Source organism: Lathyrus oleraceus, chromosome 7 (genome assembly GCF_024323335.1).
Source record: "Lathyrus oleraceus cultivar Zhongwan6 chromosome 7, CAAS_Psat_ZW6_1.0, whole genome shotgun sequence".
Classification (NCBI taxonomy): domain Eukaryota; kingdom Viridiplantae; phylum Streptophyta; class Magnoliopsida; order Fabales; family Fabaceae; genus Lathyrus; species Lathyrus oleraceus.
The window spans coordinates 168612876-168684964 of record NC_066585.1 but is presented as its reverse complement, the minus strand read 5'-3'; the positions used below and the strand labels follow the sequence as shown (position 1 = coordinate 168684964).

General features: G+C 36.7%; 4 protein-coding genes across 4 annotated transcripts; 3 read left to right on the top strand and 1 right to left on the bottom strand.

The window, feature by feature from the left end:
* Positions 1-4795: 4795 nt before the first annotated feature.
* Positions 4796-5573, top strand: LOC127107054 (chaperone protein dnaJ 20, chloroplastic). Its single transcript, XM_051044325.1, has one exon. It carries the CDS (start codon positions 4912-4914, stop codon positions 5434-5436), a length of 525 nt encoding a protein of 174 aa, XP_050900282.1. The 5' UTR covers positions 4796-4911; the 3' UTR covers positions 5437-5573.
* An 11862-nt stretch (positions 5574-17435) lies between these two features.
* On the bottom strand, positions 17436-18374 carry LOC127102648 (uncharacterized). The gene has a single exon (XM_051039995.1). It carries the CDS (start codon positions 18372-18374, stop codon positions 17436-17438), a length of 939 nt encoding a protein of 312 aa, XP_050895952.1.
* A 4236-nt stretch (positions 18375-22610) lies between these two features.
* LOC127106418 (heavy metal-associated isoprenylated plant protein 3) lies at positions 22611-24184 on the top strand. Its single transcript, XM_051043713.1, has 3 exons — positions 22611-23096; positions 23694-23769; positions 23844-24184. Exons 1-3 carry the CDS (start codon positions 22791-22793, stop codon positions 23960-23962), a joined length of 501 nt encoding a protein of 166 aa, XP_050899670.1. The 5' UTR covers positions 22611-22790; the 3' UTR covers positions 23963-24184.
* A 1546-nt stretch (positions 24185-25730) lies between these two features.
* On the top strand, positions 25731-27433 carry LOC127102646 (uncharacterized). The gene is made up of 3 exons (XM_051039993.1): positions 25731-26016; positions 26115-26381; positions 27255-27433. Exons 1-3 carry the CDS (start codon positions 25731-25733, stop codon positions 27431-27433), a joined length of 732 nt encoding a protein of 243 aa, XP_050895950.1.
* The last annotated feature ends 44656 nt before the right edge of the window (positions 27434-72089 follow it).

The window sequence follows — 72089 nt, the reverse complement described above, 5'->3', positions numbered from 1 at the left end:
AGGGTACTTTGCAACCTTTAGAAAACCTTGGTGCATATTAAACAAAGTTGTGCAAAGTAAAGAGTATACTCTAGAGTATAACATAGTTTTTTGACATTAAAGTCTATGATCCAAAAATGCTTGCTGATGGTCTATATCAATGATTGTGATCAAATCAAGTTTCTTGAGGATGGTCTCATCATATCTAATCTATGATGATTTGCTAACCTCTTAGTAGGTTGAGAAGATAATCATGTGATGGACATATCTATCTTGTGGTTTAACCAACTCTTGTATCCAACAATCCATTGAGAAGGACATGCCATATTATATTGGCATTCCCTCGAAAGGGGGAGTTTTAATCAAGGTTACTTGGTAATAAAGGTAGTGCATCATTTTATAGGGTGAATAATAGAAAAATTATGATTAATCCTTTTAAATAGCGTGTCTAATATTTTCTCATCAATTTAAAATATTTCTACTAACCAAATAGATGATATTTTTAGTGTTTTTCTAGAAAGAGGTACAAATAAGCTGGCCAGAGGTGCAAAAAATGAGAATGCCGAAGATGAATCTAGCATAGTGCCCAAAATGCACTAAGGAAACTGAACTGAAAAAGCCAAATAGATTGGGGTCACAAGCCAATCCATTGGATCATCTTGGAGCTTAAATTTTCAAATCATATGAGATACAAACTTCTACTCCAAGTCAATCAAATATGCACATTAATGGAAATTGCATAATATCCCTAAAAATAAAACTATCCAATCGATTAGAGCATTAATCAAATCGATTAGATAAGAATTTTTTTGAAGATTTGGTTCTTATCTTTATTGTACATAATCCTCATTAATTTTTTTCAAGTTTTACACGGCCAAAACCATCTGAGGCTACACTATAAAGGTAAATCTTTTTCACTCTCTTGCATCTCATATTTTCTTCTCTATTTTTCTGTGACTCTCTCTCTTTGTCGTAAGTATCATCATGGACTCATCAAAAAATCACCAATCGGGAGATACCTCATTAAGAAGAATGTTTATAGATGGAATAATAGCAAGAAATCAAGAAAGAAGGATGATGACCAACCGAAAAAGTGATTCAACCATCTTTTATGGAGGAAATGTTCATGAGGAGCTATAAACCATACATCCATATATGTCAAGGATCACTAAGATGATTATTCATTGAGGTATTGAAATAGACATATACTCAAATATGACGATTGTAGCAACATCCCTAAAATCAACCGTAAAAGGTGTTGAAATAGACATCTATAAAGATCAATTTGGAACAACGTTTGAATTTCCCTTCCTAGGGTAACCTACGCCTAAGAAGGACCAATAAAGTTTTAAAAGTTTGAGTGCTCCATTTCCATCTACTCCTTCTTTGCGAATCCCATGGAGGATAGGAAACTTTCGATCAAGGTAAGCTTATTGAAACTAAAAGTTTGTGTTATTCACTACCTCCTCACAAGGATCCTCCTCCTAAGGAACATCAACCTCGAAATCGTCATCCAAAATGATATCTTCCCTCTTTTTCATCCAACCAAACAATTTTAAACTAATTGGTTATAAGGCATACTTCTTCACATGAACAACTCCAAGCAAACTCAAATAACAAGACTTCTATATGGAGCTCTAGTAATTAAAATCCTAGTTGCCTTTGAAATTGATACTATGGAAGAAGCGGTGGAGTCATCAAGTAACAAGATCGATTACTCCTAGATCAAAAAATGAAGATCCACATCCAACATGGAGAATTAAGACATGATTTAATAGATGAATAATAAGACTTAAAATAACCAGATGTAGAAAACACAACAAAAAATAGTATCCTATAGATCTGTCAACATAATGGTCTAGCCATACACAATTTGGTCAAAGATATTCTGAGATCAAGAAGAACACCTTAAGGAATGATAATACTTATGGCAAAGAATAGTCTCAACTATGTGTTTTAGTCTTTAAGTGTGTTTTATCTTCTGTTTTTGCATTTTTTAAATCCCAACAATTTCCCCACTCTCTGTACTTTAAATTCCAATATATTTTGAATCAATGAACTATGTATTTTTTCCTTTATAAATGCTTATATGACTATGTGCTTGTATTAATCTCCTTTTTGCATCTTTTACCTGCCTTTTTGATTATGGCAAAAGGGGATAATTATACTCTTAGGGGAGGATAATATACTCTCTACTCTTTTGAGGGGGAGTTTAAACACTCCATTTTTATCTACCTGTTGTTTCTTTTACCACCTCACTGAGAGATGTATGATTATCATAAAAAATGGGAAGAATATGGAACTATGTGCTTGCACGTTTAATTATGAAGTAATCAAAGCTAATCAAGATATACCTAAACCTATCATGGTTTTGATGATGAGAACTTGTGAAGATGTAACTTTTCTTTGATGGCCTCAAATCATAAAGACAAGTAAGTATTGAAATTAGTTCAAGTGATCAAAGATGCACAAGATAGTTTGATCAACCTCTTCCTCCGAATAAAGCCGGCGAGTTAGGGTTTTATGGTCACCGTGATATTCTCTGATAATGGTGTATCCAACAAAAGACTATAAACTTCAAAGTGTGAAAGAGAGGAAGTGTGAAAGTTCGCCTGATTGTATTTGAGTGATCAATATTTTGTAAAAACACAATAGCATTTTTCATAAAGTAATATGGCTAAATTACACACTCATTAAAACTATTTTTAAAGCCTTTATTTTTCAAAGAAAATAATCTGAAAATATTTTAGAGCCTAGCCAGATGAATTGGAAACAGTCAGAATGATTAGAACATGTGTTTTGAATTATCCAATCAATTTGACCATATTCTAAATCGATTGGATAAGATAAAAATGAGTTTATAATTGATTATGATAGTGTCTTAAAGAAGCGTAACAACTCTCTATCAAATCTTTCTAAAACGGGGAAAATATTCAATTATTTAGGTCATCTAATTGATTCAAATATGGTTTGAAGCTAAGCCCTTTAAAAGCTTTGGTTGAGCGATTTAGTATTAAGTCTTAGTTTGTTTCGTGAGTTGAGCCACTTAAGTAAAACCTCTCTTTCTGGGTTCTTAAAGATAACCAATGAAAAATCTTTTCATTGGTTCTTGACTCTACATGGTATAAAATCTTGGTTGGTTCGAGATAAGTCTTTATAAAATCTTGGTTCGGTTCGTGGTCATCTAGTGTAAAACCTCGGTTCAGTTCGGAGGATAACCACTAAAAAATGATGAAACAATAACATTAACTATCGGTGAAAGAAATTAACTCAACAGACCATTAACTAAGAACAAAGTAATACAAGTTACCTAGATTTTCGCCGAATAAGTGACAAAATACATACCATAAACGGTGACCGATCACCTCTTCAGAATTGGGTATGGTGGTTTAATATAATCAAGGAGCTCAGGATTTGGTTCTTTCAAGATATGTTTTTTGGTTCTCCTGAAGGGCGAGTTCTTATCTATGAATTGATCAAGGGTGTATCCTTTAACTTCATCCTTATATCCTCACTTTTTTCTCTCTCAAAATCTTTCTCAACCTCCTCCTTAACTACTATCTATTTTTCACTATTCTTCACAATCTCACTCATTTTTTTCCTTTTCTCACTAACTTTTGATCCAGAGCACCACTCTATTTCTCAATTCGTTGTTCTTACATGTTTCATTTAAACTAGCTTGGATTGTCATTTGTCGAGACAATTGACTGATTTGCATCTCTAAGTTCTTTATGGATGCTTCGGTGTTCTTGCTCATCAGGATCTGATTTTGTGTAATCTCTTGTTGAGCTTTAAACATGTTATCCTGAGATTTGCTTACCTGCTCAAAACTAATCTGAGTTGCTTTCATGAAGTTAGACAATGTCTCTTCTAGAGGTGATGGTTTCTCTTGTGGTGGAATTTGAGGAACATGAGGAACTCCTTGATTGTTACTCCACTTGAAATTTGAGTGATCATTCCAACTTGCATTATAACTATTATAATAATGATCACCTCTTTGAAAATCTCCAGTACAATATGCGTCTTCTGTATATCCCTATGGTACATAGTTGCCATTAGCATATCCTTCCCCACATAAATTAATCTCTAGTACAATACGTCTCTTCTGTATATCCCTTTGGTACATAGTTATCAGAGGGATATTTGAATTTGACTCACATTTATTTGACCGAGTTGGGACACAACTTACTATTTAGAAAGTTCATCCATTTGAGCTAATAATGACGCGTTCGAATCAACTATTGGTTAGGGAAACGGTTTTCAATCCACATGAACTTTGCTATTTTAATCGGCCATTAGGCTTGGAAAAGAAGAAAGCAGTTGCTTCCTAGGAAAATACCTCATGTTGGACTACTTTGTGTTGAAGTTTCCTTCATCCAATAATAATAAAATTCACCTTTTGACCCAGCCTGCCGAATCATACAAAATTCATAAATAAATAAACACATCCATTGTATATATAATAGTCAAACAAGGTTGCTACTCCCTTTACCACCTTTTCACTTTTTCTTCATATTTCATAAACCACTCATAGTAGAAATTAAAGCACGTTTGAAAGAAAAAAAAACATATAAAACGAGGGGAACAAACCGTTCAATCTCCCTTCTCTTTAAATATCATGATACAGTGTATTTGTGGATACATACAGAATAAAAGTAAAGTAAAAAATTTGCATAGCATACATAGAATCATTCAACTTTGAATAATTCAACACATACTACAAAACTTTCATTGTCTTTGAAACTTCAACGTCCTTTCCGGCCACTAGTATTAACATAAAATAATTGTTGGCATCACGACTTAGTTAAATTAAGAACAAAGTATTCACCTATATAAATATGTAGGTGAAGTAGTGAACCATTTTCATCTTCAACCAGCTATATATATATATATATATATCAAAGATAAAATTAACGCAAAAAAGTTATAGTAATGGACGCTTCATCTTTAACCAGATCAAGTCTAAGCATTTCAAATTCAAAGCCATTTCATTACGTTCCACAACAAAGACCATGTCACGTGCACTTTGCAATTTCATGCAGAGTAAAGAAAATGGAGGAAACAAGGAATGGATCAAATTTCTACAAAATGTTATCTGTGAATCCAAAAAGTGCAACAATGGAAGAGATAAAGAGAGCTTATAGATCAATGGCACTTCAATATCACCCTGACGTGTGTCATGATCCTTCCATGAAAGAGGAATCAACTAGAATGTTTGTTCGGTTAAATGCGGCTTATGAAACTTTGTCGAATCCTATGCTTCGTGAACAATATGATAGTGAGTTGGGATTGAAAAATATTATGATGAATAATGATGTTGTTGGTGAAGAGATTTGGAGAAGTAGGTGGCAAGAACAAGTGGTTGAGTTGAAGAAAAGGTCCTGTAGACGTATGGCACAAAAAGGAAGGTCTTGGGGTAGCAGAATGAGGACACAAAACATGAAAGATAGGAATTAATATAGTTTTTTCATGTGTAATAGGTTTAACTAATTCTTTTTATTGGATATATTTTTATGAAACTTTTCACCGATTGTAATGTTTAAATTATTTATAAAACACATATAACAAATTAATGCATACCACTCTTGATGTTATATGTGGACGGCGTATTACTCATTGAAAATGACATCCCTATATTACAACAGATTAAAACATTATTAGAGGATTTCTTTTCTATGAAATATTTAGTTGAAGATTACTCTTCTATGAAATATTTACGCTTGAAATCCAAAATAAAGGGGAAGATTACTCTTCTATGGATGTATATTATATAAAGGATAGAGAGAGATCTTCATCCTCCTTTAAGTTTTTCTTTTGATTTCACCATTTTTGACATGTTCATGTGTTATTGATGGAAATTATGTAAATTTTGTGTCCAATTGTAGATCGAAGTAAACGTCAAAAACTTTGAATCTTCTTTTTGATAAAATTGTAAGACAACTTGGATTCATTAAAAGTGAAGATGAATATTGTGTTAAAAAGAAGGTTAGTGTGAGTATACTTGTATTTTTGATCTTATATGTGGACGACGTATTACTCATTGGAAATGACATTCCTACCTCGCTGGGGATTTTCTTTTCATTGAAATATTTAGGTGAAGTTACCTATCTTTTAGGAATAAGGATCTACATAGATATATCTCAAAAGTTTCTATTCCTAAGTCAAAGTACGTACATAAACAAAATGTTTAGACATTTTAATATGCATGATTCCAAGAAATGATTCATGCCCATGTCACATGGAATGTGTTTCTCAAAAGCATAATCTCCTTCAACAAAAGAAGAAATGGATCACATGAATATGATTCAATATGCATATTGTAACACCCCAAATTCAATTAATTAATTTAATTTAATTTAATTGTATTTTATTTAATTATTTAATTGAATTCATATGTTTTTATTTAAATAATTGATAGATATATGTGTCTTGGTAGATGTTGGAGAGAGTCGTGGGAATGATACAAATTAATTAGATTTATTTTGATTAATTTAAGTTGAGTGGAATAATTAAAAATAAGGTGGTTGTAAAAAAATAAGGGAAATAATATAATTTTATGGATAATTGAATTATTAGAAATTAAAATAGAGAAAATTGGAGTTAGTAAGTGAGATAAGGGAAAAATAGGGAATATGAGAGTGAGCGGAGGGTAATAAGAGAATAACCTAATTAAGGGGAGAGAGATGAACTTTGATAGTACATATTATTTTGGAACAAGAGAAAAGAGGCAAGAGAGACAACCTAGGGTTTGGGAAGAAAACACCATTGTTGAGGAGCTTAGAGTTTACTTTGCTGGAAATCCATGGTAAGTGGACCGATTATTCTTCTATGAGTGTATATTGTATGTTGGGTAAAGAGGGATCATCACCCTCCTCTAGGTTTTTCTTTTGATTTCACCATTGTTGATGTGTTCATGATGAAAATTATGTAAATTATGTGTCAAATTGTTATGATTCATGATCTAATATGTGTGTTATAACATGTTTAATTGTTATGAGATTGTTATATGTTGTTAAATTCATGATATGATGTGTTTTTGGTGTTATAATATAAATTTGTTTGATGAATGCGGGTTAAGGGATGGGAAGATGAAGTAAACGTGTTGAAAACTAGAATGTTTGGGAAATTGCTGATGTCAATCGATTGATATCCTGTGTCAATCGATTGATCATGTGAAAATTAGGAAAAATTTGAAAAATCAAACTATCTCTATCGATTAATTACCCTAATCAATCGATTGTGCTAAGCCAAAACGTGAAAAATTGAAAACACATAATGTAATGAGGAATTATATCAATCGATTGACATTCCCCTGCAATCGATTGATGCTAGTTAAATTTTGTAAAATTATTGAGCTGAAACCTATTATTTTATCCAATTGTTTTTTCCATAACTTTAGTTTCGTAAATTCAAATGAGGTGCAGTTTAAAGCGTTGGAAAGCTAACAGGTATGACCATTACTACAAATAACGTTTTTAACATCGCAAGTGAAAGAGATGTAACCTCGGCTACCGAGGCGACGTAACAAAGGGTGACATGAAAAGATGTCACTTATCACCTCAATTAATGAAAAACAGAGGGGTAAGTTATCTGATCATGGGTTCGAACCCCATCATCTGCCTTTTTATTATTTACAAAGCTGGATGACGCGTGCAACATAACATCTCAGTTTTATTTAAAAACCAAGGTAATAGTCCTATATTATTACGTCAGTTTTATTTGAAAAAACGAGGGGTGGATTTTTTTTATATTTTCATTTGTACCTACAGAACCATATCATAGAATACAGAACCATATTTTACAGATTTCTGAAACAAAAACATTTTACCTGCATTACAGAACCATATCACAAAAGAACAATAATTTACAACAAATACAAAGCCAAAATTTGATAAACCTTATACTTTTACAACAAAACTAAATCAAATGATTAACCAATAAAAGAAATTACCAAAATGGAAAGTCCTGTAGGCTATCCAGAAGTTCTATGCTAAGATTTGTCACCGATCGTTAAAACACCTATAATTTGAATAACAATTTAAACCAATTAGGATAATCAACAATGACTCGTCTAAATTTTCAGGATCAATAACTTTACTACATATAACATTGAAGAATAAGCACAATCTGGTTATAATTACCCTTACATTCCTTGGTAAAATATCATGGATATCCACTGGTAGAAGTTGTTACATTAGGACATGACAATTATGAGATTTTAAGTCAACTAATTTGTGATCGTTCTCTGACACAAGTTTCTTCACATTTGATGAGTACCCTTGGGAAACTTTGATAGCCTGCAAATAATCACAAAAACTTTTTTTTCTTTTTTAGACAAAGTGTGACAAGTTGGGGGCAAACATGTTCTATTTCCTATTTCTTTTGGGGCTAACTCTTTTCGTATACCCATTACCACCATATTTTCACGGGATTTCTTAGTATCTTTTGTCTTGCCTTTAATGTTGAGAAGTGTTCCAATCAAACTATCACATACATTTTTCTCCACATGCATCACATCAAGAAAATGTATTACATGAAGACTAGACCAATATAGAAGATCAAAGAACACCGACCTCTTTTTACAACTATTTTTCACCATGAACCCTTTTTGTTTACCTTTTAGTTTCTTTCCAAAGAAAACATTAACATGTTATTGTATTTTTATAAACTTCCTTCCCGATTAAGAGCTTTGGAGAGAAATCAAACTCATGCTCTCCATTAAAAGCTTTCTGCAATCTACAGTATGGATGATTAGGTCTTAAGAATTTTTGATGCCCAAGATAAACAATATTTTTCCATTTTTTAATTGGTGGTGGCATGTATCAAATTCACATATAGTACACACTTTATATCCATTGACGTTGTACCCAGATAAATTACTATATGCAGGAAAGTCCTTGATTGTGCAAAACAACATGGCACACAACTTAAAGTTATCACATGTATACGTATCATCAATATCAACACTTTCCTCCTATAAAAGTCTTAAATCTTCAATCATTGGAGTTAAATAAACATATATGTCGTTCCCTAGTTTGTTTGAACCCGAAATCATCATTGATAACATCATATACATGCACTTCATACACAACCATAAAGATAGATTATAAATTATGAGAAGAACAGACCATGACGTATGGTTAATACTCAAATTACCAAAAATGTCCATTCCATCGGTGGCAATTCCAAGCCTAAGGTTCCTCAGTTCTAGTGCAAAATATAGAAACAAGGAATCAATTTTCTTCTATTACAATGAATCAACCACATGGAGAATATTTCTATCACACACTCTTTCATATGCATGCCATCTAGTATTCTTTGCGTTATTTGAATTAGCAAACAATCTCTTGAACCTTTGAATTATCGGTAAGTACCACATCACCTTGGAAGGAACATCCTTTTTTGTTACACTATCATCTTCTTTAACACCATTGACCTTCTTCTTATAGCGTGACTCCCGACATATAGGGAACTCCTTTAGTTTTCATATTCTTTCTTATATAATATGCAATCATTATGATATACATGTATTTTGACATAATCCAAACCCATTGGACACAATATCTTCTTGGCCTCATAGCTACGGTTCGGCGACATGTTACCTTATGAAAGCATTTCTTACAACAATTCAAGCAAATAAGTGAAACTTTTATCCATCCACCCACCTCTTGCCTTAAGATTAAATAGTCTTAACACAACTGACAATCTTGTAAAACTTTTGCATCCCAGATACAATGACTCTTCCATGTCTTTTTGCAAAGTATCTACCACATTATCATTCTTGAAAGCATCTATCCTAATATCATGAATCATGTCTTCTAGAGTATCATTCATAAATTCACCATCATCTTCAACTATAAGTGAAATAGGTATTTTTTTGGTCACTTTATCATGTTATACCCATTTCGTGTAATTTTGAATAGTTCCACCACAGCCTAAATGATTGAATATTTCATCCCTTGGATGTTTGTGCATATTTCAGAAAATTTTACAAGGACACCAAAAAATTCCCTTCTCCTTAGGAAGGTATTTTTTCGGAAAAATCAAGAAATTGAATCACTCCATTCTCATGCTCTTCACTTAATTTATTGGCTTTCGTCTAACTACGACCCATAATCACATACAACTTCTAAAAATAAAATAAAAATAGTACACAACCAACAATAACTACCAGAATAACAACAAATACCATAACAACATTATAGTAAACAACATCAACAACCACATATGGCAACAACATCAACGAAGAAACAACAACAACAACAACAACAACGACCTACAACTACAACGTCAACATCAATGACGAAAACAACAAACAAGAGTAATAGAGAATTCGTACATACCGAAAATATGATGTGAGACTCAACAAAGAAGAATTCATGCTTACTTCCTCTTCGGAGAAGAAGGTCGGTGGTTATGAGTATTGAGAAACTCCTTTGTTTGCTGGAGAAGAATGGGTTCCTTTTGTTCGCTAGGGCGCAAAAAGTGAATGAGACAAAACATTATAGTTCTGAAGGAATAAAAATTGTCTTTAGAGTTTTTATCTCGTTTTTCCTAGACAACCAAGGGATAATATCCGACGTAAAATGTATAAAAACTAAAGACGCCTTTTTAGTTGTAAATAAAACATAAAATTATAGGAGTTGAGAATCGAAAGTTAAACATTGAACAACATTTTACGTCAGTTTTCCTAGATAACCAATGGATAATATCCAATGTAAAATGTATAAAAAATAAATCCGTCTTTTTAGTTGTAAATAAAACATAAAATTGCAGGATATGGGAATCGAAGCTCAAACACTAAACAACATTTTACGTCAGTTTTCCTAAAAAGCTGAGGTTAAATATAAAGTTTCATATGATCTATCATGATGTGACCGCTTGATCCGAAAACTCATGAATGCAAGCTTTGTTGCTTGAGGACAAGCAACCATCTAAGTTTGAGAAAGTTTGATAAATGGTATTTGCATCGTTCTTTCTAGTCGTCTTCCTTTAGTATTTCACCCATTTTGTTCGATTTCCTTTCATTTTGCATGTTTTATGCTTTGGTATATGTTTTCTTATTAAATTTAGGGTCTAATGAACATCCAAGACAAAAAGGGATCAAAGTCAAGCAAAATGGAGCAAAATGACAATTTGGCAATTTCTCCCATACAAAAACCAAAGGGATGCTATGGTTCGTAGCAGCAAGAAAGCCTAGATCCCCCTTTTGAGCCTTTTAAGTAGAAGTTCTAGGGCCTGCTACGGCCACCCATAGCAGCTGCTACAGGCCGTAGCATGTAGGCGAGAGAAAATTGAAGATTTGTTTTAGCTTTCTTAATTAGAATGATTGACTCTTAATTGTGGCTCTTGAGCATGATTGGATCTGTATCAAATATGAATATTTCACATTGAACCAAATACATTTTTCACTTTTATTATTTTTCTATAAATCTCATAGCCTATTTTGAATTTAGGTTCCCAACTTTTATCACTTTTCATTCATAGTTTCTAAGTTTCTTTTGTTCTATTTTTCTTTGTAACTCAAGTCTCCAACGGAGCAATTTGTGGAACAAGGTTTATTCATAATTCAGGTTTTATAATTCATTTTCTTTATATTGTTCATCTCTTGTGATTGAGTATCATGAGTTTGATGATGAACACCTCTGTGATTGTGTTTGCCCTCACCATGAATGAGTAGTTTCCTAGGGACTGGGGGTTATGGGGATTGTTTGATGACCTATCGTATGATCTATTACTATCGATTGCGAGAATTTTAATTAAATTTATTTTATAATCTGAGTTCATGTATTCCAACTTCGTTACAAAGTTAAGTGGTTCTCAGGTATCGACCGTAGTCTAAAAGGATATGTGTCGATACCAGAGCGGATATTTGTAAACAACCTAATCCGGACGATGCGAAAGCCGACAAATGAATTTGAGAAAACATATAGCTAGGCAAAACTAATGACTCTTCGAATAATAATTCGGACGATGCGAAAGCCGACAGATTATTCGTCGATGATAGGGGCAATGCGCTAGTGAAAGAAGGTAGTGCCCAATTTTATCTATTTTCTATAATTTATGAAAAGTAATCGTAATATATGTGACAAAGATTGTATGATTGTGTTAGAAATTTGAAATGTAACCCCGGGTCTTGTTTGCCCCAATTTGAGATTTAAGTAATTTTTTTGTTAAGTTATTCCCATTTAATTTCTTTTTCTTTTAAGTTGTTTACTAAAATCCCTACTTTTGATTTCTTTAGATATACACAGATATGATAAAAATTTGGTACTTAAATCATTAGTCTCTGTGGTTCGATATCTATTTTATTACTTTGCGACAACTTTGCACTTGCGACTGCATCAAGGGATCTAGATCGTTACTAGAATCAATTGCTTCCCCAATAATAATTGACCCAAGCGATAAGAAAAGGGTGTAGCAGGACCGGCATGCACCACTATGACCCACTGGATCTGGCTTGTGGCTGGCTGGATATTCCTTGGTACCTATAGTAGGCATTGTGGTACTGGATCTACGCCAGTCATTAACTATGAACTCTTCGTATATCCGCCGCTTCCCCAAATAGTATCACGTCGGCGGCAGAAGACTACGACGATGTTAGATCGGAAGATGAACCATGAATATTTGACGTTATCCTCGAGGAACTTGCCTATAATTTCTGATGTTTCTAGTGCGAATTTGGATCTGGATCTAGGATTTTTTATTCTTCTTCTTCTTTGCGGAGTTCCCAAGGGAAATCGGAGATCTGGAGATCTAGTGAATCACCGTTGAAACGATAACCTCCTGGATCGAATGCGACAAATCTTTGTGTTAGATTTTGCATGCTTTTGATTCGGTGACCTGAGGAGGTTGTGAACAGGTAAATCAGAGATTGGATTTGAAATTATGGAAATGGTAGGAATCAGAAGTCGATTCCCACAGACGGCGTCACTATTCTGTTCAAGAATAAAAAATAGATGCAGTTGATGAACCAAATGTTTTGAACCAGTGGTGCTGATATCCATGACGTTGGCGCGGGGAGAACATTCATGGTTAGCACTACAATTCCCAAGTCAGTTCAAGGTTCAAGATGTGTATAGTGAAAAGAGGAGATAAGAAAATGTATCTTATTTCTTGTGAGTACTAACTTTATACCTAAGGCTGAGTGAAATGAATTTGAGATTAATTGTGCCTTGCCTATTTGGGCATTTGGCCTGTCCTAAAATAAAACCTTATAAAAAATTCTCTAAAATATCTAAGCTCTTGACTAGTTTGCTGATACGCTGCAAGTGCGCGGTCTATATTGCATTGTAAGATTATCATTCCATGTGGAATAATGTGATTAATTATTCTTTACTTTTTGTTTAATTAGATAAAAAGGAATAGATTTATCATGGTTTATCTATTTTGGCAGTTTAGAATTTTAATAAAAACTAGCACTAGAATTATGATTCCTTATCAAAGACAAGCCATGTAAACTTTGTTCCCACTTTGTCACGATAATTTCAGCCTTTACAGATTAAACAAAACAAAAATAAGTTATAACTTCTTTCAAAGTATATAATCGTATCTTAAATGACTGAATATATTATTTCATGATTGATTTATTGATAAGACCGGTTAAGAAAAACAATTTATAAAAACATAACTTTCTTAAATAAAACAAAACTATTTTCATGTGTTGGTTTAACCGTCTAACCTTTATGTATCAGATATTAGCTTTCACCTTTCAATTCATAAATTAATATATGATATTGTCTCTGAAAAATAGACTACTAATTAAGCCACGTGAACAACCACATTATTCAAACTACCAACACACCTAATTGCACATGTACACCCAAATCCCAACACAAATCACTCACAGAAACACACATCAACGGTTCTTTAACACCTAATTTTAACACATGAAAAACACTCAACAACATCAACACCAATTTAACCCCTACTTTTCATAACAAACACCATTCACCAACCTCTCTAATCCATGATCATAAATGCAACCAACACCTTAACTAAACTACAACTTTCAAACATCCCAACAATAATATCCATTTTCCAACACAATCAACCTACACAAGTCCATTCACACAAATAAATTTCTAATACCCCTAAATTAAAGCATCAAACCCACAAACAACACAACCAAACTACCAACTCAAGTTAGGTAACAAATTAAAATTTTACAACGAGGCATATAACAACTTCTTCATCAACATGTCACATGAAATATATATGACATACTAAATGTTATAAATGAAAGAGGGAGTTTTTCACAACCACCAGAAAATGAAGACAACCAAGGAGTATCTCGTATGGGTTAGCAACAAGGAGCACCTTGTCGATGTGGAATCGACAATCAACTACTTGGATCCAGTCAACAACAATTTTTTTCTTAATATATATATGGGTCAGGATCAAATGATACAAATGTGTCAAACTTAGTAACATGACATCTCCGATAACTTTTCACCCTATCTCCGTATAACAAAATTCATATTGAATTGAAAACTATTATCATATAGATCACGCCTATAAAATTTCACATCAATAAAAAATTATTTGATATATTAAAGAGAATTATAAAAGTTAACGGTTTTTATGAAGTTTTGTAAGACGTTAGTTTTTATGTATATCGTTGACATGTCAAATGATTTTCGATTGATATTAAATATATATATATATATATATATATATATATATATATATATATATATATATATATATATATATATATATATAAAAAATAAGAAAAAACAATGTTTTAAGGTTTAAAAAATACATTGCCAACGGGCCCTCCACTTCCATCCTCATTCTTTTTTACACAAATCATTATTTTAGGTTCATATCTTCAACTATAATTATCTTGTCTTATTTTTTTGACTTATGCGGAGCAGATCTAAACAGGACGGAGATATCCGTGGTTAGAGTAATATTGAGTTGTCAGAGTAATATTGAGACTTTTTGCCCACAGTGCCCCTTTCTTGAAAATTTATTCCCACAATGCCCCATTCTAAATTTTTTTCCCCAAAATGTCCCACTTTTCTTTTGGGTCTCGCCCATTCATTGGACGAGAGAATGAAGCGGTTAAAATGTTCAGTAGACTCGGCCATTGGTTGGCCGAGCTCTTGAAGGAGATGTTTTTATTTTTTATTTTTTTATTTTAAATATAATTATAGAATTAAATAACCTTATTAAAATTATTATTAAATAGTTTTCTAATTAATTCTATATTTAAATAATAAAAATGATTTTTTTTAAATAATAATAATATTTTTGTAAAATACTAATAATAGTTTTCTAATAATTTTTTTAAAAAATATTAATAATAAAAATGATTTTTTTCAAATATTATTAATAGAAATGATTTATTTTTTTAAAATATTAATAATAGAAATGAATTAATATTTTTTAAAAAGATAATGAAGTAATATTTTTTTGAATGATATGTTTCCCTCCAATATTTCAATGACCGAGCAATTGCTTTGTGTTTGTACTGTCTCGGCCAATGATTGACTGAGTACTGAAGTATTAATTTTCTATAAATAGCAGGACTTGTAGAAAATTAACTCAGAGCACAAAATCCTTTATTTTGGTAAAAATGTCTGTTTGGGGTCTTGTATTTTATGGACATGGTGAAAAAATGAGTGTTTGCCTCGATCCGCAATGGAATTTCAGAACACTGATTTCAGCCATCCACACTGGCTTCCGACAATTGGGCGGGCGTTGTATGAAGGTGAGAAAAGTAGAGTATCGTTGTCCATACATAACGTTGACTGATGCAAGCCCCGATGGTATGTACATGTATTACCTAGATCGTATAGAAAATGATGAAGATGTTCAGTGTATGTTTTCGGCATATAGTGGTGAAGTTAATAGAGGAGTTGAAGGTCCACTTGTGTTTGTTGTTGTTGTTGATTATTTTTTTAATTACCATTTGTGTTGGTTGTTGTTGTTGTTTAGTTGATGTGGTCGTACTTTGTAACTAGAAGCCTTTGATTATCAAATGTATTTCATAATTGTTTATTTCCAAAAGACATTAGAAATACACAATGGTTTATATATAGTATGTGCATAGTAGTTAATAATTAAAAAAAACAACATAATCATCTGGACGGATAATTAAAATAACAACATAATCATCTGGATGGTCGCAGGGACGATCCTGCAACATTAGGACATTTCCTACGCATGTGTCCTATTTCATGGCAAATTCCACACCTTATCTTTTCCTTCTCAACGTCCATCTCGGTTCTAATCCTGGTGCTGTTTGGGCGCCCTTTCTTCTTCCTTCTCATAGAGTCGTCGTGGCAAAGAGTAAATCCTTCATATTGTGGCCAATTCTCCTCATGGGGAAGTCCTAGGAAACTCTCCTTATAGACCTTAAACACATTAAGAATTTTGAAGACGTCTGAAATATGAATGTAGTAGTCCTAACGTATGCTCGAACATGCTGCGATTACATGGGAGCAAGGTAAGTGAAATGCCTGAAATTTCCCACAATCACAGTGTTGTTTCCTCAGATCAACGCTGAATGTTCCGGTTGGTCGACCGTCGTTATGATTAATCTTCTCTTGGACCATGAAATAGAATCTCTCCCGATCAAACTGCATAACGTTATGCGTGTTAGCTTTCATGACTTCCTCATCCATCCCCTTGTTGCAGTTATCAGTGAAAACCTGCCCAGAGGCTAACATTTTTGTCCATTGATGGCCTCTTCTACCAAATAGTGATCCTAATCGATAGTACGTAGATTTGACCAATGCAGTGATTGGAAGGTTTCGGGTTTCTTTTAGCACCGAGTTCATTGCTTCTGCTAGGTTAGTTGTCATGTGACCCCAACATTGCCCTCCGTCAAATGCCCTTGCCCACTTCTCCCAAGGGATGTTGTCTATCCATGATAAAGCGTCGTTGTTTGTTCTTCGGATTTCCCCCCGATAGTAGTTAAATTTCGCCTCTGTTAACACATAACCCATGTTAATAACTATTTTGCACAGATCCTTATCTTTAATCTCGCACATGATGTGTCTAATGCAATAGATGTGTGATGATGGAGGATACTGCCATCCATTTTTCGGATTGTTATATGCACTCTTTATCGATTCATGCCTGTCTGATATTAGACACAGATTTTCTTGGGGAGTAACGTGTATTCTTAAATTCTTAAGAAAGAAACTCCAAGCTTCCTTTGTCTCACTTTCAACCAATGCGAACACTATCGGAAAAATGTTCCTGTTCCCATCCTGTGCCACAGCCATCAATAGAGTCCCTCTGTACTTGCCATACAACCATGTTCCATCAACTTGCACAATAGGTTTACAATACGCGAAACCACGTATACATGGTCGAAACGCCCAAAAGAGACGATGAAATATCCTTTGGTCACCCAAGTGTGAACCATCATTTGAAATCACAGGTAAGGATTGCAATTCTATAAGGGTACCTGGTAGATATGTTTTCATTACCAGTATCCACTACGGAAGATCGTTGTAAGATGTCTCCCAATTTTCATACAGCGACTCAATTGCCTTACACTTTGCAATCCATGCCTTTTTGTAGGATATGATATACCTGTATTTCTCAGCAACATGAGCGATGATAACCTTCACCTTAAGAGAAGCGTCCCGATTTACAAGCTCCATTATGCTCTTACTAATCATTTCTGAACTGAGTTTTGTATGGTCTTGTGACATGGAAGTGGTTGTGCACGTATGAGGCCCACCAGACTTACCAACTCTCCACCTTGAGTTGCCCTTACGCAAAGAGACCATGCATTTGAAATTGCATGTTGAATTTCTACATTTGATGACATAACGTACATTGTCAGATTTAGTCACAGAAAAATCTAGACTATGTTTTATATGCCATTGTTGCAACGCCAAAACACACTCTTCCTTATTTTCATACTCGATGCCCTCCTCTATTTCGCCAACATTGTGAGTTGGTATGAAACTTCCGAAAACGAAGATTGGTTCAACATCATCCAAACTTATGTTTTGCATGTGCACTTGTGGGTTGTACAAACTAATTGGTTGCGCTCTTAGTGCAACGGTCGGTGTGTCGAAGATGTCTTCATTGCCATCGTCATCGCTAACACCAAGTAGATCTTCAAATCGAACCTCTTCAAGATCATCCTCACTATTCTCGGCTACCTCTTCATTTGGTATGAAAGGTTCATTATTTTGAGTCGGTTCTTCGTCAATGGCTTGACTCATTCCGTACTCGTGTGATTGTATAGATTGCGTTGGATAATTGAGATTTTCACTGTGAGTCAGTTGTTCTTCAAGATTTTCATTGTGACTCGGTTGTTCTTCAAGATTTTTGACTAGACAAACATATATCTCAATGGTGGGTAATTGAGAAAATGTTATATGACATTGAAACATCGACTTGACATCTTCGTCAGTCTCCATGGGTGTCATTATGTAAAAGACGCTATTATCGTCTCCATTAATTAATGGATGGTGATAAATGATGTCTTCAACACAACTTTGTAACTTTTTTTCAATACGGTCTTTTAAATGATGGAAGTCGAAGTTGATGTGGATTTTGAACATATGCAAATTCGTATTGCAAAATGAGAATCCCTCATTTGCATCTGTGAAAAGGGACCCTTCGAAATGGATAGACACAATTAAATTTCTTTGAGCCATGCATGTAGTATATTTGGTTTGATGAAGGAGATATGAATGTAGGATATTTGGTTTGATGAAGGAGATATGAATGTAGAATATTTGGTTTGTTGAAAATAAGTAAAGATATTAATGTAGTAGATTTGGTTTGATGACAATGAATGAAGATATGAATGCAATTTATAGTCAACAAAACAAAATCCTAGTAAACCAAACCCTGAAGAAATATAACATGCAGCTCGTCCTTCAATTGGAAGAGAGAGAAAACGTGAAAACCCTAGATGAATAAGCTCGCCCATTCATTGGACGAGTCATAACCCTAGAAGAGCAAGCTCGCCCATTCATTGGATGAGGCAACACGTCACATGGCTAAACTCGTCATTCCATTGGACGAGGCAACACGTTACAAGGATTAACTCGGCCATCAAAGGGACGAGTCTGCACGCATGCTATTTTGCAGTGTAATTTCCAATCAGCATGGGTGTCGTTCTTGCAGGGATTCCTTGCAAAAAAATTTGCATGCATTCCCTTACTAGTCCAATCAACCTATACAATTCTCACCTATATATTTAATATTTTTTACCACTATAAATAAACCTTTCCTCTACAATTCTTTCTCATCATCTTCCTTCAATTTCTATTTCACAAATATTTAGTCTCTTCAAATATTTACTCTCTTCAAATATTCACTATCTTCTATTCCAAAATGTCTTTGTTGTGGATGGGCGAATCACACAGTGGGACGACGACAAACATTGCCGAATACGTAAGTCTCTTTCAAATCTATTTCACAAATTCAATATGTAAATATCACATCAAATATTTATTACCATTTTTATTTGAATTTCAGGAAGACAGTAGGTTCCAGGTCCATTCACATACATATATTCAACCAAGTGCGGTTATAATACCATATTTGGAACTAGTCGGTTTTACAAATGTAGCCAAGATAGAAAGTCTAAAAGTAGATTCTAAATTAATTGTTGCATTGTTAGAGAGATGGAGACCCGAGACACATACATTTCATTTACCAACGGGTGAATGTACTATCACACTAGAGGATGTGAGTATGTTACTCGGTCTCCGAATTGATGGTAAAGCTGTCAATGGCCAATAAACGTAACCAATGATGTTTACATGGAGAATTTAGGCATCGAACCTACAGCTTCAGATAAAAATGGGGCTTCTGTCAAAATTGTTTGGTTAGAAGCCCTATTAACACAACTGAAAAATAACCCTAACCCGACCGAGGCGGAAAATATTCTTCATTCAAAAGTTTATATTTTACTTTTAATTGTTACTTTTTTAATGCCAGATAAGAGTCATAATTTATTGCATTCTTCTTGGTTACCTTTAGTAGAAGACCTAGAAAAATGTAACACATACAGTTGGGGTTCTGCTTGTCTGGCGACACTATATAGACATATGTGCAAGGCAACCCATAAAGGAGTTAAGAGCATAGGAGGCTATGTTGTATTACTAACTGTATGGGCATTCACACGCATACCCTTGTTAGCCCCCGGTTAGTAACGAGGTTCCGTCACATCCTTATGCATTAAGGTACTGATTTTCATTTAAATGCAATTTATATTTCTAAAAATTAATTATACGTCACTTTAAGGTATTTTTTTAATATGCAAGATGGTGCAAACGAGGTATGAATTATGGAAATAATCCTCGTCATCATCTACGGGGGTACCGTGTTGCAATTGAACACATGGAAGAAAATGATGTAAGAATGATTAATTATAACATTCAACTTATCTAAATTTATTTTATACATTCTAATATTTATATTTCTTTTAACAGTTTATATGGAGGCCGTACATACAATATCCCGTACCTGATTATAGTGACAACTGAGTTTGGAGTGCAACGACATATATAGTATGTTTCTTTACCGTTTAGATGCATCAGACGGATCGGGTCAAACTACAATTTGGATTTGAACAACAAATATCGTCTCAGCCAAGATGTCTAAGTGAACACCATACTATGACTATGGTCCAAGCTTGGGACAAACATTGGCAAGATTTAAATAAAGAAGAGCTAAAAGAATGGAAAAGGAGAAGGCATTTGGTGTTACAAGGTAACTCGGTAATTGGTGAGTCTAAATCGGGTAGAGAATACATGAATTGATTTTTATCAATTCCTTTTATGCACGTTGCTCCAACACAAATTTTGGCTGATCCCCGTCAACGTGTAGCTTCTTCAACCCAACAAACAACATCACCCCCACATCAAGACATTCCTCCCACATCCACATCCACATTTGGGGCCCAACCATCATCATCAGCTCAACAAACTTACCAACACACCCAGACCACCCAACAACATACCATTTATTCCACCTCAACCCAACACCATAATCCCCAAACTCCATTCCCTCAAACAAACTACTTTTACAACCAACAATATCAACAACAAACCAACGTACGCCCAACCCATACAATACACTCCAATTCCTCAACCCAACTTTGAATACTCAAACCCTCATTCTCAACCCCATACATTTAACACCACATTCACATAATCCACTCCTACACACAACCCTGATGATGATGATGTCTACTATCCTCCTATCCAACACACCCAACCCAACACCTACACACAACTCACACATTCACTACCCAACTTTGACCTCACTGATGACCATCTAATGAATATCTCTTCTTTTCACATTCAAGAACTCGACGGTATGGATATGCCTCCAAACACATGACAACAACATCAAAGTCAACAACAAGAGGCCCATGAAGAATTGTCTTCCGACTCATCTCCGTCTCCCGCAAGACAAAGACAAGAAGACTTGGGCAAGGGAAAACGCAAAAAAGTTGACACAAGATGTGGAACAGGCGGTCACTATAAATAAAATATATTTCTTCCATTATATCAATAAAATAATTATTAATCATTACAATTCATTATATGCCTCATTATAATATTTATAGTTGTATTATTAATATTTTAAAAAATAAATCATTTGTATTATTAATATTTAAAAAAAAATCATTTTATTATTAATATTTTAAAAAACAATATTAGAAAACTATTATTAGTATTTTACAAAAATATTATTATTATTTTAAAAAAAATCAATTTTATTATTTAAATATAGAATTAATTAGAAAACTATTTAATAATAATTTTAATAAGGTTATTTAATTATATAATAGTATTTAAAATAATTTTAAAAAAAACCTCCTTCATTAGCTCGGCCAACCAATGGCCGAACCTAGTCATCAATGTGAGCGCTTCATCCTCTCGCCCATTCATTGGACGATGCCAAATAAGAAAGTGGGACATTCTAGATTTTTTTTCTTCAGAATGGGATATTATGGGAATAACATTTCAACTATGGGGCACCGTGGGAAATTAGTCTAATGTTGAAATTCAGAAAAGTGATAAAGAAACTCAAAAGAATTGGAAAAGTAATAAAGAAGGTCAATTGATGCCGTACTTAAACATGTGAAGAACAGCACTGGTTGTTAGCAGCAGTGTCATACGAGGGACTCAACCTTTGAAACATGACATTTCTATGTGTCAGTATATCCTCCTTTCATCATTAATCCTCATCCAACAACATTTTCACTTTTTCTTATCACCGAATATCCAAAATCCCTTGGTCTTGGTTAATGAATAATGTACCTTTTTTGTTCAATGCAAGTAAAAGTACTAGATCCACAAACGAGGTAATGTTAGCTTCCTGAGGTTACTCTGTTTGTGTGCTGGACACATATCAGGTTCTTGTTTGTATTTGTATTACTTCAGTGATACCCTCTAGATAGGAGAAATAATGTGAGCTGGCTAGAATATGACATTACTAAACTTCAACAAATAGTTTTTGTTTTTACTTACTTGTTAAATTATTATTTTTCATCCTAATGCATCATCACTCACTATGCTTCTCTATCACATGTCCTTTTTATTCATATCAATTTCTAAGCATTAACCATTGAAAATGACAAGATTTTGGACACTTTTGTTTATACCACACCTATATACATAAATTTTAATAGACAAAATGACAAAACCATTTTTACAACAGCAGTAACCTATAGTTAGAAATTTCAGCATTGATCTCTCTTCTCTTCTCTTCTCTTCTCTTCTATTGTCACTTTCTCTCATTCTCTCACACTATCTTTTTTTCTTGTTTACAAACCTTGCACTTTTTATTCACCATTTCAGATACTTACGATGAGTTTGAAAACAAGTAACAAGAAAATGAGAAGAGGTTTCATGTGCCATTCTCAATCCTCAACAGCAGTGTGTATGAGTACACGTGACCCTCATTCTGTTGTTGCACCTAAGAGGATTGAAAAGAGTGTTATTCTTGATGATACAAGAATCATCAACTTTGCCAAATATTCCAAACTTGTTGAATCTCCTATGTCCAATCCTGTTCCAAAGATCATGCTTAGAGAGAACTCGGCGAAGAATCAAAATTATCAAGCTATTGAACCAAGAGAACTTCAGAAAACACCAACAGATAATGTTTTTCAGGTTTGCCAAGTTCACATTTTCTACTTCACTAGGTTAAATACAACACAAATTTCATTTGTTCTGGTCGCTGTTGCAGTTATTATTACCACAAACCTTTATACTACAATAAAATGATGCCGATACACTCAAAACTTGCAATTTTGATGCCATTGCAACGAACTCAAAACTATATATAATTTAAAACCATGATTTATGACCACAAATATTCATGAATATTTTTCTTTTTAGCTACCGTGATTCGGTTCTGTGGTTAAAACAAATTTACTAGACTATTTCATTATAACTCTTTAGTTGACACAAGTTTACCTAGGACTGTGCCACAGCAATTAGTGTCATGTGGATTCTGCTAGGAAACAAATTATTATCTCCATTATTCGTGCTGTTTAGGTTTGTCATTTGTAAAAGTTCCAAAATTTCACGTGAATATTATTTGACCATGTCTCATGCATATTCTGTAGAGAAAGACTATTCATTTAACAGTAAAAATAGTATTAATTAAGGCTAAACCATTTGGTTTTTGTCCCTTAACACACATAAAATGTCATAAGAGTCATAATCATATTCCCGTTAAATATTTAAGATTGCATGTGAGTGCAGGTGGTTGTGATGCGGGTTGCGATTCACTGTCAAGGATGTGCTGGAAAAGTGAAAAAACATATCTCTAAGATGGAAGGTATATATATTGAAAAATCCATTATTACTATTAATGTATATATAGCATTGATTAATATTAGAGAAATGAAACAGGAGTTACATCATTCAGTATAGATGTAGAGTCTAAGAGGGTGACAGTGATGGGGCATGTTTCTCCGGTGGAAGTTCTTGATAGCATTTCAAAGGTGAAAAGGGCTGAACTTTGGTGTTAAAGCACATCATTCACACCATAAAAGGAATCATGGAAGATGCAGAGAGAGAGACAGAATCAATAAGCTTTGAATTTTTCCTTTGTGTTTGTGGTCCTCAATAGTTGGTGGGTAGATAGATAGATATCTACTCAATTGACTTGGTTTTTTTTTTGTTGTAATGTTCAATGATATTTTAATTCTTCTTGCAATTCTTAATACAGGTTTCAGAAAAAACTTCCTTCACATTTTCATTATTGTTAAAATTTTCTATCAAAAAGATGATATTTAAAGATGATGAATTATAGGCTTCATAATTTTTTTTTTGAAAAGCAAATTAAATTAAGAGAGGTTCTAGGGATATTCCAATCCAATTACAAGGGAACAAAAACAAAACCAACCATGAGTCATAATCAGAGGCTCGAGAAACAAACCCTATCAGTCTAAAGAATATCAATTCCATTGACAATAAAGAAGACAAATCACTTTCAAGATCTAAACTTAATCAAAAGAAACAACTTGATAACATCTGCGAAAGCCCCGACAAAAAGAATTCTATTGACCAAATTGTTAGAATTAATTCATTTTTCAGTAACTTGTAGATAAAGTTTGTTATAGGGTATTTTAGTATTTCTACTTAAGTCCCACTTGTATTTAAGTAAGTGAGTGGTGTGAACAATAATACCTTTATTCCTTTTTGCAATGTGTGTAACCATTTTGTAACTATTTCAAGAGTAGTTGAAGATTGTTATTATTCTTTCTTCTCTCTCTTATTTCTGTTGTTCATCTTTATCACCTTATACACCAATAATTGGTATCTAGAGCTCTGGTTCAGATCCACAGGGAAACACCACGGGAAACATGAGTGAAACGGTGAGGCGTTGTGTGATTGATTTATGTTCAAAGAATTCGTGTTGAATTTCTGAATAGAATCGTAATAAAATCACATATCTTGATTCTGCGGGATTGGGAAACACTCTGTTTATGTGAGATCTGAGTGTATTGCACAAGATTGAAGATGAACAAGAACAATTTGAGTACCAAGCTTCCGGTGTTCGATGGCAAGAACTGAAATCATTGGATGATTCAGATGCGTGTGTTGTTTGGAGCTCAAGATGTTCTTGATCTCATCAACGAAGGTTACGTTCAGGTTGCAATTTCAGAAAATGCAATAGAGCGTGGTACATGTTGGTGCGGTACTAGACGATGATGCATCGGTGAAGAAGGTGAAACTTTAGTCACTACGTAAGCAATATGAGAATCTTATCATGAAGAACAATGAGAAGGTACCTGACTACATCTCCAGAGTAATTCTGATCACAAATGAGATGAAGTCGTGTGGATAAACGCTCTTTGAAGAAAGTATCATTGCGGAGATATTTAGATCTCTTACTCCTCAGTTTGATTACATAGTTGTAGCAATTAAACATTCTAACGATCTGAGCACCATGATAATAGAAGAGCTGCAAAGCAGTCTTGAGGCGTAAGAGTTGCGTCTTACTGAAAAAACATCTGAGAAAGAGGTAGACCAGGCTCTGAAAGCTTATTCTGTCAAGAAAGACCAGAAGCAGTCTTGGTCAGAAGCCAAGAAAATACATGGTAGGTCTCAGAAGTCATACACCTCAACTTCTGGGAGTCAGAAGGGAAAGGAGAAGTATGACAAGAGAAAAGTTCAATGTTACTGTTGTAATAGGTTTGGCCACTTTGCTAAGGATGTTGGTCAAACAAGGAAAGGAAGTCAGAAGAAGCAAACATAAGCAGAGGAGATTCTGATGATGAACCTGTGTTATTGATGGCTTATGAATCTGATGATGATAAACTTGTGCGATTGACGATTTCTAATTCTGAAGGAGACTTTGAATATGAGTTAGATTCAGAAGATGAATCTGAATCTGAAGTCGAGTCTGATTATGAATATGAATATGAGTTAGAAGATGAGTCAGAATATGAAGATGAGTCAGAATTTGAAGGTTCTGAAGAAGAGTCAAAACCTAAGGGTTCTGAATCTGAGCCAGAGTTAGAAGATGAATCTGAAGTTGAAGGAGAAGTTGCCTCTGAAGATGATTATGCCTCTGAAGGCGAGTCAGATTAAGAAAATAAGTCTGAAGGTGACTCTGAAGATGAAGAAGACTCTAAAGGAGAGTCTAACTCTGAAGGTGAATCTGATTATGTCCAGATTCTAATGATGATCCAAAATTTGGAGGTAATCCAATCTCTGGAAATGAAGCTTCTAAAGGAAGAACTTTTGAAGATATTGATTCTGATTCTGAAGATGGGTCAGAGCCTGAAAATGATTATGTGAGTGAGTCAGAATCAAAAGGCGAGATTGATTATAAGGAAGAATCTGATTTTAATCCAGATTCTGATGGTGATTCAGATTCTGGTGGTAGTCTAGATTCTGGGAATATTTTAGATTCTGAAGGTGGTCATGCTTCTGAAGTCGGTACTTCTAGATTCCAATATCTGATAATGTTCCAGAATTAGAAGGTTCTGAACAAGTTCAAAGGCCACAAAGAATCAAAAACATTTCGAGAAGATTTGCAAAGTTTGACATGCTGCAAGGCACTAAAATAAATTATGAAGGGGAAGTTATTCAGTGTGCCATGTTAGTAGACTCTGAACCCGTGAGTATGGAAGAAGCTCTCAAGCAGAAAGTCTGGATGAAGGCCATGAAATAAGAACTTGGTGCCATAGAGAGAAACAAGACTTAGAAGCTAACATAACTTCCAAAGAACAAGAAATCCATCACCGTGAGAAAGGTTTGTAAGGTGAAGCTAAACCCAGATGGATCAATTGGCAAACGCAAAGCAATGTTAGTTGTGAGAGGTTTTCTTCAAAAACCTGGGTTAGATTACTTTGAAGTGTTTGCGCCTGTAGAAAGACATGAAATAACCAGGTTGGTGATTGCGATAGCTGCTAACAGGAATTGACCTCTAATGCATTTAGACGTGAAATATGCATTTCTGAATGGTCCAATAGAAGAAGAGGTTATGTGTCACAACCTCTTGGATTTGAGAAAAGGAATCACGAAGGGATGGTGTACAAATTACACAAAGCTTTGTATAGACTGAAACAAGCCTCTAGAGTTTGGAATCTGAAAATTTATTCATTTTTCAAGAAGCGGGGATTTCAGAAATGTGAAATGGAGTATGGTGTCTATGTTTAGCATACTTATGAAGGAAATATGATTTTGGTGTGTCTGTATGTTGATGACATATTACTAACAGGAAGTTGTGAACATGAGATAGCTAAGTTCAAGACGGAGCCGATGAATGAGTTTGAGATGACTGATCTAGGAAATATAGTTATTTTCTAGGGATGAAGATTATGTACTCTGAGAAAGGCATAATTTTACATCAGCTGAAATATGAACTTGAGCTTCTGAAGAGGTTTGAGCTGCTGAATTGTAAAGTTGTTGTCACATCCGTTGATACAAATCAGAAATTGGATTCTGATTCTGATGGTGATGATGTAGATGCGACAGCATTCAAGTAGTTGGTAGGGTCTCTGAGGTATTTGTGTAATACCAGACCTGATATTTTCTATGTTGTTGGAATGGTGAGTAGGTTTGTGAGTAAACTGAAGTGGTCTCATTACCAAGATGGTGTCAGAATTCTGAGGTATATAAAGAGAACTTTGAACTATGGAGTTTTGTTCCCCTCTGATGCTGAAACTGACTCGGAACTTCTGAGTTACTCAGATTCTGATTGGTGTGGAGACAAAGTTAACAGAAGAACTACTTCTGGGTACTTGTTTAAAACAATTAAAAACAATGAAAAATAACACAAATGAATTAAAATCTCAAATAAATCTCAAATGAATTAAGAAATTGATGAGACTATTTTTCATTGACTTATCATAATCCATATTTGTTAAGAAAATATTTTTGGATTTTTCAGATATCAAAAAGTATTTTAAAATGAATTAAAACTATTAAAAACCAAATAATTCACAAAAAATATTAAATGAAGTCACAAAAATAATTAAAAATCAAAATATGAAACTAGATTTTTCAAGAATTTTTTTGGCATTGGTCTCATATTTTTGTGACTTCAAATAAAATATTTATGAATTTTTGAAAATAAAGTGAATTAAATGAAATTAAAATAGAAATAAGAAAAATAGAAAAAACCAACGCCCTCAGATGGTTCATTAATTGACGTGGCACTGATCTCATGGTTCAGAGGCGCGGTCACACGAAAGACCAAAGTCAAGCACGCTACACTTGGATTTAAAATAAGTCATAACATTGGAAGGCCACGATTAGAACGTTGGATCATGATCCAAAGGTTCCAAGGCTTCCACGTGGGGATGGTGGTGGAAACCACCATCTTCTCCAGCCAGACAACCAATTCCGGCCACCACGCGCAAGGAATTAAACTTTAATGAAAATGAAAAAGGAAGGTATCAAAATGAAGCTGAGGTGATGTACATCACCCCTGTAACCATGGATCATTCTCAAAGTTCCTATTTAAAGAGAAACATGAGCTTGAAGATCATGGTGCTTGATCTGAAATGGCACGATTTGCAAAATTAAGACCACCACTGGCCTGCCTCATGCTTAAGGACTTCAAAAAACAGCACAAACCAAAGGAATTCACATTATATTTCAAGATCTGAATCAAAAAGTTTGGTGATATACCTCTGAAATGGAGCTTCAAACAACATGAATTGTCCAAGCTCTTGATCCAATTTTGATCTAGAAGTGTGATGGTGATGCAAGGTTAAGGAATTATGCTTTGAAATTCAACTAATGATGTTGAAATTCAAGCTTGAAAATGAAATAGAAAAACTGAAATTCCTTTGGTGAGGGTTGGGTTTTCAATCCAGTAGCGCTTCAGATCTCCTTGTGATTGAAGAATGAAGCTCAAGGCACTTCTATTTATAGTTGTATGTGATGCAATGTCATGCTTGGCTCGTGTGCGTGAAATTTGGATCCTCCATGCATGGGCCTGTACAGGCGCATGTGAGGCCCAAGAATGAATGCAAATCCATGCTGAACTCATATGGAAGTGAATTGGACGTGTAATTGGAGCTGCATTTGCTTGCACATGAAGTTTCAAAGTGAAATGCAAAAATGCACATAAACATTAAGCTCTTAGAAACTCACTCATGGAAAGTCCAAAAAAATAATGTGAGTAATGGTTGGAAAGCCCTTGAAATAAGGAACAAAAGTCATGTTGGGCAAAAATTTATTTGGAGTTTGGAAATTTATGAAAACTGGCTGTGAAGTTTTGGGTACAAAACATGTCTAGGTTCTCCTTTGAAAATTTTGCCAAAAACAAGCATCTTCAAGCCCCTCTGTTTCAATGATGCAAGCTTCAAATGGAAAAACCTCCAATATAAAAGTTGTATATCTTTTTAAGATGATAAATTTAGACTTAAATTTTGCATCATTTGGAATTTTTATGAGAAAGTCATGGGCACTTGAAGTTGGGCATTTTTCAAATTCAATGACTTAGGTCCAAAGTGACCTATAATGTTTTGTATTATCACATGTGTTTATTTTAAGATTATGAAATTTTGTCCAACATAACATTTGAAGTAGACATCTCAAGCTTTCCAATGAAATTGGTCTCACTTCCAAATCGTAAAACATAAGGAAGTTAGGTCCTTGGGAAGTTGACCCAAAATTAGGGTTTTAGTCAAAATGACCTATAATGTTTTGAAATGAATGATGACCTTAAAAGTTTCAAATGGATTTTTGATTAACATGAAAGTTGTTCATATGGTTCTTAAGAACAGTTCTACTCTTGAGGTCATCTTCATTTGACAAACACATCACAAGTTTTGTCTCAATGATCTTCAGTTTAGTCAGATGACTTGACTGGTCAACTTCTCAAGGCCAAACTTCAAATCTTGATGAATAAATGATTGAGGATTCTCACATAGGCTCATATATGAATAAAATAGTGAATTAAAGAACTTCCCTTGATTAAATTTGATCATAGGTTGAGGTTTCTTCATGAGCAAGGCATAGTCAATGCAAAGTTGAATTAGGGTTTCCTTGGGAAACAATCCTCAAGCCCTTTGGGTTATCTTGATAAAATTGGCAAATTGAGATACTTGGGAGGCATATATGATTATTAGGAGCTTTGTGGACCATTGTCATGCTTATTCTCATCTTCATCTAGCCACTTCATTGAGCTTAGGAGCCTCCTAGGAGCATGGGAGCACATGATCACTTGACCTACAAAACAAAAAGGGTTAGTGACATATTTTTGTACTTTTGGTTAGTAATCAAAATAAGAAAAGCAATAATATACAATACAAGCATGCTTGGTGGTCTCAAACCAACTCACACAAGTCCCAACCCAAGGGTAAATGAGCCACACATGCTATAATCTTTGAGGCAATGTAATGAGCAATGATATGATGCCATGAGGGATATTAGGGTCAAAATTAGGGTCTTACAGATGCCCCTATTTAAGGTCATTCTAGCCGGAGATATGAAAGTTAAAATCTTCGTCTCGACGAGGTAGAATGGGCTTAAATAATAACAAAGAGACGAATTTTGGTCCCTAAGAGACCTCATGATGCAAATGTATGCATGCAAAAATAAAATCTTCATGGTGAATAATGGCCACAAAGGGAAAGAAATTGGAAGAAACTGAAGATCCGTAGGAGTAACACACTTACTGGGGAGACAAAGACTCTGGGGGAAAATAGGGTAAAAATGCGTGAGCAGGTCATGACTTGAAAACTTGCTGGGAGACACGAAGGGATTCCACGAAAACAAATCGATGGAAAGACTCGAGCTGACGCAAAGATGCATGTATTGGGGAATATGCCAATACAGCAAAACTATCCACAAAGGATACATCGGATAAAAATCCGGACTCAGACGGGGACGTCCACAAAGGACTCAGCTGAGGAAGAAATAACAAGATATTACCGGCTACCGGGTAATAAACTCAAAGAGAGACGTGTTATCAAAACACCGGTTACTGGGTGAAAGAACAACATGCTCAGGGAGAAAGAAATATCTAAGACCGGTATAAGGGTGAGATATCAATCATCCGAAACATATGAGGAGGACCCAAAAGGCACATCTCAACTCAGGGAAATCTGACTCCACAGGGAACAAAATAGTCATAATAGGGAGCAGAAGGAAGGAACACCAGGGAAATCTGACTGCTTAAGCTTCAAAACAAAACAAGTTAGTGACATATTTTTGTGCTTTTGGTTAGTAATCAAAATAAGAAAAGCAATAATATACAATAAAAGCATGCTTGGTGGTCTCAAACCAACTCACACAAGTCCCAACCCAAGGGTAAAGGAGCCACACATGCTATAATCCTTGAGGGAATGCAATGAGCAATGATATGATGCCATGAGGGATCTTAGGGTCAAAATTAGGGTCTTTGATCAATGTCAAAGCACATAGTCTTCTTCAAACAACCACACTGATACACCTTACCATTCCATCTTTACCAAAACCATCTTTGTCAGATTCATCAGATTTATCTGTAATTCCATCATTGCCTAAAGGAAATCTTTCACCGTTGTATACTTCCATTCCATCTCTTCCTAAGCACACCATGGCGCCATTTTCTAGCTTTCCTTCCACTGAGCCATCTTTCAACATTCCACCAGTATCATCACCAGCTCCTACTCCCGTTCCCAGCACTCCCGAATCAACCAAATCTTTTTTGTCCTTCTTTCCATTTTTCTCCCAAACACTTTCAATCCATAAATCCTAAACAATGGTTTACAAGTTGCATTATGTAATCAAATAAATATATGCAGTATAGTACACACATTGCCTCATTTGTGTGATGAAACTGTACGAGGTTATAATGATATTAGTATTTTGGTTATATCAATTGTATGACTAAGAAATATAGTATGAATTACACCAAAATGGAAGTAAAGCGGATAATTACTGCTACTTCTTTTTGGATGATAAATTTTATGTATTTTTATTTTTTTTCAAGTTACTTGACTCTATTGCTTTGTAATTTTATATATATTATATTAATAATGAATTACGCATTTAGATACTACTTTGATGACTCCTTTATTCTTTTGGTTTAATTATTAATATACTATTTTTTTCTTAACTCTATTTGATTTCCTGTGATGTATTTTTACTTTAGAAGTTATTATCGATTTTGTTTTCAACAATGGATTTCGTAAAGGATCAAATATCCATCCGTTTAAAAAACCAATTGTTGAATATTTTAATCAAATACATAAATCTTTGTAGAAGTACTTAAAGTAATTTAGACATAAGAACAATTTTAAAATATGAAAACATGTCAGAGCAATTATAATTTATAGACGTCATTTAAAAAAAAGTTTTTAAGACAAATAATAGTACAATTATTTTGAGTTTGGTTTTGTTGAGAACTACAATTGTTATTTTTTCTCTTTTCACCAAGGTTTATCTCTTTGATTATTATGATAGATTTTTTGTGAGTTAGTTGTCAAAATTGTTGTTTTTTTGAGTCTCCAATTTTTTTTCTAGTTTGTGATTTTATTAATCAATAAACTTATCAGAGTATTGAAAATTATAATATGTAAATTTTAGGTGCATATTACTAATTTCTCTATCCGTCTTTTTAGTTTAATGGCTGAAATTTCAATCTTGCGCCCCTGCAATGTGATATCCATGCTATTAATTGAGTTAATTTAATGGGACTCCCTCCATTCCTTTTTATTAAGAGTCACATTTTTTATAATTTTTTTGTTTTTTTAATAACTTTTTAAATTTTAAAGTAGTATTAGTTACATTCTTCTCAAAATTATCTCTAACTATTTATTGTAAAGAGAACAAAAGTAAAATAAATTAATAAATAATTAAGGGTATTATAAGTTAAAGGATGATTATTGTTTGAAAAGTGATAAACTTATTAGATTTCCTTATATGCAAAATAATCAAAAAAATAGCACTAAAAATAATAGACTAAATACATGTAATCTTTAAGAATTGACTTGTTGATGAAGACTTAAGATAAAAAAAGTGTGCGTCTCTCAAAATTTTCAGGAATTAATTACTTATCGTAGACCACCAATCTAACCACATAAAATGCTTTCGTCAAAATCCAACACGAGAAGTTGAATGAACTAACTTAAATTTCCAAAATCTCTTAATGGTTCACCAAACTACCATCCTTCAAATCTCCCACACAATATAAAACCATATAGCATCTTTTTGCTTCTCATAAATATTCAAAGCAAATTATTTCAATACTAATAATATTCTCTTATAGTTTACCAAGTTATCAATGGCCTCAACAAAATCCTGCATCATTGCTTTTCTTTTGTTGTGATAATGCCATGCACAAGTTTAGAAGCTCACAATCTTTTGCAAACAACCACATAACCAAATATATCTAAAATTCTCACTTTGTCAAACCCAACAACATTCCCATATTTACCTTCAATTCCAACATTACAACCTTTACCTTGAAATTTTCCAATATTGTCATTTCCAACTAGCATTTCATCTCTTCCTAAACCCATTATGCTACCACTTCCTTTCCTACCAATATTCCATCTCTCAACATTCCCCTGATGCCAACAGTCACTTCAGTTCCCACCATAATCCCAACTATGTTTACCTTCATTCCATTTATTTGCCACCACATTCAATTTCTAGCCTTTAAACACTTATTTACAAGGTGAATTATGTGCTCAACTAAATGTATGCAATAGACATTGCACTATTTCTTTATTATGAGTGTGATTTTATTATATGAGGTTATGATGATAATAGTATCGACTACTAGAAAATTGAATTTTAGGTGCCTAGATTTAACGTCAATCACCAACGCTGATGCTACTTAACTCATACAATGTCGGCCTAACCCACGTTACTGCCATGCAACAAGTTTTTTTTTTCATTTTTCTACTAATTTTATTGATTAATTAGACACGGTTGGACTGAGTTTAATTATTTTCACTTTTATTTTTATTTTTCTTTGACTATGTAGCCACGGTCAAGCCGACGCTACATATATATTTATTTATTTATTAATTAAGTTGTTCATTTATCAACATGTTAGCAGCGACTATGGGCCGACGCTACGTTATTCATCCCAAAATTTGATTGGTGCGAAAAATATTTCATTTCTCTCTTTGTCGCTATGTATTTTTCAAATGTTTTTATTTTTCATTTAATTATTTATTTTAATGTTTGTGGCGGTCTGGACCGACACTACGTATTTATTAATTATTTTAATTTTTTATTTATTTTAATGTTAACACTATATATGTATTAATTTATTTACTTGTGTCGGTCTAGACCAAGTCTATTAACTTGTCATTGTCTTGTAAAAAGTATAAAGTTAAACATTTTGGTTTGAGAAAGAATCAATCTAATGATCTTTACTTAAACTAAGCATTTGGGTAGTCTCGTCAACCATTACACCACAACAATTTCATTGAAATTTATTTGTTTACAAGTTAATATATTCAAATTAAAACAATTTCTTTAATCTTCATTTTCTTTCTTTTCATTTTTTTCGTTTTGTCTCGTGTTTTTTTCTTTGAGTTCCCTCTTCATTTTCATTTTTATTTTATTTCACTTCCAGTTTCCCTCATGCACAAACCCTAACCGAACACACACATTAACCATAAATCATTTCCATGAATTCATTAACTGTTTCTTTCAATTGCAACACAAACCCCAATCGAATATTATTTCTCCATCATTGTCTTCATCTTCTTCAATCTTAGGGACCACTTGAATGTCTTCATTCACTCGATTCTTCACTTTTCTATTAAGCAATTCTCATTTTTGAGTTTCATTTCAAGCCTTTGATTCCTCTCAATTTCCCTGCATTTGTTTATTAATTAATGTTTTAATGTTGAATTTCTAAGCATTATGTAAAAAATATGTTTCCATTCATTTGATTCTTCCACGTCCACGTTCATGTTCATATTCACGTTCTACTGTCGACTTGCTTGTATGCTTGAGCATGTGAGCGCTAAGTAGTTTTTTATTTACGGTATAATAGATGCGCTTGGATTACATCCTAGTAGTTAAACATTACTTGCTCACGCACGAAGACTTAAGCGTCATTCACGGTAGAACAGAAGTAACACGCTCTTTCTGAAAAGGTTCGAAAGATGCCCTAAGATAGAAAATTGATTTGATTGGTTGGGGATAATTTTAGTATGGAGACAAGTATCAAACCCTTGGCTAGATACGGTCAACAATTCGAGTATTTGGGAGTTGAGAGGATAGTGGCATCCTAATCAATCTTTTTCAACCAAAAGAGACTTGAATTGTGAAATGATTTGGCAAGTTTAATCGTTGGTACTTAAAGGGAGACAAGTATCTAACTCTTGGCTAAGTACACCCAAAAATCAAAACACTCGAGAGTTGAGAGGACAGTTGCATCCTAACCACCCTTTTTATCTCTTAAGAGAAACTTGATTGAACTTGTTTTATTGTTATATGTTTTGAGGAAGAAGTTAAGCATCGGGTCCCCAAGCTAGGTACGACCGACAACCCAAGAACTCGAATACTGTGTACAAGCATGTACACCCCATTTTTACATTCCAGTTTGTTGAGAAATTGTTTTGAAAAAGGAATTTGACGTTGGATCAATTGTTTGACCTTTATTTTTTGCTTCCTTGATTTCAAATGTAATACCTGAGTATCCTTGAAACAACGTGTTGATACTAACCAACATGGATGCCCTTGTACGTGTGTGAAAGGTATTGTTTAAATAACATTTTTCTTTTTCTATAGTGAATCTAAACACGAACTCCAAAAAATTCTGATCAATGATCTTTTGATTCTTGAAGAAGAGGTGAATCTTATTTTCAATCAAGACCACGCTCATCCTAGACGAAAAAATCATTCCATTACGGTTGAAAATTGATTGTTGCTATGTAATTTTTTTTTGTAATTGTTTTTGTAGTAATTGATTTAGTATGACTTATGTAAAGTCTTTTTTAGAAATTGAACCTTTTTTTTTAAACTTAGATGCATTTTGGGAGTATAAACACACAATAAAATGTGTAAGTATGTAATATAACTTTCTTAATATAAACAATCATTTCCTCACCACTATGTTTTAAAATGGTGTGATTTTTAATGATGTTTGTTCTTTCTTTTTTAATTTTAAACTTCTATCTTACTTTTGATTTGTTATTGTAACTATTTATTTGTGGTAATTTAATCATGTTTTGGAGATGTTTTGTGTCTTCTTCCTATCAAATAATCATTAATTCGATTAATATTAATTGACAAGAGAATAAAAGGAGAGACGAGAAGAGGAGATAAGGGTGTTAGATATTAGTTACTCGTATTGACATTTCTTTCTATTTTATTCAATTTTTTATTTGATAGTCTATAATAAATCTTGGACCCAATAAATGACGGTTCCAAAAATTCTCTACCATAATATCTATTTCGATTTATAATCACACAAATGAAAATGCAATTGAAGAAAAATAATTAGGTTGATATTATTTGAGAGAAAATAAAAGGGCTTATAAAAACAGGAGATGAGGGTATTACGTATCAATTATTTATATTGATATTTTTTGTTGAGTTATTTATTTGAAGGTCTAAAATCAAGACAATTGAAAAATATTACATGTATATGACTTTGAACAAAAATACTCGGTTTCATAACTATATTGTGGCAGTTTCTATGTCAATTTATAATCACACAAATGAAATTGAAGAAAAAAATTTGGTACAATATATTAATTACTTCTGCTTCTAACCGTTGCACAACTGTAAGACCCCAAATTTGACCCTAAGATCCCTCATGTTATTCTAATCATATGCATTAGCATTGGGATCACACCTTGGCATCTTCCTTACCCCTCTTTCATAGGGTTTGCATTAGGAGAGATCACCAAGTACTTTTGATTGTATCATACTTCATTTTTCTTTATTTACTAACCAAAATACCAAAAATATGCCAATGTATAGATTAACTCTTTTGTAGGTAGTGGGGATGCTCACCTATGCTCTATCAGGCTCATATCTAGCGTTTAAGACCCTCAATGCAAGGAGCTCAATCAAGAAATGGTTTACTATGGCTCTAAGTATCATATATGGATCCCCATGATCTTCACATGTTATTTTGATCAAGAAATCATCAAGAGTTTGGAGTTTGCTTGCCTTGGAAACCCTAAGTCATTTGGGTATCTTGTGTGACTTCTTCAACAATTGATCAAATATTCTAAGGGATACTCCATATTACATCATCTTATGCATATATGATCCTTCATGAGTCCCAACAGTCAAGAGAATATCAAGCTAGCAAGTCGGTTCATGGTGGTTGACTAGAGAAAGTCAACTGGTCAAAACGGGGGTTCCCTAGACCCTATATCCTACAATTTTTATCATATGAAAATGATTCCAAGATAAAAGTTACTCTAAATGAAATTCCAAACAACTTTCATGTTGAGTTAAAGAGCTAGTTTTTCTTGGAAAGTCATTTTTTTGGTGAAAGATTATAGGTCATTTTGTCTAAACCCTAATTTAGAGGTCAACTTCCCAAGACCATAACTTGCTAATTTTTTATGATATGAAAGCCATTCAAGTTGTATGATCAAATTCAAGATGTCTAATTCAACTTTTATGTTTGGAGGAAGAGCAAATTCAACTTGCAAGTACATGTGATAAGAGGAAACATTATAGGTCATTTTGGGCCAATACCATTGAACAAGTGATTTTCCTCAACTTCTAAAATGCATAACTACTTCATGATAAATCCAAATGAGGTCAAATATGTGACCAAATTGAAGGAATTTGAAAGACATACAACTTTTATAAAGGAACATTTCTCATTTGAAGTCCATAGAAAAAGTTATTCAAGGTGGAAGAAGTGAACATATGGCTTGATTTTCCAAACTTCCACCTCAAAATTTATCATGATACATGCTTCAAATGAAAAAGTGTTCAACTTGAAAGTTATTCCTCCTGATTAAAAATTTCCAAAAAGTCTAAAATCATCTCATTTGGACAAAGTATCAATAACGTACGCATGGCTTAAAGTTGAAGGATCATTTGGAAGATTTCAAGTTCAACTTTTCACACACGAATGCATGGCTTGACAACATGATTTCAGCATGGATTGCACTTATTTTTGGACCTTGGTGCATCACTTGATGGGCCTATCACACGCCCATGCAATCATGCAAGAGAGATTTTCAAGTTTTGCCAAAAGTGGAAGTGTGCAAATATCACTGACATTGGCCTATAAATAGAAGCTCTCTTGCTCAGAAATGAGGACCTCATGCGCCCACTTTGATTCAGCAACCCTAAACCCTCACCATTAAAGGATAAACTTGAAGATTTTCTTTGAAAATCGATTTTAAATCTTCCACTGTTTTTGAGATTGAAACTCCAAGAGTCCATCCCTTTCATTGATTCACTTCTACTCCATCAAGCATCTGAAGCAAGGCCAAGCATAATTGAGAGCAATATCGTGCCAATCTGAAGCTCCATTAAAGGTGATTTTCCATATTTATCCACTCTTCAATTCTCTCTTATTTCTCCATTATTCTTGTTGATATTTGGTTGTCTGAAGTCCTACCAATGTAGGCAACAAGATTGAGTTGCTTAGAGGTCAAATCGAAGCAACTCAGATCATGATCCTCAAAATTCAACTCCCTGTATCTTCCTATATACTTGGAGTTAGACAAAATTGAGACCATATTCGAGCTCCTGAGCATTTTTCTTTAAATCCATGTCTTGATTTTTCATTTTGGTGATGGTTGAAAGTGGACCAGTCCGGTGAGGTCCAATGGAGAAGAAGATAGAGGCTCTGGCTCCGACGATGTGTTGGCAAGTCTCTGAACCACATGATCCATCCAATTTGTTTTAATCTCACGCGTTGGTTGTGATTACCATGCCTGTTGCGCTATTGACTCAAGACCACATGGAACGCGCACTAGGGACCATCTGATATGCAACCTCAATTAATGAGGGAGATCATATGGTCCACGTATTTTTGTAATTTCTGATTTTCATTTTAATTGCTTTATTTTCATTAATTCATATTAATTTTAATATCCAAAAAAATATGGGACTTTCACCAAAAAAATTCAAATATTTTGCTCTTTCATTTTATGAATTAAAATTATTTTTTGGATCAATATTAATATTTTTCATGATTTAATTGTTTTGTGCATATTTTTAATTGTTTAAAAATACTTTTAACTTTCCAAAAATAATGAAAAAATTTCTCCAAGGTCCTTTGACCTTGTTTGACCTATGATAAATCTCTTGGCCATTTATTTGGTGTTTTGAAGAGGTATTAGGTTTTTTGATCAAACATAATTTAATTTAATGCATTTTTAATTGATTTTTAATTGTTTAATTGTGAATAAATTGTGTTGAGCTATTTTTATTGACTTGTGAAGTTTGACTATTGTGTTTGGGCCTTGGTTAAGGTTGATTTGACTTTGTTGGATTAAAATCATTGGATTTAGGGGATTGATGAAATGTACATTTCATCTCCCAAAATGAATGAATGGTTTTAATTTGATAAATTCCTTCCATGACTAATTTGGGTTTGTCTCATTTCCCCTCTCTCTTCATTTTCAATCTCATTCTATCACATCCATTCCATTGATCCATGATATCTCTATATCCTAAGGCTAATTGGTTCATAAACCAATACAAGTGTGGATGAGATTAGCTCCACCCTTTTTCCATATTCTTTTTAAGTGTGGTATATTTTAGGAGTGTGGTTCACTATACCATATCTCTAACATGCATTAACACTAAAATTTCTATTGCCCGACCTCAGATAGTTGTGACTTCTACATAAGTCCAATTACGATTGCTTAACATAGCGCTAAATTTCGACCGAAAAGCATAGCATTCTAGTAAGTAAGATTGTAAGTCTCCCCCCTTTCATGGTATTATATGGAAACTTGGCATTTTTTCCTTCCTTTGAAAGATGTCTTGGTTCAAGGATCCATGCTTGTGAATAGAGGGTTGAGTGTTCTCCAAAGAATGACTTAAACAATTCAAAAGCAAAAATAATACTTACATCTAACCAACTAATATTTGACTAACTTTTAATTTCAAGTCATTTACTTTATGCACTTTAAATACAAGTCTTTTATCATTTGCCATTATACATACCATTTAACTTGTTTATTTTAATGCCATTTTTACTTTGCTCACTTGAGCCATATATTGTGATTATATATACTTGTTTGTGTATTTTGTTTGTGTTTGTGGTCTTAGGACCTTAATGTATATAATAACAATAAAAACCTTTAAAAAATGTTTGTGTGGATTGTTGGATTTGATCTGAGACTTGGACTTAGAACTAGACAACACTCCCTATGCAAAAAGGACTTGGCCAATGCCAAGTTTTCTGAAGCCAAGCCATTGTGAATTGAACTTTCATCTGATGCAAGTATTGAGATTCCTTTTGAGTTTATCTGCTACATGGTCTTGATGCAAGTGTTACTTTGAACCCGTGTCTAATGCCTATTTCTTAGATATTCAAGGAGTATGTCATCTGGTACATGGAAGTTCAAGAAGAAGACTATGAAGTTGCTTGCTTGGATGTGGCTATCGTTATTTGATGTTTTGCTCTTCATATTTCTATTTGTGTATTGATATTGCTTGATTCTAAAGTCCAAAGGAAAAATGGGTTTCTCTATGACATTCTTGTCTATTGGATTGCATCCCATTGGTCAGATCTTTTCAACTCTTAACTTTTAAATTCTTGCTTAGGATTAGTCTCTTCATCTCCTCCCACTTCTTAAATTTCAAATATCTCCCCTCTTTCAAAACCTTTTTTGCTTGTGATTTTTAAACTTAGACTTTATTTCAAATTAGAAACTTTGGCCTTATGCCATTGCATTTTTAAACTTCTTTTTCTTAATCAAACTTGTAAATGAACTTAACCATACTTGACTTAAATTTTCAAAAGACAAAAAATAACTAACACTCATTCAAACTCTTTTAGGACTTTTGTGCCTCTTTTAAACTTAAACTTTTGTTAAAAAGAAACTCACTCACTTTGAAATTGTTATCACGAACTACGAGGTTTTGATCCCTCATTTTATGTTGGTACGTAGGCACAAGTTCGAAGGTCTTGTCAAACACAAAAATATAATTAATGAATTCTTTTGTCATCCCCACACTACATTTATTGCAAACATATTTTATACCAAAAAACACATACACACATAAAAAAGGGCTCTCTATGAGTACCTAGGACACGTTGGGTGCTAACACCTTCCCTCTGTGTAACCAAGCCCCTTACATGTAATCTCTGGCATTTTATTAGTTTTGATTTGAAAACTTCTTATCTTTGGGTTTTGTTCGTACTTTTACCTTTTCCTTTGGAAAAAATAAAAGCACAGTGGTGACTCTGGTTTAATTAACGTTAAGTTTATCCATAGCTTAATGGTCATGAATTTGCCGATACAGAAATTAAGTGACGACTCTGCTGGGGAGTAGTCCTCAGTGGGTTTAGCCTACTTTTTTATGTGTATATATTTGTGTATTTGATGTTTGTATATTTATTCATGTGATATAATCTTCTTGTTGTGCTTGGTGATATCTGAGTGGTGAGATAAGTTCTAACCCGAACTGGAGTGCAATTAAGATAGGAGGATGGTATAGTCATGTTCGACTTATGTGGAGCAGTCCTTAACAAGTTGGCTTGATACCCATCTACTCAGTGGAGACCCTTTTAGAGTTATTGATGTCACACAAGTTATTTGTGGTTAGGCATTACTTTCTCTGATTTGGGGTCCGAGAAGCTGAGGACCGTAGAACATTTAACCCATCTTGGCCTATTTAGGACGTAGTGCGGAGACTGTTCAGGTGTAGATTTGATAACAGTTGTTACGCGATACTACGCTCAGACGAGTTTCTCTTGAGAATATTATGGGTTGATTAGTCAGTCATCCTAACCTGTAATATTAGATAGATGGAATTAACACTCTGGGAACTTTTTAGAACATGATCTACAGGTTTTTATCCTTAGTACACTCCTTTAGGATGGTTCTTAACCTGACTCCAAGCTCGTGACTCACAACAAACCCTTGATTCTTGGTTGATCCAATCAAGTCTTGTAAATATCAATGGAACTTGGGTGTTGATAAGGTGAAAACCATAATCCACCAAAATGGATGATTGATCTTGACAATGACTTGATTCATCCCTTGACCTTTGTTTGTTTGCCTTGTGTGTGATCCCTTATTTGTGATTGTTGCATTCATGCATTCATGCGTATCATAGCATTCATCACACAAAAAATGACTTCAAGGAACTGAGGTTTTATTTGTAAATATTTTCAGACCATGGATTATGGACGAAGGAACACTAAGAAGTACAATTTCAAATGTCCGGATTTGAAAGAGTTAAGGAAGATATCATATTTTGCATTAGATCCCTTGGACTTCAAGCAACATTATAGGAAACTTCTATCTATGTTGTCTGCTGATGTAATGGAAGGACTCTTGAGTGTGTTGGTTCAGTTTTATGATCCTCTATATCGTTGCTTCACTTTTCCCGATTATCAGCTTATGCCTACGTTGGAGGAGTATGCCCATCTCTTGGGAATACTTGTTTTTGACAAAGTGGCTTTTAGCGGATTTGAGGAGATTCCCATATCTCATCTTATAGCTGAAGCTCTTCACTTGAAGAAGTCTGAGATTAAGGCTCATTGGGTGAAGAAAGGTGGAATGTTTGGGTTGACTTCTGAGTTCCTTGTTGAGAAATCTACCACCTTTACTCAAGCCAGTAGTGTGGATGCTTTCAAAGCCATCTTTGTGTTGCTCATCTATGGTTTAGCTTTGTTTCCCAACATTGACGGTTTTATTGATGTTAACGCCATTAGAATCTTCTTGATTGGGAATCCCATGCCTACTTTGTTGGGTGATATGTACTTCTCTTTGTATTTAAGAAATTCTAAAGGTGGTGGAACTATTGTGTGTTGTGTTCCTCTTCTGTACAAGTGGTTTATTCTGCACTTGCCTCAGACGCCTGCTTTTGTGGAGAACAAACAATGTCTACGGTGGTCTCAGAGACTTGTGTCTCTCACTAATGATGATATAGTTTGGTATGATTCTTCATTTAGTAGTTTGGATATTATTGATAATTGTGGTGAGTTCTCTAATGTGCCTCTCATCGGTACACAAGGAGGAATTAACTACACCCCTGCTTTGGCTCGTCGTCAACTTGGGTTCCCCTTGAGAGACAAACCTAATAACACTCAGTTAGAAGGTATTTTCTATCAAGAGGGTAAAGATCCCCAAAATTTGAAGCAGAAGATTGTACATGCTTGGCATAATGTGCATAGGAAAAGAAGATCCGAGCTTGGTCCGCGCAAATGTGTAGCTTTGGAAGCTTACACTACTTGGGTGAAGAAGAGAGCTTTGGAGTTGAAGATGTTGTATGCTTGTGAAAGACCTATGTCTATGGTTGTGGTTGAGCCATTAAATCTCCCTAACCAAGATGTAGAGGAGTTGGAAGACGCACTCGCCAAGATGAAACAAGAGAAGGATATGTGGGAAGAGCGGTTCCATGCTTTGAGCAGAAAGCATGAAGAGTTGCAGCTTGAGTCTAAGGACAAAGATGCGCTTATTGAACTCCTTGAAGACCGAGCAATGAAGAGACAGAGAGAGCCAGAGGGTCCATCTTCCTCTATTATTCCTCAGCCTTCCGATGCTTGAAAGAAGATTGTTAATCAGCTTGTCCTTGAGAAGGCTCAGATGAAGACTTCTTTTGAGTCCGAGATCAGACACATCCGAAGGAAGTACGGGCCTGTAGCCAGATTATCTGACACCGTTGATAGGGGATCCTTAGGATGATTAGTCTCCTTTTATCTTGTATTTGTATTTTGGTTTCTGAAATTGTACTTAGTGTAATCCTTCCAAATTATATAAATAAAAGAGATTTTTCATGGTCAAATCAGAATTGTTACAATTGTTATTATTATGTATTTGCAAATAACATAGTATGTTCCTTGAAAATAAAAACAATCAAAGCATTGCATTTCATGCATCATTTGCATAATAGGTTTTTTCTTCCGCCAGATGTCTTATTGGTTATTCTTTTGTGCTTCAGCCAAGCTGACTCATCAATACAATACTCACGCCAATCATCTGAGAATCATGGAACCCTTGGAACAAGAGAACCGAGAGTTGAAGGACGAGATTGCTCGCTTGACTGCCATGATGGAATCTGTTCTAGCTGCTCGGAGTTAATCTTCTCCAACGCTTGCAACTCCTCCTCCTCATAGGACTGTCATTTCAGAAATTGCTACTTCAACTGTGCATGCCACTCATTTTGCTCCTGATATGCCTGCCGGATTCCCGTGGGGAATTCCGCCGAACATTGTGCCTGAAGGGTTTGCGCCTACTTTTGCTTCCATGTCGGCATCTATCACGGTCATGTGTGTTCCACCTCCAGTTGTTCACACGCTGCCTCGTGTTGAGGACACCATCTACCATTCTGAGCCGTCTGAGGGTTTGGATGTTTATGAGAAGATAGATGAGATGAAAGACCAATTCCTTGAGCTGCGAAAGGAGTTGAAGACCTTGAGGGGAAAATATCTGTTTGGTAAGAGTGTTGCTGAACTTTGCTTAATGCCAAACATCAAGATCCCGATGAAGTTCAAAGTCCCTGACTTTGAAAAGTATAAGGGAAATACTTGCCCGCTTATCCATCTCGTCATGTATGCCAGGAAAATGTCGATGCAAATTGATAATGATCAGTTATTAATTCACTACTTTCAAAACAGTCTGACTGGTTCCGCTCTGAGGTGGTACATGGGATTAGATAGTGCAAGTGTTCGCACATTTAATGATTTGGGTGAGGCCTTTATGAAACAGTACAAGTACAATGTGGATATGGTGCCAGATAGGGACCGACTGAGGTCGATGTCTCAGAAGGACAGAGAGACATTCAAAGAGTACGCCCAGAGATGGAGAGAGATAGCTGCTCAGATCAACCCTTCATTGGAAGAAAAAGAGATGACCAAGATCTTCCTCAAGACCCTGAGTTCGTTTTATTACGAACACATGATTTCTAGTGCCCCCGGTGATTTTATCGAAATGGTAAACATGGGGATGAGATTAGAAGAGGGTGTTCGTGAGGGACGGTTGTTTAAGGAAGAGGTATCTTCAAGCAAGAAGTATGGTAACAGTTTCGCTAAGAGGAAGGAAGGTGAAACCAATGCGGTGTCAGTAGGGAGGCAGAGGAGGCCTTATGTCATAAGAAGTCCGCAACCGCGTCAACATCATCATCAAGTTTCATCCATTATTCCAGTATTATACAACAATCAATCAGTGCCAGTTCAACAACAACGTCAACAACAACCGCAACAAAGAACAAACAACTACAACAACAACACCGATAATCAACAACAACAACAACAGAACTTTGAGAGGAAGAAAGTCTCTTTTGACCTTATTCCTAGGACCTATGCTGAATTATATCCGTCTTTGGTTCTTAAGAACCTTCTCCAACCAAGAAATCCGCCACAAATTCCAGAACCACTTCCATGGTGGTATAAACCAGAACTCCGTTGTGCCTTTCATCAAGGGGCTCCTGGACATGATATCTAGAATTGCTACCCGTTGAAATACGAGGTCCATAAGCTAGTGAAGAGTGAGATGGTGTCCTTTGAGGACCGTGCACCTAATGTGAAAGCTAACCCATTGCCTGCTCATGGTAATCCCTCTGTTAATATGGTAGATGGTTGTCCAGGAAGTTTCTGGGTATTTGATATAAGACGTATTCATAGATCTTTGATGGAAATGCACAATACCCTGTGTACGATTAGTGATTGTGAACACGACCACGACAATTGTATAATCTTTAGTGTGAACCCCTGTGAGTGTTCGATTGTCAAGAAAGATATCTATAAGTTGATGGATGAGAATGTAATCCAGATTCAACAGTCAAGGGATACAGATAATGTCAACGTGATAGTCTTAGTGTTTAAGACCCCTGAGAGGGTGGTAATCCAGTTTGATAGCAGGAGCCGTAACAACGTCAACATGTCGGTATCATCATTAGTGATACGGTTAGTGGGCCCCGTCCCGTATGCATTCGATAGAGCTGTTCCATATCAGTATAATGCGACAATGACGAAGAATGGTCAAGAGGTCCCAATGCCTACGACTACTTCTGTTATGAATATTGCCGATATAGCGAAGGTGACCCGTAGCGGTCGTGTGTTTGGTCTTATTTTCCGAAGGATGTAGAGGGTGTTGGTAAGAAGGTTGAAGTGCCTGTAGCAAATCCAGTTAGTGCTCCAAAGTGTCAGTCTGGTGAATCCAGCAGTTTGAAGCCTAATGATGATGATGAGGTGCTTCGTTTGATTAAGAAAAGTGAATTTGATGTGGTGGAGCAGTTGCTCCAAACTCCTTCCAAGATTTCAGTGATGTCTCTGCTTATGAATTCTGAAGCACACAGAGAAGCATTGCAAAATGTATTGGAGCAAGCTTATGTAGAGCATGATGTAATAGTGGATCAATTTGATCACATTGTGGCTAACATTACTTCCTGCAATAATCTGAGCTTCTGTGATGAAGAACTCCCCGAGGAGGGTAGGAATCACAATCTGGCACTGCATATATCGATAAATTCTAAGAAGGATGCGTTGTCCAATGTGTTGGTTGATACCGGCTCTTCTTTGAATGTACTCCCCAAGTCAACTCTGTCAAGATTATTCTACCAAGGAGCTCCAATGAGGTACAGTGGCGTGATCGTCAAAGCTTTTTATGGTTCTCGCAAGACGGTTATTGGTGAAGTGGAACTTCCAGTGAAGATAGGTCTGAGTGATTTCCAAATTACTTTCCAGGTAATGGATATCCATCCGGCCTATAGTTGCTTATTAGGAAGGCCATGGATACATGAGGCAGGAGCTGTGACGTCCACTATGCATCAGAAATTGAAATTTGTGAAGAATGGTAAGCTCGTCATTGTGGGCGGGGATAAAGCTTTGTTAGTGAGTCATCTGTCGTCTTTCTCATATGTTGAAGTTGAGGAAGAGATTGGAACTTCGTTCCAAGCTCTATTTATTGCTAAGGAAAAGAGAGCTGGGGCACCTATGTCCTCTTTTAAAGATGCTCAAAAGATTGTCGAAGATGGTAGTTCTGATCAGTGGGGCCAGATGGTAGAGGTCGCCGAGAACAAGAATCATGATGGTTTGGGATTTCAGCAAGGGTCGTCTATAGTGAAAGTTGAAGATATGCAACCGAGTTTCTGTAGCAGAGGGTTCATCCATGGTAATGAACAACACTCAACTGCAGTGATTGAGGATGATGAATATGAAGACTGCACCAATTTTATGATGCATGGAAAAGCTTTCAACAATTGGATCACTGTCGATATTCCTGTTATTGTTCATCGCTCTAAGTAATTGTTTTATTATTTTTGAAAATCCTTCTCGTATGCCTAAGGGAGAAGTGAACATTGTTAGGCATCTTTCAATTTAATCATTAATAAAATGCAATTCTATTCATCCACATCTATGGTGTTTCATTTTTACTTTTTGCATTTCTGAAAATGGTGATCACAAAAAACATAAATAAATAAATAATAATAATCCATCTACATAATACTTGATCATAATTCACTTCTCTAAAATCAAAATATCAAATCATTATGCATGTTGGTTTCTAAACCCATTGAATACAACAATCCTACTCCTTATCCAAACTTTGAATTCCCTGTGTTTGAGGCTGAAGAAGAAAGTCATGAAGAAGTGTCTGATGAATTATCTCGTTTACTTGAGCATGAGGAAAAAGCCATTCAGTCGTTCGAAGAGCAGATTGAGTTAGTCAACTTGGGCTTCGAAGATGATGTGAAGGAAGTCAAGATTGGGTCTCAACTGTGTCCAGAGGTTAAGAAGGGGTTGATTGATCTTCTTCGATAGTATTCAGATATGTTTGCTTGGTCCTATCAAGACATGCCTGGTTTGGATTATGAGATTGTGGAGCATAGATTTCCGTTGAAGCCAGAACACCCGCCAGTCAAGAAGAAGTTGAGGAGAAATCATCCTGATATGGCAGTGAAGATCAAAGAAGAAGTGCAGAAGCAGATCGATGTCGGTTTCCTTGTTACCTCCGAGTATCCGTAATGGGTGGCCAATGTTGTGCCCGTTCCGAAGAAAGATGGAAAAGTCCGCATGTGCGTTGATTATAAAGATTTGAACAAAGCTAGTCCGAAAGATGATTTTCCTCTGCCACAGATTGATATGTTGGTAGACAATACATCTAAATTCAAAGTCTTTTCATTTATGGACGGATTTTCCGGTTCTAATCAGATTAAGATGGCACCCGAGGATATGGAGAAGACCATATTCATTCCACCCTGGGGAACATTCTGTTATAGAGTGATGCCTTTCGGTTTAAAGAATGCTGGTGCAACGTACCAGAGAGCAATGACTACTCTTTTTCATGATATTGTGTATAAGGAGATTGAAGTCTATGTTGATGATATGATTTCTAATTAAGTGTTGAAAAAGAGCATGATGAGCATTTGTTGAAGCTATTCCAGCGTTTGAGGAAGTATAAACTCCGCTTGAATCCCAATAAGTGTACATTTGGTGTTTGTTCTGGTAAGTTGTTAGGCTTTATTATCAGCGAGAAGGGTATTGAAGTTGATCCTGCCTAGGTCAAAGCAATACAAGAAATGCCTGCACCCAGAATTGAGAAGCAAGTCAGAGGTTTTCTCGGCCGCTTGAATTATATGTCAAGATTCATTTCGCATATGACTGCCACATGTGCGCCTATATTCAAGCTTCTTTGGAAAGATCAGTCTTGTGATTGGATCGAAGACTGCCAGAAAGCTTTTGACAATATCAAAGAGTATCTGCTTACGCCTCTGATTCTGTCTTCGCCTGTTGAAGGAAGACCTTTGATCATGTATTTGACTGTGCTCGATGGAAGTATGGGTTGTGTTCTAGGTCAGCAAGACAAAATTGGAAAGAAAGAATATGCTATTTACTACCTCAGTAAGAAGTTCACCGGCTGTGAGACTCGGTATTCTATGCTTGAAAAGACTTGTTGTGCATTGGCTTGGGCCGCTAAGTGTTTGCGTCAGTATATGTTGAATTATACCACTTGGTTGATATCCAAAAGGAATCCAATCAAGTATATTTTTGAGAAGTCTGCTTTAACTGGGAGGATTTCCCATTGGCAGATGTTGTTATCAGAGTATGATATTGAATACCGATCTCAGAAAGCGATTAAAGGTAGTGTCTTGGTTGACCATTTGGCTCACTAACCAATTGAAGATTACTAGTCAGTGCAGTATGATTTTCCTGATGAAGAGATCTTATACTTGAAAATGAAAGATTGTGATGAACCATTGCTTGAAGAAGGGCCAGAACCTGGTTCTCGTTGGGGCATGGTATTTGATGGAGCTGTTAATCAGTATGGTAATGGCATTGGGGTAGTGATTATCACTCCTTAAGGCACTCATTTTCCGTTTACAGCTAGATTGACTTTCAAGTGTACAAATAATATGGCTGAGTATGACGCTTGCATTATGGGCCTTGAAGAAGCCATTAATCTTAGAATCAAATATTTAGACGTCTATGGAGATTCAGCTTTGGTTGTGAATCAGTTCAAAGGTGAATGGGATACGAATCAACACGATTTGATACCATATAGAGACTATGCGAGAAGGATTTCAACTTTCTTTACAAAGGTTGAATTTTATCATATCCCTCGAGATGAAAACCGGATGCCAGATGCTCTTACAACGTTGGCTTCAATGGTTGTGGTTAAGTATTGGAATGAAGTTTCCAATTTGACTATGATGCATCTTGATATGCCAACTCATGTGTTTGCTGTTGAAGAGATCAAGGATGAGAAGCCGTGGTATTTTGATATCAAGTGTTTTCTCCAAAGTCAGATCTACCCGCATGGGGAATCTTTGAAAGATAAGAAGAATTTGAGAAGATTAGATGGCAACTTCTACCTAAATGGTGATGTGCTTTATAAGAGAAACTTCGATATGGTTCTGCTCAGATGTGTGGATAGACACGAAGCAGACTTATTGATGACTGAAGTCCATGAAGGTTTCTTTGGTACTCATTCCAACGGGCATGCTATGGAAAAGAAGATATTGAGAGCAGGTTACTATTGGCTGACAATGGAATCTGACTGTTGCAAGTTTGTGAAGAAATGCCACAAGTGTCAAATCTATGCAGATAAGATTCACGTTCCTCCGACACTGTTGAACGTAATTTCCTCCCCATGGTTATTCTCCATGTGGGGAATTGATATGATTGGCATGATTGAGCCCAAATATTTGAACGAACATTGTTTCATTTTGGTGGTTATTGATTACTTCACAAAGTGGGTTGAAGCGACATCGTATGCAAATGTAACCAAGCAAGTTGTTGTGAGGTTTATCAAGAATCAAATTATATGTCGTTATGGTGTACCAAGTAAGATCATTACTGATAATGGACCTAACTTGAACAATAATATGGTGAAAGCTCTTTGCAAAGACTTCAAGATTGCACATCATAATCCTTCTCCCTACATACCTAAGATGAATATGATTGTTGAAGCTGCAAACAAGAACATCAAGAAGATCATTCAGAAGATGGTTGTAACATACAAGAATTGGCATGAGATGCTCCCATTTGCTTTGCATGGGTATCGTACATCTATCCGCAGTTTAACAGGGGCAACCCTTTTCTCACTTTTTTATGGCATGGAGGTTGTGCTCCCAGTAGAGGTTGAGATCCCATCATTGTGTGTGTTGATTGAGCCAAGTTGACTGAAGCTGAATGGTGTCAGAACAGGTATGACCAGTTAAACTTAATCGAAGAAAAGAGGTTAACTGCCATGTGTCATGGTCAATTATATCAGTAGAGAATGAAGAAAGCTTTTGATAAGAAGGTCAGACCTCGTGTATTCAGAGAAGGTGACCTTGTGCTCAAGAAGATTCTATCTTTCAAACCAGATTCTAGGGGCAAATGGACTCCTAATTATGAAGGCCTATATGTGGTGAAGAGAGCCTTTTCAGGCGGTGCTTTGATTCTTACAACTATGGATGGTGAAGAGTTCACGCATCCTGTGAACACCGATGCAGTCAAGACATACTTCTCCTAAAAAGAAAAGAACAGCTCGCTAAGTTGAAAACCCGAAAGGGCGGCTTAGGCAAAAATGAGTGCCTTGGTGGATTGAAAACCCGAAAGGGCAATCCAGGCAAAAGTTAGAGACATAAAACAGAAAAAATTGTCCCAATAAATTTAGTACCCCACCTTAGGGAAATTTATGCACAAATTAGGGATTATGGCAAGTAACTGCAAGTTGTTGATCTTCAGCTTTGAAGACTTTCTTGAGCACAATGTTTGGTTCTAACTCATCTTCAACCAAATCCAAGAGCACAGTGGATATTGAAGGTGGTAGAAGGATTAGTGATCAGTGTATTCAATGTAGCCTCTTCGATGTAAATTACCAATTTTTAACTTTTGTACAAATCTATGGAGTCTTGTCATTTATAGACTACCATTCTATTAAATAAAGTTGAGCTTTTTATCCATTTGTTTCTACTCTTATCTATTCAGCTAGATAGAATTAAACTTTATTCTGTTCATTTTGAAATTAAATTTTTTAAAATAAAAATCATGTTTTCTTAAATAATAAAAGCAATTACTTTTTAAAGAGCAATCAATTTCATTTAAGGAATATCCACAGCGGTCCAGAAACGGAAAGCCCTAAAAATGCGAAGCATTGTTGGTTTTATCCCGAGGCAGTTGGTATGATTTATGTTTCTTCCCCAGGGGTATTTCAGCATCTCTAGTCGAGTTTTGTTGGTTTCCCTAGTTGAGTTCGTATTTGCCTCCCTCGAGTTGTAGGCGCATTATCGCAGCAGGTTGCATAGATTCAGCAAATTTTGTTTCCCCTCAAGTCGCCAGCAGAGTTGTCCCTGACCCCTGCTAGCCATGACTCTAGAGCAGTATTTTTCGATCCTCTACAAGGTTGTCTCCCATTTGATATGGTGTTGACCTAAAATTCCTCGCAAAGTTAATAGTGCAGTTTTTCGGCAAATGTTTTCATTTTCCCCAGCCAGGGTTGAGCCTTTGAGGTAGATGATTCCCATTCATCCTTTGCAACTCTTTCTCTCCAGCAGATGCTTCCTTCCTTTGAGGATTGGATGAGTATTGTATTGGTGGTGCAAACTAATGACATTTGTATCCTTTGTGATCGTTTTATCAGCATAATCATCATATATACATATACATATACATATACATTCATGGATTTCATTATTACATCGTTAATGCACTGTGTGATTCACTATTTCTCTTATCCTCTGCTACGGTGGTATCCTTTTCCCCCCGCGCAGATTTGGCATGTCTGTCCTCTTTCAACTGTAGAGTGTCAGCCCCCTAAGCAGAAAGAATTTAACCTTTCTCATTCGCCACTGAGTTACTTCCTCGTGGATGGTCATGATTTCAATTTCCTCCCCAGTTGATCGTCTGGATGGAATCACTCCCCCTGAGTTATATCCTCATTGGGTTGAGTCTTTGGTTGACCATTTATTTCTAGATCTTACCTAGATAGATGCTTTTGGTCCCCTGAGAGTCTATTACCCAGTAACTGGTAATATTCTTCTCAATTTGCAAGTATTTCACTTTTGCCCCAATACCCGACAAAAGTAACCTTTTTCTCCCCAGCGAATTTGTTTTCACGTTTCCCAAGAAGTTTATCCTTGATATGTTCATGTTAACCCATGACAGATACTCTTTCCCTTTTGAGTCTATCCTTGATATGTTCATCTTGATCGATGACATATATTCTCGTTTTGGTATTCTACCCAGTAAAAAGGTAGTTGTAATCCCTATTTTGTGCCCCAGAAGGTTAATCCTTGATATGTTCATCCTAACCGGTGACAGATTTCCCCTTCTTTGCGGTCTTCTGCACAGTACCCGATAGTTTTAAATCCTGCTTCCCATTTTGCGGAGTCTATCCTTGATATGTTCATCTTAATCGATGAAGGATATTCTCTTTCCGATATTCTATTTGTAAGATCCCAATTTTGATCCTAAGATCCCTCATGATATCTCATCATATGCATTAGCATTGGGATCATACCTTGGCATTCTCCTTACCCCTCATTCATTAGGTTTGTATTAGGAGAGATCACCAAGCACCATTTGATTGTATCATACTTTGTATTTTATCATTTACTAACCAAAATACCAAAAATATGTCTTTGCATTTGTCTAACTATTTTGTAGGTAAGGCACATGATCACCTTTCATCTATCAAGCTCACATCTAGGGTTTAAGACCCTCTTTGCCAAGAGCACAATCAAGGAATGGTCCACAATGTCTTTAGACATCATATATGAGTCCCCATGAGCTTCACATGTTATTTTGATCATCAAATCATCAAGAGTTTGGAATTGGTTTGTAGTGGAAACCCTAGTTCATCTGGGTGTCTTGTGTAACTTCTTCACCAATCTTCTTCAACAAATGGTCATATATTTCAAGGGACATCTCAAATTTCATCATATTATGCATATATGATCTCCCATGAGTCCCAAAATTCAAGAGAATTGCAAGCTAGCAAGTTGGTTGATGGTGGTTGACTAGAGGAATTCATCTGATCAAAACTGGGGTCCCCTAGACCATATCTCCTACAATGTTTATCATATGAAAATGATTCCAAGAGAAATAATACTCTAAATGACATTCCAAACAATTTTCATGTTTAGGTCTAGAGCTAGTTTTTCTTGAAAATTCATTTTTTATGGTGAAAGATTATAGGTCATTTTGTCTAAACCCTAATTTGGAGGTCAACTTCCCAAGGCCATAACTTTCTCAATTTTTATGACATGAAATATTTTACAAGTTGCACAATCAAACTAAAGGTGTCTACTTCAAGTTTAATGTTTATAGTAAGAGCTAATTTAACTTTTATGAGCATGTGATATGAGGATACATTATAGGTTATTTTGGACCAATACCATTGAACAAGTGATTTTCCTCAACTTCAAAAATGCATAATTACTTCATATCAAATCCAAATGAGGTTAACTTTGTGACAATTTTGAAGGAATTTGAAAGAGATACAACTTTTATGAAGGAACTTTTCTCATTTGAAGCTCACATGAAAAGTTAGCCAAGGTGGAATAAGTGAACATATGACTTGACACTTAGAAAAGTTTTTGATATGTTAAACTTTCCAAACTTCCACCTCAAACTTCATCATGATACAAGATTCAAATGGAAAAGTGTCCAACATGAAAGTTATTCCTCTTGATCTAGCCTTTCCAAAAAGTCCAATTTCATCCATTTTGGACAAGATTTGAATGGGCTTCATATGGCTTGAACATGGCATCATCATTTGGCAAAATCAAAACTTCAAACAGTTGTGTACTGCCTTGCATTCTAAGTTGATTTCAGACTCATTCACACTTGATTATGGACCTAGAGGAGTGACTTCATGGGCTTGTATACGCCCATGCAAGTATGCATCATCCATTTCCAAATTTCGAAGTTTAATTTGAAGGTGCAAATAACATGTGATTCAACTATAAATAGAAGCCTTTAGGTTCAGAATTGGGGATCCCTTCGCACCAGCTTTGCTCCAATACCCCCAAACCCTTCTATTTGAAAGGAGAAACCTGAGAATTTTCTTTGAAAATTGAGTTTGAATCTCACTGTTTGGAGATTCAAAACTCCAGGGATCCAAAGCCTTTGGTTGATTCTAATCTACTTCTGCAAGCTTCTTGAGTGAGATACAGCAAGAATCAAAGCAAGAGCAATCGAATTCTGCACTGCATTAAAGGTATTTTCTAGATTTTTTCATCTCTTCGATTCTCACTCAATTATCCATAATTATCTTAGTTCCTTGGTTGTCTGAAGTCATACCAATGTAGGAAACAAGATTGAGTTGCTTTGAGTTCAAATCGAAGCAACTCAGATCGTGCACCTCAAATTTCAACTCCTTGTATCTCTCAATATACTTGGAGTTAGGATAAATTGAGATCAGATTCATGCTCAGTTCCATTTTTACTTCAAAATCATGTCCTTCTTTTTTATTTTAGTGATGGTGATGAGTGGACCAGTCCGACGAGGCTCGCCTGAGAAGGTGACCGGAGATTTGCTCCGATGGTGAGTTGGCATGGTCCAGAGCCACATGATCTATTCAAATTGTTTTAATCACGAGTGTTGGTTTTGAATACCTTGTTTGTGGCGCGCTGAGTCTAGTCCATGGTGGAACAAGCGTTTGGATCCACTTGATCTGCCACCTCAATTAATGAGGGAGATCAAGTGGTCCACGTTTTTTCTGATTATTTGATTTTTATTTTAATTGTGTTATTTTCATTAATTCATATTAATTTTAATATTGATCCAAAAAATATGTGAGTTTCACCAAAAAAAATTATATAAAATCCTATTTCATTTTCTGAATTAAAATTATTTTTTGGGTCATTATTAATATTTTTCATGATTTAATTGATTTTGTGAATATTTTTAATTGTTTAAAAATACTTTTAAGTTTCCAAGAATTATGAAGTTTTTTCTCCAAGGTCCTTTGGCCTTGTTTGACCTATGATAAATCTCATGGCCATTTCTTTGGTGTTTTGATGAGGTTTTAGGAAATTGACCAACCATTATTTAATTTAATGCATATTTTGATTATTTTTAATTGTTTAAATGCCAAATAAATTATGTAGAACCATTTTAATTGACTTGTTGAGTTTGACTTGTGTTGTTGGGCCTTGGTCAAGGTTGATTTGACTTTGTTAGGTTAAGATCATTGGATTTAGAGGATTGATGGAATGTACATTCCATCTTCCAAATTGAATGAATGATCTTAATTTGGTAAAAGTCCTCCCTTGACCAATTTGTGTTCGATCCATTCCCCCTCCCTCTTCATCTCATTCCCCTTCTTTATTCATTCATATCATGGACCTATGATATCTCTATATCCTAAGGCTAGTTGATTGCAAAATCAACATGAGTATGGATGAAATTAGGTTCACCATTTTGCATATTCTTTTTGTGTGTGGTATGTTTCATGAGCATAGTCCATTATACTATGTCTCTAACATGCATTAACACCAAAATTCTATTGCCTGGCCTCAAATAGTTGTGACTTCTACATAAGTCCAATTACGATTGCTTAACATAGCGCTAAATTTTTGAATGAAAAGGTATAATATTCTAGTTAGTGAGATTGTAAGTCTCCCCTCTTTCATGGTATTGTGTGGAAACTTGGCCTTTTTTCATTCCTTTGTATAACACCTCAAAATTTGCCCTCCTTTCTTGGGACTAGCTTAGCATATTGCATTTCATATTTAGGGCATTAGTCATTGCATATTGCGTATCATGTGAAAGTAAACAAGTCACCCTCTAAGGTCTTTCTCAGAAGATATAGAGGTTAAGAGATTCAAGCCTGAGGGTCTTACTGGATTGATCACCAACCATCTAAGGGTTTATGTTTCAAGTAGGGTTTTCTTGGTCCTTCAGAGGTTGAGTATTGTCTTGTTGGCAAGGATATATCACCATCATCATGGTTTTATCATCACCAAGGGGTTCATTGTTCATGATCATGTTCCTAAGGATTAGGGTTTTGACCTCTGGTCAACCCTAATCAGTGCCAGTCTGCCAGTCAGGGATTTTCAAGGAGATGAGGTCTTTCTTGAGAAGGAGATCATCATATGATTTTATTGAGCTTGTATAAGCTAGGGTTTCATTTTGGAGCCATTTCATCAAGTGGTTGAGGCTCAAAGTCATCTGAGCATGTTCAAGTCATCTGGGGCCCTAAAAAGTCAACAGAAAGTCAACTGAGGGTTATGAGGTGGAGAAATGAGTTTCAACATCTCATTCATGTCCCAAAGAGGCTTATTCATCATTATAAATGCATATCTTGAAGAATTTGAGGCCATATCAAAACTTTCCAAAAATGGAAAGTGACATGTAATTGAAAGTTTCCAAAAATGGAAAGTTTTTGGTTCAAATTAAAATTGATCTTACATCATCAAAGAAGCTTCAAATGAAATTTTGTCCAACATGAAAGTTGAAGATCTCTCTCTCCCATTTGCAAAAAGTCCAAGATCATGAATTTATGATGAATGGTTGAGGAGATATGATCAAATCATTGCCAAGTGTGTTTGAAACTTCAAAAGGCCATATCTTTTGACTCATAACTCCAAATTGAGTGCTCCTTTTTGCAAAATTCTTCTCATGACATGAACTTTCCAAAGCATTCATCACATTACATGAAAATTCATCTTATGATCATATGCATATTCATGCTTATTTTGGAGGGAAAATGCTAAATTTGAAATTGGTGCATCATGGGAACAAATCACCATTGCCATTGTGTTAATTGGAAGATTTTAAGTGAAATTGATCATTCATTGGTTACTGTTCACGTCCATTTGCTCCATGCACCATGCAAAATGTCATTTTTGGCCAAACACCTTATTTTCACTTAATCTCAACTAAACATGATTAATTTTGATTAAGAATGGATTAACACAGAGTATATATAGGTAATCCTAACAGAATTATGGAGGTTTTTGCTCATTTCTAGATCCAAATTCTCTTTCCCTCCAATTTTTTCTCTCAATCATAGTTCAAATTTTCATCACATAACCTTCCAATTTTCTTGCATATTCTTGTTCCCTGGTGTGGATTTAGTACAGATCAAGCCTTGGATCATCAAGATTGGACCAGAATCGTGCATGTGAAGCTCAAGAGCATAGCCATGGCAGTTGAGATTTAAGCAAGATCTACACAGTTCCAAGCCTCAAATTCTTCATCAATCTTCATAACAAATGATCAGGAGTATATTGGAAGCTTGCCAGGCCTTGATTCGCGTGTTTCCAGAAGTTGATCTTCAAGAGGTCACATTTTCGATCCTCTTAATTCTCTGTTTTATGTGTATGATCTTGTAGTGCTTCTCATGCAGAGCAACCTGATATGAATTTCGTGTGATTTGGTTAAGAAATGGCTGAGATATGTGAATTTAAAGTTTTATGCATCAAACTTATTTTGCTCGATTTGCTTCGTATGTGTCGCATTACGCGAAAAACCGGCGGGAAAACGAAACAACAGAGCCGCCACCGTGCGTTATTTATCCCAAAAGAGGGAAAGGAAACACTCGAAGTAAACCTGGAAAAGACATGGTCTCGCGACCAGAGATGGATGGGATCGGGAGTCGGTTATGCGAAGGGAAGGTATTAGCACCCCTACGCATCCGTCGTACTCGACGGGATCCACGCACAAAAGAATAGGAGGAAGGTTGCTAAAGACTGCTCAAACACTGCACAAGGCTGGAAGGAACACAGAGAGACGGAAGAAACGGAACTCGGCAGGATATCGCATCCTGGGCCTACGTAGTCGGTCAGGCACAGACATCAGAGTCAACGTAGTTCGGGACAGGGGAAACGTGCTCGCTAGGATGTCGCATCCTATGCATACGTATCTTCTCTAACCAGAGGAAGAATCAGAGCACTCGTAGCTCGGCTAACGCACGCCAAACAAAACTCACACAGGAAACCCACTGCCAATCACTGGACTTACGTCAGACTCCACACAAACAGGCAAACATGGAAACCGAATGCCAATCGCTGGACTTACATCAGACTCCGAACCAACAAACACACACACAGGAAACCGACTGCCAATCGCTGGACTTACGTCAGACTCCAAACGCAAACAAAAGGGTTGAAAAAGAAAAAGGGCGCCCGGAGAGATCAGCTCATCTCCTGCCTACGTACCTCATCTGGTATGAGGATCAGGGCGACGTAGTTCCCCTAAACAGGGAAAGAACTTCTAACCTAACCAGAGACAAAGGGAGACACAAACTACTAGGGAGACTACGACTCGAGCCTAGAAGTTGTCATGCATACGATCCCTATGTTAAGGTTTCTATCCTAACTTGCACAGGAAGCAAGCTAGCCTAAACAACACAAGCAATCATAAACACAAAAGCAAGCACACACACTATATGCAAACAGATGGGCTCACACAAGGCTAGGCTTTAGTCAAGGGGTCATGTCAACCTCGACAAACAAGCCACTGGAAAAGGGTGTGGTTAGCTCTTAACCCTAACATTGAGAGTTAGGGTGAAGCAGATGAAATGGGAAGTGAGGGTAAGACCTCACAGCTCTTATCCCTGGCCTGGGAGAGCTTGACTCAAAATAGAAAGTGTGGGAGTTCAGAATGTAGGAACTCTTCTCCACAGATGACTGACTCAACCTGATCTTGGGTTTTTATTCACAATGCATCAACACAATGGTGTGAGCAAGGTGAATGACACACTGAATAGCAGGGGATGGACTGCACATCCCTTGTATCTGCCAATGCCTCTTCACTTAGGAGGTCTTTGAATCTACAAGGCACAAAGATAAACATACACAAACATTGCCTCTTAAGGAGGGCTTCAGACAGGTGCCTGCCCACATAATAGGACAGGTCTTCCAGACTACATGAAGTCAAAGGAATTATACCTTAGTGGTAAGCAAACCACAAGCTAGCAAAGCAAGTTCAAATGAACTTAAAGCAACTTAGGTACCTGTGAAAAAATCTAAACCAATCAGTTAAACTGTACAGACAAACAAACAACAGTTAATCACACAGACAGACAAAGCATCAGGCAACAATGGTGCAAGGCATTAGCATAAGTGAATTTGTTCTCAAAGCCTACAAAACAACACAATGTTAGCCAACATCAACCAATAATCAAGCTTAAATGAATGAGCCACTCCAATCATGGCAATGTGCATCTGAACCTGAAATCACAACTCAAATGGTAAGTTCAAACCACTAGGTCAAAGCCTAGGGTCAAAAGAGGATCAAAAATCCAAAACAGAAGCTCAAACTTGACATGAAGAAACTTCAAACACTCAAGAATAAGTCCTAAAAAGAACCAAATCATAATCATTAAGCAAGTTGATTTACCCAGCATGTGAAGTCAATGACCAATTCAAAGCATCCAAATGATCAACATGAATGAAAAATCTCAATCAAAACAGAAATGATTCCAAAACATCTGGAAAAAATCAAGAGCAATCAAGACATCCATAACATTCATCACACAAAAAATCAGAAGCATTGGACATCATTAGGCATGGCAATCACATTGTACAAAACAGACAACCAAATGTGTGACACAAATTGTCACACCAAGTTAGCACAATCATAAAACAGAGTTGAAGCATGGGAAAAATCTCAAACCAAAGCCAAAATGTTCATCAATATGTCTAGAAACTACACACAAAATTTCAGAGTCATTGGATAATTTTTGAGCATTTCACAAAGGGATAAGCAAGGCAAGGTCAAACAAGCATATGCATTCAATCACCCTAGGACAAATCAAATTTTCAACTAGGCACAACTTTCCAATTTATACTCATAAAAAACTAGACAACATGAGGAGAATATAGCAAAAATTTGGAGTGAAATTGATGCATTTTTCAATTTATAATGATTTTTGGAAGTTAAGGAAAAAATTGAAAATGAAAATGAGCCAAGGCATGAAATAATGTGGAGGGAAAGTGAAAAATAGCAAGCATTTTGAAAAGCTACACTCGCCTGGACTCGAACCTCAACCAATTTTGAATTTGGCGCCCCAACTAAAACGACGTCGTTTTGGTCCTAAACCCTAAGCCCAGAATTTTCGTAGCTAATTCACAAACTCGTAGCAAAACTGTAGCGAAATGGTAGCAAATCTGGAAATTGCATGAGCTTCATCCTCTTCCTCATGAACACGATGAACAAATTTCCAGTTCTCAAAAAATCATTCCAGAAATTAACCAAACTAACATCAAACGATTCATCAGGCCATGCTCATGCAAGATCAACAATTATTTCATGCAAAAACTTCACAACAAGTTCAGATCGAAGGAATTAAAACTTGACATCAAAACTTTAAACATGCATAACTTTGCGTATAGTTCACCAATTCACTCGAATTTTACATCAGCATCATCACCAATGAAGGATCTATACAAATATCACAAAGATTTTGAGAATTAAAGAGGTCGAAACCTGACCTTCTTGATGAGCAGAACTTGGAATCGCGTGCTACAAGCTCAGCCAAGCCTCAAATCTCCTCCACAATGCTTATTGAAGTGATTGATGATGAATTGGATGCTCTAACACAACTGAATCCAGCTCAATTTGCGATGTCCATGGAACCTTCAAGCTTTGCATATGATCCAATCTGGCACGATTGGCTTCGAATTCACGTACAAACCTACTCAAATATGCTTCATGAACATGAATTCATCAATAGAAAAGGTCCATGTGTGAAGAATTTGCAAAAAAAATTGAGAGAAAATTTTGAGTGATTTTGAGATTCAGATCTGAAAAGTGTGCTCATGATGAAAACAGTTATGCTTAACCTTATATATGCCATGCTAATCATGTTTAGAACCTGTTTAAGCCAAAGCCAAATGAGATTAGCAAGTTATGGAGTGTATGTGCAAAATGTGTTTTTCACCCCCATGCATGAAGGGCCACGTGAACAGTACACAAACTTGATCCAAATACACTTAAAACAAGCCCATGCACACATTTGAATTGGAGTTTTATGCCCATGATAAACCAAAATGAGTTTATGAAATTTTCTTCACAAATCTTCATGAATAAGCACATGCCCATGCAAAGGAAATTTAAGCCATGTAATGATATGCTTGGAAAGTACATGTTATGAGGATCAAAATGCAAAAAGAACCACTCATTTTGGAGCTTTGGTTTAAAAGTTATGCTCATTTGAATTTTAAAACACACTTTGCCATGATTGGATCATATCTCCTCAACCACACATGAGAAATTCATGATCTTGGACTTTTTGGAAATGGGAGAGAAAGATCTTCAACTTTCATGTTGGAGAAAATTTCATTTGAAGCTTTATTGATGATGTAATCTTGAGTTGAAGTTGGTCTAAAACCTTTCCATTTTTGGAAACTTTCAAATTATAGGTCACTTGCTATTTTGGGAAAGTCTTGATTTGACTTCAAATTCTTCAATGTTGATACTTGAAATGTCAAATGAGACTTGTTTGAACATGAATGAAGCATCTCTAACCACTTCCCACCTCCAAATCCACAGGTAACTTTGCAGTTGACTTCTGTTGACTTCTATGGGTCTCAGATGAATTGCACATGCACTGATGAGTTCTGAGCCTTCAACACTTGGCCAAATTGCTTCCAAATGATCCTTGGGTCATGTAAGCTCAATGGAACCACCCTAGGGCTTTGATCTCTTGGAGGATGCTCTTGTTGCCTTGCACAGTTGAATCTCCTGACCAGTCTTGTTTGATGACATGCAATGGACTATGCAATGTGAATGCAATGCTAATGACCTAAAAATGAAATGGATATACAAATGGGAGGTGCAAATTTGAGGTGCTACAGTATGTTATGAATTGTTGTGAATTATTAGTGGATTCGTGTTCCTCATTGTGTAACGGTTCGAATGATATAAATTCTGGCTGTTTCTGGAAAAAAAAATCGTGAATGTCACTGTTCCTTCACCGTCTCCATGAAGGAGACGGTTGTTTCCGCCGCCTGCTACAGTATACGCCGCCGCCTGTAAACCCCAGGCGAAACGACGTCGTTTCTCTAGCGTGCGTTCTTCATTCAAATTCCTAGCCTGAAACGACGTCGTTTCATCAGCGAGCTTCCCCTCCCTTCGATCCTGGCTGAAGGCATTCCACATTTTATTAATTCATTTTCATTATTTCCTTGTTATTTCAATTTTTATTTCATTTTTATACATGATCTTTGAAAAATCATAAGTAATTGAATAATAATCCAAATAATTCCAGGTTTTTTGCTACATGATCCTTGAAATGTCGAGAATTTTATGGTGTGGATTGTATGATTTTATCATTGCTGGAAATTAAATTGTGTTGCATTCTTTGAACATGTGTACATTTGGACCTTGCTTCATTGTTTCTATCATAAAATGCTTGATATTGATCCAATTGCCATGAAATTTTGCATGATTGTTCTTAACATGTTGATGGATGTTTGAGGCTTGATTGTGCATTTTTCTCATTTGCCATTTCTGTTTTATACACATGATTGCATGGTGTGACAATGTGTGTCACACAATTTGATGTCCAACTTGTGCATTTTCATATCCATATCAAATGAGCTTCTCTGTTTATGATTTTTGGTATGGTGATTGTATTAGACATGTTGTATGCTCATGCAAATTTCCAGAATTGTTTGAGCCATTTCTGATTTAATGTGCATTTTCTCATCTTGTATGTCCAATTGATGATCATGTTGTGTACATTGCCTTCTCTTGCTTGATACATGACTTTGCTTAATGATTTTGATTTGGTCCTTTTTAGGACATGTTCTTGATTGGATAAATGTGATTCATGTTGAGTTATAGTTTCTATTTTGACTTTTTGCCCCACCTTTGACCCTAGCCTTTGAGCTAGTGGTTTGTTCTCATCCTTTGGACTTTGTGTTTCAGGTTTCAAGCAATTAGCCACATTGGCTGATATGATCTCATCACTTGAGATACAAGTTATTTTGGTTGACTAACCTTTCTATTTTGTAGGTCTTTTGGATGGTGAATCAATTTAGTTTGCTTGCATCTTAGGCCTTGCACCATTGTTGTCTGATGATTGGTTGTTTGACTGTTGTTGATTGTTTGATTTGTCTGAATGTAAATATTGACTGGTTTAGCTTTTCTTACAGGTACTTTAGCCGCTTTAACTCATTATTTGAGTTGCTTGCTTTGCTTGTGGTTGGCATACCACTTAGGTAATTTCCTACTCTCCATGTAGTCTGGAAGACCTGTCATGTTATGTTGGCAGGCACCTGTCTGAAGCCCTCCTTAAGAGGCAATGTTTTTGTTTGTTTATATTTGTGCCTTGTACATATAAAGACCTCCTAAGAGAAGAGGCATTGGCAGATAAAAGGGATGTGCAATCCATCCCCTGATATTCAGTTGTGTCTTTCATCTTGCTCACACCATGTGTTGATGCACTTTGAATAAAAACCCAAAATCTTGTTGTGTCAGTCATTGTGGAATAGAGTCCCACATTCTGGACTCCCACACTTTCATTGATTCAAGCTCACCCAGGCCCGGGTTAAGAGCTATGAGGCATAACCCTCATCTCCATTTCATCTGCTCACCCTAACTCTCAATGTTAGAGGTTAAGAGCCTGACCACCCATTCCAGTATTTGGCTTGTTTGTCAAGGTCGATATGACCCCTTGACTAAAGCCCAACCTTGCTTGAGCCCCCTTGGTTGTATATAGTGTATGCTAATTGCTTTTGATGATTATCTATTTTGCTTCTCATCTCCTTTATGTAGGAGTCATATGATCAACTTTCAAGGAGGTTGAATGTACGTAGAGATAGACTTGAGTTGACTCACTGCCTGTGTGAGTCAAACTCTTGTTAGAAACCTTAACCTAGGACTATTGTGGATTACATGACAACTATTAGGCTCGAGTCAGTCTCCCTTTTAGTTTGTTATTTCCCAGTCTCTGGGTAGGATAGAAGTTTCTCCCCTGTTTAGGGGAACTACGTTGCCCTGATCCTCATACCAGATGAGGTATGTAGGCAGGAGATCGTGCGAGATCTCTCCGGGCACCCTTTTCCTTTTTTTTGTGTTTGCTTGATAGTTATTAGGCTCGAGTTCCAGACTCCCTATTAGCTTGTCTGTTTGATAACCTCTTGTGTGTGCCTGGAGTCTGATGTAAGTCCAACGATTGGAATTCGGTTTCCCGTTTGTTTGTTGTGTGCTTGGAGTCTGATGTAAGTCCAGCAATTGGCCTTCGGTTTCCTCGTTTGTGTTTGTTGTTTGGAGTCGGACGTAAGACCAGCCATTGGTTCCATTTGCGTGTTTGCTTTGACGTCTCAGCGTCTGTGCGTGTGTTTTGTTTCGGCGTGCGTTAGCCGAACTACGGTAGCTCTGATTCTCATTCCAGATGAGATACGTAGGCCTAGGATGCAATATCCTAGCGAGTCCGTTCCCATATCCCCGAACTACGTCGACTCTAATGTTTGTTTCTGACAAACTACGTAGGCCCAGGATGTGACATCCTGCCGAGTCACCTTCCTCCGTCTTCCTTCATCTGTGTTTTATTCCAGTGTGTGTACATTCTTTTTCGAGCAGTTATCCAGCAACCTTATTCTATTCTTCTGAGCGTGGATCCCGTCGAGTACGACGGACGTGAGGGGTGCTAATACCTTCCCCTTGCGTAACCGACTCCCGATCCTTGCAATCTCCGGTCGTAAGACCATTTCCTTTCCAGGTTTACTTCGAGCATTTCCTTTCCCTCTTTTGGGATAAATAACACACGGTGGCGGCTCTGTTTGTTTGCTTTTTCCTGCCGGTTGTTTTTCGCGTTGCGACAGCTGGCGACTCTGCTGGGGACAGAAGTTGATCTCTTGCTGGTCCATCTTCCCTAAACGAGTCATCCGTAGCGCTCTCTAGGATAGTTTTGGTTGCTTTTATTGCTCTATTTATTGCATTTATGATTATTATACTGCTGACTGTATATATTTGCACATGTGTCTGCATGCATCATATTATCATTGTGCTGTTCTGTACAGGTTTGGTTCCTCTGATTTGGGGTGGGTGTTCTGAGTGGAGCTAAAACCCAGGCCCGAGTATACACCTAGGATTAGTGTGGTCTCACGTTTCCTCACATGTTGGATCAGCATGTTGTTGCGACGTGACATACCACAAGCCGGATGAGGTTCTTTTGAGAGAGTCCTTCCGGGTGGAGTATTCCACTTTGGTTGGGTTATCTCTTTAGAGTTGTTGACTTCGGTGGCCGTTCTTTCCCGGATCTTTGGTTTAGATGATCTTATGAGAGCTACAACGGCACACCCGAAAGGGAAAACCCGTTGAGTATCTTGTCTGATTGTCGAGATCATTATCCGCCTTAGGATGACCTTGTTAGAATTCACCTATGAGGGGAGGGTTTGATTCCTACAGATGCATGTTCTGATGGTGACTTGGATGGTGACTAATGGTTCAGTTCTTGATTGGAGTCTTATTTATAAGTTGGATTTATAGATTTATTTCTGAGACGCCGGAGTTCTGTCCGTGGTATTTATCAGTGGGGATCCGTTTATTTCAGGATTCCCTGGGTTGGTACAGATGATTGTGTTGCTATCAGACCAGTGGTTCTCCAGTGGTGATGGTGATGTATGTATCCAGTTCCGTTTATTTCGGAACTCCCGAGTCGGATTTATGGTTATTCATTCCCTCAGATGGTTGTGATCGGTTCAGGGACCAGGGCTTCAGTACAGATGTTCAGATGACTCGGAGGATGGCACAGTGTATTGCATTCATACATCAACATCATTCACATTTTGCATTTATCTGCATCTAACTCATGTTTATCCATATGCAGGGGACATTCTTGATTGAGATCCTGGTTGAGAGATTTCTTTGCTCCAGACATGAGGCCCGACTTGAAAGATGACGTTGTCTACAGTTTCTTCAATCCAGAGATTGATGTGTTGAAGGATATGATAGCATTGATTACACCTGACCATGTGGGGATGTTCCGTGAGGATTATGGTGGTATTCTTAAGGTGGTTTTCAGGCTTACTGATACAGATAAGAGTGTCATCCACACTTTTCTCCAATTTTATGACCCGGGCTTGAGGTGATTTGTGTTCCCGGATTACTTGTTGGGACCTTTGATGGAGGACTATGCCAGCATCCTGGGTCTTCCGATCAGGGACCAGATTCCGTTCTACGTCACTAAGGATGAACTTGATGTTGCTGAGATTTCTCGTGCTCTTTATTTGAGCCCAGAGGTGGCTAAGGGGGGTTTGAAGGAGAATGGAAAGTTGCCCGGTTTCCATCTGAGTTTCTTGGAGGCTAAAGCCAAGGAGCATGCTGTTGTGGGTAATTGGAGGGCCGCTTGTGCTTTGATTGCTGTGAGCATCTATGGGATCATCCTGTTTCCTAATCAGAAGAACTTTGTGGACATTAATGCCATCCAGGTGTTTATGCAGAGGAATCCTATTCCTACCTTGGTTGGGGATGTGTATTACTCGGTCCATAATCGAAACGAGAAGCGGCGTGGGGGATTGATTAGATATTGTGCTCAACTGTTGCACAAGTGGTTCATGGGATATCTGCCTTCCAGAGGTGCTTTTGTTTCTCTTGATCCTATGGTTAATTGGGCGACCAAGCTGATGGGTTTGCGAGCCAAGGACATAACTTGGACTCATAATGGTGTGGCTGGGCGAAATTTCATTTACAGTTGTGGGAGCTTTCCCAATGTGCCTCTTATAGGAGGTCAAGGTTGCATTAATTACAACCCGACGTTTCTTAGGAGACAAATGGGGTTTGCTATGGAGGTTCCTCCTCTCGAGTGTGAGATTCAGGAGTCTTTCTACTTCCCTGTTGAGGGTAATCCGTCACAGTTGAGGCAGGTGTCCGGGGCATGGCTCAATATTCAGAGGAAGGGCAAGGTTCCTTTTGGTAAGGTTAATAGCAGATCTTTTCCTCTGTTTGATGATTGGCTCAGAAAGAGGATTGAGCTCACGCATTTACCATTTCCTGGAGGTGATCCTTGGTGTCCTTTGATTGAGGGGCCACGTTCTTCTGTCAACATGGAAGAGTTCCTTGAGATGAAGAAAGCCAGAGATCAGTTGTAAGCAGAGAAGACTGAATTGGAGATGAGCGTTGCTAGGATTCAGATGGCTAATCAGGAAATCAAAGGGAGAATAGAAGATCAGGATAAGAGACATGCCATGGAGGTGAAGCGCTTTAAGATAGACACCGCTTATTACCGCAAGATCAACCAAGCTTTGGAGTCATCTACGAAGGAGCACGGCATTACCAAGGAGAAGTTGGCTAGAGCTTTGAGAGTCATTGAAGATGAAAAGAGGAGGCAGATCTTTGTGAAGACTCAGAGGGAAGCTAGAGCCAAAGTCCTTACCACAGAATGGGAAGCTGAGAAAGCGAATATTATTGCTGAGAGGGATCATTATCTTGCTGAGAGAGATTATTATTTCCGACAGATGAAGATTCACCAGAAGGAGGTGGGGAGATTGCAGCAGAAGAACACTGAGCTCAGGTTTGCTGTGAAGTTTACCAAGATGGTTGATGATGCAGAGCCTTCTGTGGGACCTTCTTCAGCGTAGACTTTTGTTGTTATGTGTGGATTATCGTCAGGCCTGTTGACGGAATTCACTTGCTTGTATTTTCTTTCTGATTCTGGAGAATTGTATTGTTGGTTTGTATTAGCCTGATGTATGACTCTTGCACGTATTGTGCACTCTTGATATACAGTGTTTATTTTCATTCAGTGATTGATCTTCAAGCTTTATTTGCTTTCCTGTATGCACTTACATAGCACACACATGGTCGGGTGACATCTTTGCTAAATCATAATTTTCTGCTCTGTATGGTGAAACCAGATGATTGATATCAGAATGTTGTTGGCAAATTATTATCTGTCTCGATGAAACCAAGATCGAAAGACAGAGTGTTCCTCATATGGATAGACATTGCATTCATGCATCAATCATAACAACGTGTCTTCTATTTTGCAGGTGTCGGTTTCTAACGTGCTTGATTGTTTCAGGAATCATTGCTCGCGCACGTAGAATCATTCCCTTGCACGTAGCACGTCCACACAGATGTCCTACCAGGCGCAACAAATCCAAGCTGATGGATCTACCCAACGCAGATATTCTCGAGTTGAAGGAGAAAATGGGTGAGCTGATAAACGTCATGCAAGGGTTGGCCTTGGGACAGAAAGCACTTGCTGATAAGGTGGAAAAGCTCGAGCGGGCTTCAGCTGCCAACAGCGGTAATAATCAGGAGGGTGTTTCCAACAATGGTCTCGGTGGATCAAGAGATGGAGGAGATCTCAGAAAGAAGACTATTGCTGGGGTGGTGATCAATAATGGTGGTGGTTTTGGTGCTGCTACAGGCGGTGGACCGGGTCCGGTGAATAATAATCTGAATGATAGTCTGTTTCCTCCTTTCTTTGGGGCTGAGGAGGATAGAGAGGAAGACAAAGAAGCGGATCAGTTCTCCATGCTGAATGAGCAATTCGGTCAATACGGTGTCCAACCACCAAACAAAGAGATTTAGGTGCTGGCAGAGAAAATCAGGGCTCTGGAAAGCTATGCTACTCCGGGGGTTGTCAACATGTCAAACATGGGGCTAGTTGAGGGGATTGTGATCCCGCAAAAGTTTAAAGCGCCTGCGTTTGACAAATACAATGGGAGTTCTTGCCCGGAAACTCATCTCCAGGCTTTTGTCCGAAAGATTTCTGCTTATACAATGGACCAGAAGCTTTGGATGTACTTCTTCCAAGACAGTCTGTCTGGGGGGTCTTTGGAATGGTACACCAAATTGAGGTCATCTGATGTCAAGAGCTGGTAGGATCTTGGTGATGCGTTCTTTAAACAATACCAATTCAATGCTGATATGGCTCCTAGCCGTACCCAGCTGTAGGGTATGTCTCAGAAGCCTAATGAGGGGTTTAAAGAATATGCACAGAGGTGGAGGGAGTTGGCTGCCCAAGTCCAACCTCCGTTGGTGGATAGAGAAATGTCTGATATGTTCATGGGTACCCTTCAGGGGACGTTTGCAGAGAGGATGGTTGGATGCCCGGTTATCAATTTTGCTGATATTATGGTGGCCGGAGAAAGAATTGAGAGTTGGCTAAAGATGGGAAAGATCCAGGGTAACGCTTCGTCATCTGGATCGAAAAAGCCCTTTGGGAATGGTCAGAGAAAGAAGGAGGGTGATACAAGTGTTGTGCATGCCCAGAGGGGACAGAGTAGGGATCGTTACTACCAGCACACTGCTGCGGTAACCATTCCTGCTGATAATTCACCCGCACAACAGCAACAACAACAACAACCACAGCAACGACAACCATTTCAACAGAGACCGCAGAGGGTCGGGTATCAAGTAAGAGGGCGAATGAATGATCGTCAATTTGATAGGCCACCTGTGACGTACTCGTTCTTGTTGAAGAAGTTGAAAGACTTGGGGTTGGTCCAGCTAAGGACGTTGGCTCCGTTGAGACCTGACCAGAGGCCGGCCAATTTTGATGAGAATGCCAAATGTGAATTCCATTCTGGTGCTCCTGGACACAATGTGGAAAATTGTAAAGCTTTTAAGCATGTTGTCCAGGAACTGGTGGATTCTAAGGCTATCAATTTTGCACCATCTCCAAATGTGAATGCTAATCCCATGCTCGCGCATGGTCAAATGGGGGTGAATGCAATCTCTGAGGATAGGAGGATGATTGGGCTGATGAATGTGGGCCAGTTGAGAACTCCTTTGGCTGAGGTCAAGAGACAACTGTTGAAGAATGGGGTTTTTCCGGGCTGTGGTGACTATTGTGTTGCTTGCACCGTTGCTACTAATGGGTGCGTATTATTGAGGGAGGCTGTCTAGAGGATGATGGATGAGGGAAGCCTCAAATTTGAAAAGATTGATTCGGATAAAGAGGATGTCTCCACCATAACCATTTATTTCGATCCGGTCGATTTGTCAACGCTGGCAGATGCGGCTCCAGTTACTATCACGGTACCTGGGCCAATTCCTTATGACAACGATGATGCGGTGTTGTGGCATTATGGTGGAGAGGTATACTGTAATGGGAGAAGCAGGAAGATCAGACTACAGGTGAAACCACCATTTCAAAGGTGGATAATGCCGGACCCAGTGGTTTCACTCGCAGTGGAAGGTTGTTTGCACCTGATGCTTTGAGAAGTGGAGAGAGAGAAAAAGAAAAGAAAGATAAGGCCGAGGCTTTAGCCAGGGCAAGAGGGAAGCAAGTGGTAAATGAGGGTACTCCTGTGGTGACACCGGCGCCTGGTGGGTCAGAAAGAGAACTTGATGATGAAGCTGAAGAATTTTTTAGAATCATCAAGAAGTCAGAATATAAGCTTGTTGACCATCTGCAGTAGACGCCGTCTAAGATCTCAATCTTGTCCTTATTGTTGAGCTCCGAGGGGCATAGGGAGGCTTTGTTGAAAATACTGAAGAGAGCCTATGTTCCCCAGGAGATAACGATTAATCAGCTAGAGACGGTGGTGTCCAACGTTAATGCCATGGGCTGGGTTTTACTGATCTTGATTTGACGGTGGATGGGCGTAATCATAATAGGGTATTACACATTGCAATGGAGTGTAAAGGAGCAGTGCTTTCGCACGTATTGGTGGATACCGGCTCATCACTCAATGTGTTGCCTAAGAAGGCCCTGGCAAAGCTGGACTGTGAAGGGTTGCTCTTCACGCCCACAGACCTGATAGTTAGAGCTTTTGATGGCTCAAAGCGGGCTGTGTTTGGAGAAGTGGAGCTCCCGGTGAAGATTGGGCCCGAGGTGTTTAAGTCTGTATTCTATGTCATGGATATTCAGCCGGCATACAGTTGCCTGTTGGGTCGCCCATGGATACATGCTGCTGGGGCAGTGACTTTGACTTTGCACCAGAAGCTGAAGTATATCTGGGACGAGCAGGTCGTCACAGTTTGTGGGGAGGAAGACATCTTTGTCAGCCACCTATCATCGTTCAAATATGTTGAAATGGACGGTGAAATATGGGAAACGCCAAGTCAAGCATTCAAAACCGTCAAGGTGGAGAATGCTATTTTTGCTAAAGAGGAGAAGTCGTCCATTTCTTCGTACAAACAGGCTGCTGAGGTGGTGAAGAATGGAGAAGCTCCTGGTTGGGGAAAGATGATGGATATCGCTGCCAAGAAAGACAGATTTGGGGTTGGTTATCAGCCAGGCCGAGGCTCGTCTGGACAGGGCAGAGGACGTCGTCAGCCATTCATGTTCACCAGTGCTGGAATGCTGGATCCAGATCACATCTGTATGGTGGGTGAAGAGATCGACAGTGACTGTGAGCTAGATCAATGGATAAAACCGTGCGTACCAGGGATGGAGATCTAGAACTGGAAGGCCGAAAAGATCATCACTGTCACTCTACGTGAAGAGTAATATTTCCTGTTTTTCAATTTTGTCTGCATGAAAGCCATACGTTTTGCCCGAAACGTAATGGTTCATTGTAAGGGCCACCTCATGTGTTTCATTTTGCAAAATTTGCATCATAAATAAAAGGATGTTTTTCATTAAAAGCGGCGCTCCCTGTTTTTCATTTATTTTTGCAGTTTTTAAAAAAATAAAAATAAAAATGGCAATGTTTTCTTTTCATTTTAATTTGCTTTGGTCCGGTTCTAAAGTAATGCATGAATCAACATTCATGCAGATGCGATCA

Excerpts from the sequence above, each read along its gene's own strand:
- LOC127107054 (XM_051044325.1), top strand. The coding sequence starts at position 4,912 with ATGGACGCTTCATCTTTAACCAGATCAAGTCTAAGCATTTCAAATTCA.
- LOC127106418 (XM_051043713.1), top strand. The coding sequence starts at position 22,791 with ATGAGTTTGAAAACAAGTAACAAGAAAATGAGAAGAGGTTTCATGTGC. Across the intron at positions 23,097-23,693 it reads CAACAGATAATGTTTTTCAG|GTGGTTGTGATGCGGGTTGC; the intron begins GTTTGCCAAGTT and ends ATGTGAGTGCAG. Across the intron at positions 23,770-23,843 it reads ACATATCTCTAAGATGGAAG|GAGTTACATCATTCAGTATA; the intron begins GTATATATATTG and ends GAAATGAAACAG.
- LOC127102648 (XM_051039995.1), bottom strand. The coding sequence starts at position 18,374 with ATGGAGACTGACGAAGATGTCAAGTCGATGTTTCAATGTCATATAACA.
- LOC127102646 (XM_051039993.1), top strand. The coding sequence starts at position 25,731 with ATGGCTTATGAATCTGATGATGATAAACTTGTGCGATTGACGATTTCT. Across the intron at positions 26,017-26,114 it reads AGATGATTATGCCTCTGAAG|ATTCTAATGATGATCCAAAA; the intron begins GCGAGTCAGATT and ends GATTATGTCCAG. Across the intron at positions 26,382-27,254 it reads TGGTCATGCTTCTGAAGTCG|GGATGAAGATTATGTACTCT; the intron begins GTACTTCTAGAT and ends GTTATTTTCTAG.